This window comes from Corylus avellana, chromosome 3 (assembly GCF_965113065.1).
Source record: "Corylus avellana chromosome 3, dhCorAvel1.hap1.2, whole genome shotgun sequence".
Taxonomy (NCBI): Eukaryota; Viridiplantae; Streptophyta; class Magnoliopsida; order Fagales; family Betulaceae; genus Corylus; species Corylus avellana.
The window spans coordinates 24,927,384-24,999,472 of record NC_142492.1 but is presented as its reverse complement, the minus strand read 5'-3'; the positions used below and the strand labels follow the sequence as shown (position 1 = coordinate 24,999,472).

Sequence of the window (72,089 nt, the reverse complement as noted above, 5' to 3'; positions counted from 1 at the left end):
TTCTACATATTGAAGCCTCACTTATTGATAAGGAATTTGAGCTTACACATGAGAAAAATGCTAAAAAATTAATTAAACAATTAAATTTATCATTTTTATTGAGATAAGTGATAATTTAACAATACTATACTAATATTATTTCTTGCTCGTTCAATCTTATACTTAGGTTTTCTGTAATACCCCATTTCAAAAATATAAACTAAATGTAGGACTAAATATAATATTAATATTAATAGATGCATTACATTTTCACAAAATGATTTATGATATTTATGTAAATGTAATATGTGTATGAGATTAATTGGGGTTTGACCTTATGTGGCAAAGTCGAACGGTTATTAGCCCTAAGTAAAGGAAATTAGGCTGATAGGATAGTAGAAGAGAGAAAATATACGGACAAATCCTTGCCGAAAGGGAATATGCAGGACGCATAATCTTGCTATGGGGATATACAAAGCCATTTATGTGTAAGTATGATAAACGATAAATTGTTCATAGTTATACGCTAGCACGAGCTTAATGAGTTGTAGACTAATCATTCCATTTGTAAATATAAATTTACAAAGAAAGAAGAGCAATAGAGCTTTGATCAATTTGTATTAACGTATTAGATAAAGTTTTAATTTTCTCGCTGCTTAGATCTTTTGGAGATCTTATTTATAATCATTTTCGCTGCATAAATTAAAATTGAGTTAGTTAGTAGCCTCTTTGAGGGGGGCATTACATTTTCTGTTACCTATCCATTAGGGCAGGAGTGCCCTTTTCCCTTAGGGCATCCGTTACATTCATCACAATTAATACTTAGACGCAAATTTCAAAGCTTAATTAATATAGATTGAGAATCTCTAAGTAGATTGGGACCATGGGATCGACAAAAGCAGCAACAGTTTTCTATGCAAATCCATGGAACCTTAGCACATGTTCATCCCCATTGACAAGATTCTTCTAATTGAACTTCAAAAGATTAATTTATTCCAAGTAGCATCTTATTTGAAAGCCCTCAAGCCCTCTCTAAGCTGCCTTTGAATGGTCCATTAACCCTTACTTTAATCCTCTCCAAGTGGGCGTATAAATCTTCTTAGCTATTTATTAATTATTATAATAATAGACATTGATTATTCATAACACAGATTCTTAAACACGCAGACCAACGGTAAATCTTCTTCTTCCTAATTATATTTAAGCATTCCTTCAGCTTAGAAGAATGCACTTTTGACCCACATAGTGTGATGTTTCCTGAAGTCCCTTTTCAGTGCTATTCGATCTCTAGGGTTAGCATCAAGCTTCTGAGAATAATCTATCTTTATTTTTGTGTAAATCTATATTTATCAACTCCCAAAGCAAGCTATATAAAAGGGTAATTATATCCTCCTTTGAGGTAAACCTTCCCTTCTCTTGGGAGAGAATGAAGGACCACTTGACTTTATAGGAAGTTGGTACTCCCAATGGTGTTTCAACGTACGTCTCAGTTTTATATTGAGAAGATATATAGTTCATATAGAGTAGTTGGCGGATTATAAAGGAGCTCATAGAACCTTACATTGGATTTGTACTAGATGAGACTGAGATTATAAGTGATTTTAAAGAGCTCAAATTACAATTTGATTAATTTTTTTGGATTGATAGCGCAAATGTGACTAATGTTTTCTCTGCATCATTAACTCTATGTGGAATGACCTAGCCCTCTACGCTTTTCAATGAATTACTTATTTATAAAACAAAAGTTTTCATTCCACCGAATAATAAATTAATCAATGGTTTTAGTAATTGGACAAAACTTTCTTCTAAATTGAGTTTGAGAAAATTCTTATACTAATCCAGTTATTAAACTAACATATATTCTTAAAACATGTAATTCTCACAATTTTTTTTAAAAATGCATATGAATCTCACATGCTCTAAAAGGTACATATCGGTTTAATAGAGATCCATTGACAAATTTTTTATAATCCAATTTTAAAAGAAAACTTTGATGTGGAATAGGCACTTTGAATATTGAATCTCATTCAACATTTGTGAGAACAAAACCATGGGAAACAAGTGGGGTTAATTTCAATATTGAAATGAGCAGCACCAAATGATTGTTAATTTTAATAATTAATTTTAGTAGGAAACCAGCATTGGCATTGCCGGAAAAGAGGTGTCGTATGTAATTAAGATTGATCCAAAAAACAAAAGTAAAGACAAACACTAGAGTTTGATTTGAGATGACATCCACTTTTGACTGTCCTCACCAATCACCATTGTCTCGTCCCCTTGCTTTGTAGCCTCCCAGCAACTTCCCTTCCCTTTCCCTCCCCTCTTTCTTCTTATTTTTATTTTTTATAGAATTGTTCATGGCAATATTAATTTGGCATTTTAAGATAAACGTTCTGAGTATATTGTTTATAGTTAGTTTTCATTGCAGTGGCCAAACATTTTCGTACCAACCAAACAATTGAGAACATTTTCGATATCATTTTTACCAAACAATGAAACCTTAATGATTTTTTTATTTTATTATTATTATTATTATTATTATTTATTTATTTATTTTTAAATAGTTCAACTAAAAACATTTTTCCTTAAAAACCATTTTACGTTAAAAAATCAACCCACATGTTGAAATTTTGGAGTTCACTATGTTTTAATATTTCAAGACGGTGAAAAAAAAAAAAACACAAAACAAAACTATACAACAAATGGTGCTAACGCTAACACTTAGGTCTGTCTGTTCATGGGACCGTGTTAAGTTTTATGTACACACTAGTTCCTTATTAAGTGTAAAGATAACTCATCTGTCGTGTCGACGTATGTGTATAAAACTATATAAATTAATCATAACTTCACTTGTTTAATTAAACGAGTCAGGTATCTTAATCCGCTTATTGTAAGTGAAAACTCACAAATTGTTTTAAAAATTGTCAACCCTAATTAAATAAGACTAATCTTTTAAAGTGATAGCGTATTCTCGATCTTTCTCTGCTACATAACTTTCATATATAAACATTACGTATTTCACATGTGGAGAACTATTTCCATATATATCTGATAATAATTGGATGTCATGAGAGGCCCAAAGTTTCAGAACAGCAAGAAGGGGTGAGTGGAGAATCTTGGGGTTGTGACAGGAGGTGACTACGTCTATGGCTGTAATTCAACCCACAAAGTTAGAGAACAGTAAGACAGAATCACTTTTCCTGTTGTTGCAACTTGCATACAGCCAAACAGGCCCCTACAAGTACCTTAAGTCTGCAATGCACATTGCACACTCAACCCTAAAGAGGGGGACCATAGCTTTGTCCTTGCCTACGTCGTCCACTGTTGGCCCTTATTTTTTTGGGATTAGAGACCAAGATTCCTTTTAAAAATGCAATTTTCCATGAAAAAAAAAAAACTACCTTGTGTAGAAATATACTAAACCAAAGAGAGAAAGGAGCGGAGATTGAGAAAAAGACCGATGAAGTATTAGGGTTATATCTTGCGTATTGAAGTATAATGCTAAAGTCCTCATAAATGTAATGCCGTTTTTATAATTACCATATACAAATCAAAATTTAATAATAATTATCTTAAATTCAATAATAATTTTAAAATTCACATTATATTTGAGATGATGGAAAGAGCAAGAGTGGAAATCTAAACTAAATAAGAAAAAAAAAAATCTTAAAAAAGGAAATAGATTTAAAGCCTAATTTGGAGAATATGAAATTTTCTAACATCGAAAATTGGATTTGTGGATGACCAATTTTCAAAGGTATCTTGAGTCGGTGCATGTCGAATATGACTTGAGTTGAGGATACAACACGTGGCCAATTACTAATGGGACAATTCCATCTTCTACACACATTTCACGACCTGAGCCTTGTCCCTCTCAATGAAGTAATTGCTTATGTTTTCTCCACCTAATTATTTTGTTGAGGGCGAATGCTATGTTGGAATCTTTCAACATGAGCCTACACGTGTGTTGCTGTCCAAAAGGATGTTGCAAATTGGAAGAATGTGAAAAATCGACACAATTCTAGATCTCAAAGGCCGTGGCAACCATCTGTATATATCCATGTTGTCAAGAACTATGGAGATTTGAAATCAATATTAAGTTGAATTAAAAAACTTTAATTAGTTTACTTTTCCATAGTAAGGGTTGGTTTCAATGCTAGTGTTGTTGTACCGCCTCAATTTCGTATTAATTTTGAGTAATGCTAAGTACGCTCGTTTTATTTTCATTCCTTTGGTGCCACATCAGGAAAAAATAAAAAATAAAAAAATCACATCCTCTTTACTTGAGTGATCGAGTGGTTGCAATCACTAGATCAGAGATTGAGCGTGATGCAACAACCACTTTGAGAAATTTGGTTGGCATGACTAATCACCCCAAGGAAGAGGCTGAGATTATTTATTTATTTTTATATACATGGTTTTGATTAGCATGAGTGAAAAGATAGTGATGCAAATATTCTTAAACTGTCCTTATAGTTTCATAATTTGCATATTATTCTAATATATATGAGGAGATATTTTATAGGAGAATAGTCTTCCCGTCAGCATTCGACAAAGGTAGAACACATAGAGTAGAGCAGCACACCGTTGATTAATAAGAATGAGTCAGAAAAAATAAGCGCTCACAATCAACCTTTGACGTGATTCTACGAAGTCATGCGTCGCTATACATAGATCCAAGAAAGTAGCATAAATGGCTCAAGAATTCAACACCCAACCTCCCACCTTGGGTTCACAAGGGCTAAAAATCTTGATGTAGAAAGCAGATGATGTTTCTTCATAGCTTCGTTGTTCACACTTGTCTTAGTGTCATTCGTCATGTCCTAGTTTTTCTTTGTGCTGCTTTGTTGGGTGCTTGTTTTTCTTGTGTAGGTGGCCTTGCTTTCTTTGTTTTCCTCGTTGGGTTGTTCTAACCATAGACTTTTTTTTTTTTTTTTTTAATTATTATTATTTTTTAATTTTTTAATTTATTATTATTTTTTTTATGCTATACAAGGGAAAGAGGGAAACTATAGAAGGGGAAATGGATCTTTAACCCTCCTAATTCGAAATTTGTATAAGTGTTTTAAAACACAAAGTGAGAAGCGGTTCATTTAATAATTTGGTGTGCTTTTAAATTTGCAAATATAGAGTTTTAGAAGCGATCCAACTTGGGAAGAGAAGCAGCTTCTAATGGTTATCCGAGAGAAATGGAGAATGCTCCGGCCAATATGATGGATATATGTTTCATTTGAAATGGAAGAGAGCTATTTAGGTAAAATGGGGAGCTATTTAGGTAAAATGCTTGAATATACCAAAATATCACTCACACAAAAGAAAAATAATAACAAAAAAGAAAATACTTCTCTAAATTCTATATATATGCTATAAAGTGATACAAACATGAGAAAAACACTAAATAACATCGCACAAATCTCTCTAACTCACTTTGTCTCTCAATTCATACAGTGCTTTTACGTTGAAGTAACGTTCTTTTTATAATGATATGATGTGACAATTAAAATCACCATTTAATTTTGGATAAATCACTATTAGATTTTAAATCCAATATTGATAGCCTTCACTACCACGTTAGAAAATATGTACGTGAAAGTGTTTATACCAATTCTCATAATTGTTTGGGCCCCTTCAAAATTAATTGAAGTTCATGGAGCACCAACTTCCTTTTATTTTGCGAGGGAACTTTATCTTTAGCAGTAACATGTATTATGATCGATGTAACATGCACAAAACGTGAGGCTAGGCAATATGGAGCTTATTAAGTGGTTCACATTTCTTATCTTAAGTAGGCCAGCTTATTTATTTATTTATCTATTTTATATTTTAATGGCAAGTAGGCCAACTTCTTTTAATTTGTAAAGTCCCTTCACCGACTAATAAGCTCATTTTGGGGGGAACATGCAACATCTCATACAGTAATTGGCTCAACAACATGGTGCCCATTCAGTTGTTGATCTTTCTTTTCTTCAAACTTTCGCTCTCTAAAATGAATTGACAGAAGAAATCAAACCACAGGTTTGATGATAATTAATAAGTAGTTTGTTTTTTTTTTTTTTTTTTTTTTTGGGCTATGAAAGTAGTTCATTGAGGCCACCTAGAATTACTCCAACCCATATGGTAATTGCACTCCCAAATAAGTACCTTGTACATCCTGAAATTACTTAATTGGTACCAAAAAAAAAAAACATGCTTCAACACATGTACATCATTTAAAGGAAAAGAAATAGAAGATTTTGTGGGATCTACATATTGGTTCCATAAATGCAATGGTTGATTTACCTATCATTGATCCAATTGTTATGGAGGATTTTATAGTTATAGATCGAAGGCTGTGTTTTTTTGGCAAAGATTTGGGTCTACACATTCTCATTCTGGAAGGTAACGTTCTAGAGATAGTACATGCACTTCAGAAAGAGTAGAGGCGGAACTACTGAAGGCTTGTTTTCCCAAAAAAAATTTTAAAATGTCCTTAGAATATATATATATATATATATATATATATATATATATAAAACTATAAATGCTAGTTTTGCTCATGAGAAGGAGACCATTATTTTGCACAATTTCCAGCCATGACAGGTGATGCATACAAGGAGGAAAGGAAACATGGAAGCCCATCCCTTGGCAAAGGAGTCTCTCCAACAACACGTGGAGAAAATTTGAATGGAAGACTATCATGTGTATTCCTTCTGAAAGTTGAATGATTTGATATTTGTGAATGAAAGCTTGGAATTTCATACAAAAAAATAAAAAATAAAAAATAAAAAAAAGAAATAGGTGAAAGAATGGATGAAGAATAGTTTTTATTTTTATTTTTCTTTAAAAAATAAAAAATAAAAATTACAAGAGTTAAAACTATATGAAAATGTATCCGTACTTTTTTACTGTTGGAATATCTTCATCAAAATATTACGATATCAATCGAATTTCTCATCATAATTGTTTGCTTATATATCCATGGGATTGCTCACCACATCCTCAGAGGATTTTTCACCATAATTGTCTGTATCATACGAGATTTCTTGTCCTCATTGATCATCAAAAATAAAAAAGATTTCTTGTCTTACGATATCAATCAAATTTCTCATCATAATTTTCTGCGAATCTTCAGAAATTTTCACCATAATTGCCTGAATCAAACGACATTTCTTGTCGTGATTAATTGTGATTGATATTGTGATATTTGTCTTGTTCATAATGTAAGAAGGAAGACGAGACAAGAAAATTTCGTCTAATATAGAAAATTATGGTGAGAAATCCTGAGCCTGAGGTACGTAGACAGACAATTATTGTGAAAAAACCAATTGATATTGTAATATTGTAAAGATATTATTTCTAACATTTACAAAATGCAGATGAACGAAAAATGATATTTAATATTCTTCTATTTTTCTCCATTCTTATTTTTTTTGAAAAATTTAATTATTAAATTTGTAGGGCTCTCATAGATGAAGGTGTATGCCATTCGTATACAACAGTTAATTTTAAAAAATAAATAATAAGGGAAGGTTGAGAGAAAGCTAAATAGAATTTATCGCAGCTGTTTGACCCATCTAATTCTTTTATTATTGTTTCACATAAGACATATGTAGGGAATAAGGAAAAAGGCTTGGGATGTGGTTTCGTTGGATAAGAATTTTTAGAGGGTAATTTTTTTTTTTGTTAAAAAAGTATTGTAATGTAATTTTAAATGATTTGTACTTAGAGTTGTTTATTAATTTTAAATTACTTTCACATCAATGTGAAAGTAATTTTAAATGATTTGTACTTAGAGTTGTTTATTAATTTTCTTATTAAAAAGTAAAAAGTAAACCCCAAATGCGTTATCAAACCAACCTCTAGCTTTCACTAGAATCTCTTATTACAATATCTTGATAATTAAATAATTAATAAATGATAAAATTTAATTATTCAGTAATTAATATAGTACTATGCTAAGTGAATTGTCATTTTAGTTTATAAAAAGCTTATAATAAAAATTGTAATACATATAGCAGCACTAAAGTAATAAATAAATAATGATAAATAATGAAACAAACCATCATAAACAAACTAAAGTAGTTAACTTAAATATATTAGGTGTTAGGGTCTAAGTTTGTGACTTTGTTTTTTTTTTTTTTTTTAAAAAAAATGTTTTAGGGTTTTTTTTGTTTTTTGTTTTATATGACATAAATGTGAAAATTATTTTTGTATTTCTAAGAGTATTTAGTATTTTTAATTGTTTTTTAAATCAATTTTAATAAACGAAATACTGTAAAAATCATTCCTATTTAACATTGTCATTGCTAATTTGCAAAATCAAAAAAAAAAAAAACAATAAACGAGATATCTGTCGGGTGCAGTGTATGAGGAAGCAGGTACAGACCTTTTTGCCGAAACAGCATATGCATCTGACACACTGTACCCTCACTTCTGTCGAAGTGTTACTGTCTCAAGCTGTATGTCCACGTGTACGGCCAAATGTTGGTGTCCCCACCACGCCCCTTAGGATGGCGATTGAACCCCAATTGTTGTTGGGTGAAACATGTGGCGCATGTCCCCACCGTACACGTGAAGCTGTCTTCTTCTGATCTGGTCGCGCCTGAAGACTTTTCTTCTTCAGCTTTTCTTTCTTTCTTCAATGCCTTTTTCAGCGGACGTCACGGCGTTTATACGACGTGGGGTTTTGTGCGTTGAGTTTACGACAGACATACGCACACGAACGCGCCAGGCTTTTTATTTTTTATTTATTTATTTTTTTTAACTTTTTCAAATGGGAGTGTGATTATGTGGAGCCAAATAATTGAAGATAACTTGCGTGGCGTGGCTTCTAGTGGTTAGCCGAACATGGCACGGGGCTCCAGGTGGGATGGGACTGAGGAGGGGGCCTATTACCATTTTTCACCTCCCCCAAAACGACACAACAAATAAACTAGGTTGCTGAATTTCGTAATTTCATACAAAGTCAGAAATATAGGGTCGACTCGGTTAGGTTTGCCATCAGAACTATTAATCATCGACTTCTGAGAGTGATGAATCACTTAACCCAAATGCAAACAGAGAAATTTACAGCCATGAGAGGCTAGTACAAAACTAAATATGAAGGAAGATGTATCTCCTCCAACTAATATAACTTAATCTTCCTCTAAGTTAACAGAAGTCTCCACACAAGTAAAGCGCAAAACAAAGCAAACTTAATTACATATTAGAACCGCGCGACTTGCGATATAGTTTGTTCCGTTTAAGGAACTTGACCTGTTTTAACCGCCTTCTTTGGTTGTACATGTTAATTTTGATGTTTGGTCATTTATTTGACCAATTCTCAATGTTTCTAAAGATAATTATGTTCTATTTTTTTTTTTTTTTTTCATTTAATTCCACCTTTCCCCCTCCCCTTATTGAAAAGAGAATATATATATATTAGGTAGCTTCACAATTTAGCAACTTTTGCATTGCCAAGTAATGTAGGCGTGGTTTGTGTGGAGCCAAAAATTTAAATTTGTTAACTCTATCTATCACTTAACAAAAAAAAAAAAAAAAAGTCAGATTAGCTATGAAGAAGTTAGATTAAAAGTAGTTAACTGATCTATCTATCATCTAGGCTTCGGTCTATCTTTTTTCCCCATGTTAACCCATAATATATATAAAAGGATAGATTAGCTATGAAGAAGAAGAAGAAGAAGGATAGAACTATAAGAGGAAGAAAATTTTTTTGGATACCGAGGCTCATCTAGGCTTCAATCTATCTTTTTAAGTCTCTAAGGGGTTAGCTCAATCTGTTAAAAGCGGTGATCATTAGTTCGAATCTGACTCTCTCTTTTCCCTCCCGTTGTATGAACATGTTAAAGAAAACTCTCAAGAATAATAATGGGTATGCCAAAAAAAAAAAAAAAATAAATATCACATCATATTTTGAGAAATCATTCTATATAATTTTATTTATCAGTGGGTCATGCCATTGCATGACTTTTTGGTTCTTTTATAGAAATTTTGGTAGCTAGCCTAGAAGTTCTTGGCTTTGGGTTAAAAAAAAAAACACATATTTTTTACATGCTAAGAGATACATATTACTTTATTAAATTAGTTTGTTTGAATTTACTACTTTATAGTAAATTTCTGTCGGATGGGTGGGTGCTCGGGAGGGCCATTCGTACTGATTGAACAATTTGACCCGTCATTAAAGCTGGTGTGCCATCAAATCGTCAAGAAAGATGAAAAAAACACGTTGATCGATCTTCATCACCATCTTCAAGCTTACCCCAATTGAAAACCAAGTTCAACCCTTTGTCTCTGCACAGTGCACTCAACCAAATCTGTCCCGTGATTTGTAAAGTGAGTACTTTTAGGTAGTCCCCCACTTGAGAATGTGAAGAGATAACAACCTTCCTGGAAAATAAATTCATGTGCTCATTGTCGGAGAAAAAGATTCATGGCTCAAACCACCATTATTGCCCCATGATGTTGTGAGTTCAAAAGAATACAACATCGTGCTAGATTTTTCTGTCACATCTCATTTCCAAGTGGACCATGTGTTCCCTAACCGGAGCAAGAAATCTATATGATTTTTTTAGCTTTTGATATATTGTTTTATAATATAGACGTGCGTACTAAATCAATAGAATATGGTTGTTGGTGAAATGTAATCAACATTTTGAACATCTCAAAGGACATATTGAATTTGTAAAAAAAATTAAAATTGTGAATGGACAATGGGAAAATGAAAGATTGATAGAATAAAACATAGAGAAAGAAAAAAGAAATTAAAAGTTAAAGATAAAAAATCAGTGTTTATGAGTCATTAAATAGATCTTTTGAAAATGAAATCTTAGACAGAGATGCTACTCAGCAGTCTTAAGTAGCAGCTGTGGAGTTATGTGGCTCATAAGGTGTCTGAAACCTAATTCTGGAGGGGAATGCGCTAGAGGTGGTTCATGCCCTAAGCTATGAAGAAACGTGTTGAGGAGCCTATGGTCAGATTATCAACGACGCGAAGTATCTCCTGACAAGTGGTTACACCTGGCAGGTGAACCTTGTACAAATAACAGAGCAACTCATCAGCTAGCTAAGATGGGGTTGCAACAGAATGAACTCAAGGTTTGGAGGAAGGTTTTCCTCGTACGTATGTAGGATATCGTTGTTGCCAAGCAAGCTTTTGCTTAAGGTTTTGATAATGAAAACCCATTAAAAAAAAAAGGTAGCATTCTCCTAACTTTTTTGTATACGTGGCACATTCACATCCTTCTTTTTTTTTTCTTTTTTTTTTTTAGAGGACAGAGAATACTAGGAAAATACTACTTAATTACTTCTAACGTATATTATTTGTCACTTGTCCAATTGTAGATACTTTTATGGGACAAAAATTAGTTGCAAACGAGTCTAATAAATTGTCAAGTATCGTTTACCATGTGAAAAACACATGTTTTTTAATAGCGTGTACTTCTCACATGCTTTAAGAACATTTGGCAATTTATTAGACTGATTTGTACCAAATCAGTTTGTAACTTGTTAAGACATTTTTTGGTTTAACCGTCTCCGGCCAATTGGTGAGATCTGTACATTCTTTGCGTTCTTCGAGGCATCCTTAATCTTCAATCTTCGCGCTCCTACAAGACAATAAACCAATTAAGAGAACTTGTCGGTGGGTATTAAGAGAGCTCGTTGGTGGGTCTCACTCCGATGCCTAAGTCAATCTTTGAGAGAAGATTATCCCCAATGCCAATAATTGAGTCTTACCTGATATATGAGCTTATTTATAGGATATGATTAAGTCTTCTACTTCGACTTGCCCTAGAAGTGTTGAGAGTTGTGGTCCATTATTCTTTTGGTGGGCTAATATTGGTCTTGAGGCCTATGATATATTTAATAGAGTGGAATTTTTTTTGTTTTGTTTTGTTTGCATATCATGAACAGTAAAATTAATAAAAAAATTTATTTTCTTAACAGATTTTTAATACTATTTTTTTGGGAGGTCGTTATATTTTGGGGTGCGGTGCCCTTGAGACTATATGCATGCATGTAGTATTACTCAAAATAATTATATTTCGTGGGCCTTAAGCCCATAAAAACATTTCGACTCGTTTTCCTTTTGAGTTTCGGAAAATTATTTAGTTTGGACTTTTTCACTTTTAAAATAAAATAAAAGATATTTTAGAATATCTCTCTCTGTATCTGAGCCATGGCCGACGAGTCGAAAGCGCACCTAATCTTCACGTACGGCACGCTCAAGCGAGGTTTCCCGAACTACACACTCATTCAATCCCTAGTCGACCAAAACGATGCCGTTTTCCTCGGCCCCCACATTACCCTTCACGCCTACCCGCTCGTCTGCGGGCCCCACGGCATCCCCTTCCTGATCAACCTCCCCGGTTCGGGCTTCCGGGTCACGGGCGATCTCTACTCGGTCTCGACCCGCGGGCTTGTCCGGGTTGACGAGCTGGAGGGCACGCGCCTCGGCCATTACGAGCGCCTTCCCGTTCAGGTGATCCAGACGAACGCGCCAGACGGCGTCGTTCAAAACCAACTTCCGGTGCAGGCAGAAGCGTACTACGCGCACAGGACCTTCGGGCAGGGATTGTGGGAGAGGAACGGGAGAAAGGGGTCGAGTGAGTACACGGAGACAGACGCGCGTGGGTATGTGAGAAGAGAGGACCGGCTCAAGGATAGAACTTTTCTCGATGATGTCCGCTTCTTTGTGTCCTCCGGTGCCAAAAATGACTAGCCGCTGTAAAATTGTGGCGATCCCAAGGGTAGTTTGGGATTTAAGCGGATACTGTAATTTTATTTCATGACCAAGTTTTTATTTTGTATTTTCTATTAATTTGCATAATTGAACTTTTTTGTTTTGTTTTGTTGCTGTATAAGTGGATGTATTTTTCATTTTTCATGTCGATCATGTAGGTTCAAATGTTTTGATTGATTTAGTAATTAGGTGATACACAGCACAAGTGATCATGTTCGTGAATCGTGAGTACAAACTTTTGGTGGTTACAAAAAATCAGAAAAAATTATGTAATAAATAATATTATACAAGTCCCAAGAGGAGAAGAGCTTTCAGAGGCAGAAGTCACGTCTTTGACTAATTCTCATGACTTAGAAAGCAAAAGTTATTGATTCAAATCTCCCTTTCTTATCTCTACTCTTCTCAGTTGGTCATATTATTATATCACCCCTTGTTTCGTCAAATTAATTGATTCACTCTTTAGCATCTTTGCCTTACATAAAAGTTAATTTGATCCCTTTATTGTAATTAGATAATTTACCTCTCACAACATCTAATCTGTAACACACCTACTGACCAAGCTAGGCAATTTATCTTGTGTGATTTGGGGGTAGAAACATCGATCTTTGACTAATTTCTTTCATTGGTTGAAGTTGGAAATATGTATTCATAGATTTCCTGCTTATATTTTGTTTCAATCCCTTCCAAAATGGTTCATAAAAAAAGCTCTTCCTCATTTCTCTTCCATGCTCTTTAGCAAGCCCATGGGACACTAGCTAGTGTCTGATAGGCAAGAATTTGAGAGAATATTATCATATAAAGATAAAATAGAAATACTAACCTTTAGCCATTGTTATTTAAGTACTTGAATTGAATATTTTAGACTTGAATGTTTGTTGAATTCACAATCTTAGAATTTTCACAATTAGTTGGAGAGTGATAAATAATGATTTTTAGTCTATCTGTTTCTCACATTAAAGTTGTGACTGATGGAGAATCACAGGCATATTTATAAGCCAAGACTCTTATCCAATTAACCTTATGTTGTTTCCTTCCATTAAGGAATACAACTTTTAGTGAAATTACATAACTTTTTACATTTAGTAGTTATCTGAATATTAATTACCCAAGAATTTTAGTTTAATAAAAACTCTATTAATATTATATGCTATATACATATATTATATATATATATATATATATATATATATATATATATATATGGGACACCTTAGAAGATTTATTCTAACATGATACGGAAGCTAAGAGCAATCTAGCACCTTCATTGGACAACTGGCTTGCATCACCTTATTATAAGCATAGTTTCAAACGTGTTTTTGATTGTGTTTTGACTAATGGGGTTGTTGCGCGGTCATGTCATATGTTTTGTCCCACATTGATTGCCATGGCCCAGGGGGAAGATAGGCTCTGTTTGCGAACGGAACGGGCCAGCACTGTAGCTGGAACGGTACTGTTCCAGCTACAGTGCTGGCACTGTGTACTCAGTGTTTCAGACAAAAAAAACTACACATATTTCAAAAATAACCCTTATATTATTCACTTGCCAACCACTGCCGATAATTACAACAGATTTTTTTTTTTTTTAATATAAAATAATAATAATAAAAAAAGAACTGGAGAAATATTAAAAAAAAAAAAAAAAAAAAAAGGAGAATATCGGGGTGGCCCTTGGCCAAAGTGGGGTGGCCGGACCACCCCATTTTTGGCCACGGGGGTGGCTGGAGCCACCCCCTGGCCGATCTGGGGTGGCCGTATGGGGTGGCCGAAACCACCCCCAGCCCCTTGGGGGTGGTCCGGCCACCCCCAAGCACCCACTCTCTCTTTTTTTTTTTTTTTTTTTTTGGCCAAGAGGGTGGCCGGACCACCCCCTTGGCCATGGGGGTGGTTCGACCACCCCCAGATCGGCCAGGGGGTGGCTCCAGCCACCCCCGTGGCCAAAAATGGGGTGGTCCGGCCACCCCACTTTGGCCAAGGGCCACCCCGATATTCTCCTGTTTTTTTTTTTTTTTTTTTTAAATATTTCTCCAGTTCTTTTTTTATTATTATTATTTTATATTAAAAAAAAAAAAAATCTGTTGTAATTATCGGCAGTGGTTGGCAAGTGAATAATATAAGGGTTATTTTTGAAATATGTGTAGTTTTTTTTGTCTGAAACACTGAGTACACAGTGCCAGCACTGTAGCTGGAACAGTACCGTTCCAGCTACAGTGCTGGCCCGTTCCGTTCGCAAACAGAGCCATAAATCTTTCAATCAAGCCTATGAACTGTCCATGCGCTTGCTTTCTCAAGCCCGATTAAGCTTCCTATGCCTAAAACCCAAACCCAAAGAGCTTATAAATTCCTTGGATGATCATATAAAAACCCATAATTGATTATGTTTTATCTTTTTTATGCTGAACATGACCAATATTGTAGCTTCTACTTACATTAACGAATTGGACACCGGCTGCTGATTTCGATCGATGGGGCACCTTAGCATGTCACTTTTTGAACTTTGCAGGTTAAGACACAAAGGTGGTCATACTTTTCGAGAGGTTAAAACCTTTGTTTTTTTTTCTTTTAAGAAAAAAAAAAAAAACGATGAATGAGTGATTTCATAAAAGAACACAATATTACAAGAGTAATGGTATGCAAATTTCCACACTTTCATGAAGTAAGTGTTCAGTCATGTTTTTGTTCATGATTACACGCCAAATTCATTTGCTGCAATTTCAATCCTTCAAACTATTAGTAAATCTATCTTATTTCTCAGAATCAGTGAGACACTAAATTTAAGAAGAACCCAAAAAATAAGCAATCACAAAATACAGAGTTTTACGTGGTTCACCACTAAGGACTACGATTACAAAATCTCAGTGAGGTTCTCACAATTTTCGAAAGAGACAATACAAGAGGCGTCAATAATATATCTATACAAAATCTTAGTCAGAAACGACTATAAATATATATCCTAACTCAAAACACCAAAAATGGGCCAACATTTTTTTTTGTTGGGTTGATTTCTTGCTACATTCTGCCTTGTATCTCTGCAGATGTAGTTTAATGGTTTTGAGCTTCTCTCTTTGGTGAGGTGCTATGGTTTGTAGTCCCCTTTTGTGATGTTCAGTTTTGCTGGTTGGGTTGCTTGTAGTTTGGTTCCGTTGTTGAATGAAATAGTATTTAATTCATTAAAAAAAAGGGGCTATGTAACCCACTTGCCTTATAAGGGTGGGCTCAAGTATCTTAAAATTTTCGAAACAAATGGGCTCCATAACTTGATCTTTTTAAATTGCCCGAATTTTATTGAAATTCAAACAACGTAATTGTAGTAAATATGATGTCATCAAGTGATTCAGGTGGGTTTACACAATCCATATGGGCATACTTAACATACACACTTTGACTTTTGAAGTCATTTCTGATTTGGGGTAGAAACACCATTTGACTAATTTATTATATTTTATTACTTTTATTGGTTGAAGTTGGAAATATGCTTTCATAGATTTCCTGCTTATATTTTTGATTCAATCCCTTCATAATGGGTCATTAAAAAGCTGTTCTTCATTTCTCTTCCAAAACAATTGTCCTTATTGCATAATGCATAGTTTCAAATGTCTTTCCTGATTGTGTTATGAGTAGGGGTGTTGCGTGGTCATCTGTTTAGTCCCACATCGGTTAGGAACTATTTTTTGGCCCTGGCGAAGATAAATCTTTCATTCTAGCCTATGAACTGTCCATGGGCTTGCTTTCTCAAGCCCATTTAATCTTCTTATGCCTAGAAGATAAGGTCACTAGTTGTCTCAGAGGCTAACAGCTAGCATGCGGCTTGAGAGTCCTAGTACGTATCTTACAAATAGCTTGTAAGATAAGAGGTTACAAAAGCTAAAATAATCCACTACAGACAACCTTGAAATCAGGATCTTTGTTTTCTGTCAATTACCTTGGAGCCAGTGGCCTTCAAGTCAGTGACTGTGGTTCCTCGGATTATGCAGAGTAGCCGTTTCTTAAAATTAGAAGCAATAATAAATACAACTCACACTCGACAGTAGATATTAAGTAGATCTTACTCTCTGGCTCGTGTCTTACACGTGCCGATGCGTTGTGCGCCTTAGGCAGTGCGTGTGGCGTCTCTCTGTCTTTCCACATTGTCGCCGGCCCTTTCTGGTGTTCCCCAACATCTCCCTGGCAACCTTGTGCCACACGTGCAAGTGCGTCTCTCCGCTTCTGTTTCTGGTGTTGCTGTTTTTTGGACTTAGATTTTTTTCCCTGTTTTATGTCATGTATTTCCATTATGTTATGTTGTGTAGCTTTTTGTTTAACCTAAATCGGTTGGGCTTCAAGCTTTGTGTCTGTGTATGGTATCTTTTTTTCGCCTGTTGAGTCTCTTTCTAGTTCATTGAGGTGCTAGTGGTCTATCTGGATTGGGTTTTTAAAAATAACCTGAACTGGTTTGTGTCTGCGAAGGAAACCCTTTTTGACTATTTGTTCTCTACTAAATCTTCACAATTTCTTTGGAAACTTGTTAAGATTTAAGTTTTTAGGGATTTTATTAATCCAGATGGTTTTATCCATCCTAGAGCACCGTGGCTTTAATCGGCTGCATTCGTTAGTGCCTTTCACTTTTTTGGTCTCCTACCAGTTCACCTGAGGAGCTAGGAGTCTATTTGGATTGGGTTTTTCATATTAGCTTGTTTATATTTCTCTGTTGCAATCTCTTTTAATTGAATGGATGTTCTTTAAAAAAAAAAAAAAGAAATTCATTTAAACCATGGCATTTCCAAAGTCGACCCGGGTTGGACACAAATCAGGCTCCAGAGAGCTAGCCTAACAGTTTCTGTTTATAGTTTGGTGTTTGACATTTACATGCAGTCAATTGGATATTATAGGAAGATATAGTTAATGTGCATGATATTTTTTTTAGAGATGTATAATTTTGTAGCTAGTGATCTTGCAACCATTTATAGACTCTGAATTATTTGAAAGAGTTTAACAGGGTAATTTCGCACATCGATCTTATGGGATCGATCATTTTCATACATGTTTTATTTTCTTCTCTCTCTCAAAACTAGTGTTTGGCACAGCCTAGTTGCGGGATATCGAAGTGTCGGTGCTCGTGCCTTGTTTGTTGAAGACGAAGAAAATATTGTTGGGTATAAGGCTAAAAGGAAACAAAAAATTTGGACAATATACATGCTAAACGTCAGGAATGATGTAGTGGGAAGAATGTTGTTGTTATGATATACAGCCTTTCAAGCGTGAAGAAAAAAGAGGCTCCATTAGGCAAGCAATATGAGATGGATTGGTCCCACAAATGGTAGAGAAGGGGGTACTGTTCCATGTGACCACCCACTATATCTCTATACGAATATACATGTTACATCACAAGTGGAGAAAATGTGATCAAGTGCCTTCAACATAAAGGAAAGGTTTTATACTTAGAAATTGGCAAATAACCACCCTCTCTCTCTCTCTCTCTCTCTATATATATATATATATATATATATATATATTATTTTCTCTTACGTGTTTTTAGGGTAGATTGAGTATGGCACGTAAATTTTCCCTATGAATCACCACTTCAAAGATGGCTATATATAGCTTGTTTCTCCAGCTGGTTTGCTGTTAGTCTGAGTTTTTGAGATAAGTTACGATTTAACTTGCATGGTATTAGAACAAAGATCTGGAGTTCAAATCATCTCTCCATTATTTATCTCCCATTTCAATTAAATATATGAGTGTTTATTAAAGAGCTTAGTAATCATTACTAGAACCAATGCATGTTCTCACCATGTTGTGGACAGTGACATAGAAGAACCTTGTGCAGTTTTTGTTGACAAGAATCCACTGAAAACATTTCACACTGCGTAGGTTTGAACTCTTCTAGTCAGTGACATAGTTTAATGCTGTATTACAGATCCCGAATTTTACGTTAGTGGATCCCTACCATAGGCCTTCAAATATTCTTTCTTTCTTTTCTTTTTCTTGTTTCTTTGTGTGTGGCCTTCATATTTTCATATCTTTCTTGGAGGAGTTGCTTTGTGATTCATAGATAATGAAAGATATCGACCAATTCATTTTCATTCCATCATGAACAGTACTCAATAATATAACATATACACGATCTCCATTTTTATTGGTAGAGTTTTGACGTCATTCTGACACCGTATGATAGTAAACAGAAACTAGAGATTAAGCTTTAAAGATTATAAGAAAACTTGTAAAGAGAAAAAATAACGATTAGGGAAAATATCGACATATGCCTTTATATAGGCTAGCTAGCCTATGTTTTGAGTGTGGAGAAAAAAAGATAAAAAAATATATTTGAAAGACAAAGCAAAATATTTATAGACAACAAAACAATATTACTCGAAAAAAAAATCCTCAAATCTTATGCCCGATTCTTATAAGAATCTTTTTGGTTCATTAATTCTGTATCTTACAACTTAACCACTGATTCTCTTGCATCAAGGTTTCGTTATTCTCATTCCTCCTCCTTTTTTTCCCTATTTTGGATAATAAGTGTAAGAGGTGAGTATAATAATAATAAAAAAGTACAACAACAATTCAGCACTTGGGTGGACGGCAACGAATATTCAAAACACTAATGAGCATCTAAAGTGGAGGCCGGCCTATAGTAAAATGCCCACATTGCAGGGTTGCAAAAATGTATATTGACTTTGATTATCACATCTTTCCTATTTCAAACTGCAATTATGGATGATTGAATGGCTTCAGAAACTACTCCGGCCAGGAAATCAGAAACACCACATCTAACTTAATTAGAATGTTGTCTTTATCAACCCCTGTTGATCACTTACATGTTGTCGTTGTAAACAGCAAGGGGAAATGCATTGACATTGAATGCATATGAGACGTGCCGTTTTAATTAATCCTACAAGTGAAACAATATATATATATATAAGAAGGCGTGAAACAATATATATGTATTTTAAATTAATCCTACCCAAAGTAGTGATTTTGGGTAGCTTCATGTTTAAAGCAACGCGACCAACAGAATAATTAATACAAAACGTATTAATATTCGCCATGTGTAATATGGCTAGCTAAGGGATTAGTGCTGATAATTGCTAAGGGATTAGTGGCTAGCTAATCATTATGTACGTACATATATTAACTTATCTGATCATCACCACTACAAGAAGATTCGAGTTCAATAAGAAGAAGAGATATATGCTCTTGGAAAATCTCCTCCTACTACTCATTTAATCAGATATACATTGCTTATTTTATTCATATGACAGGAGCAGTCATGTATGAGTCACAATTAGAGATATATACACTTAATTTGTATCATCAAAAGATCGCATAAACATGATTAATTAATCAATATATATATACACACACACGGCTGGCTCAAAAACCGACACTTGCTAGCTCTTGACGTTGTGAACGCCGGCGAACGTGGACTTAGGACCTGCCTATTGGGGAGTCTTTGGCAGCCTCAAACTTTTTTAAAATGCTCAGAAAAATAGTACTTTTGATACTCTTACCCCGTCAAATATGTAGTTTCTAACCCCATATGACAGATTTCTATTTATGTCATATCACTCACTATATGACTTATAGCATGTAACTTCTATATACATTTATACTTTTGTATACATTTATGACTTATGACTTACAGCCTGTTTGAGTGTGTATTTGAGGGGCTTAAAAGTGTGTTTAACACTCTAAAAGTTTGTTTTTTTTGTTTGTTTTTTTTTTAAAAAATGATACTTGTTTGGTAAAAGAAAATTGAAAGCTCTTTTAAGGGTTTAAAAAAGCCTAAAAATAACCAAAACGTACTTTTGACAAAAGTTTAAAAATAAAGCTTTTATCAAAAAATGCTTCTTGACTTAAAAACTTTATTTTTCAAACTCAATCTCAAACACGCTCATAGTAAGAAATTAAATTTAAGAGTTTTTTTTGTTTTTATTTTATATAAACACATGTGCACACATACATGAAAAGATTATGCATTTAAGTGCTTATTTATTTAGGAAAGTTTGAACCCTTTACACAGAAATTTGTTGGTTCTGCCCCTGGCAGGTTTGTTCAGATTAATTGACTATACTATTGCCAAGTAGCCATATTGTTGTTAGCTTAAGCCACAAAAATAATGAAGAAGAAAAAGTGAAAAATCATCAAACTGGCCAATGCATGGTGTGAAAAGGATATAATGAGTTGGAAATCCAACAAACACTCAAATTGGTATAAGGAAAATTAGGTGTATAGAAACTCTGTCCAATTAACAAAGTGGCTATATATGTACGTTTTGCGTAAATGTGGGAGACAGCAGAAGCACACTAGTGGCGGAGCTGCAAGTGTGAGTGTATACTTGTGTTGGACCACCTTGTGGGACTCCCAAAATACCTTTTCTACTATAGATGCTCTTTTGGACCCCCTTCCCGTTCCTATATATACCCTCCCTCCCAAGCATTGTAAATCATCTTTGTGGGACTTCTAGCTGCATTTTGATCCCATGGCTAGTCACAAAGTTCTTAGTGTTCTTTTCTTTGTGTCATTGGGTTTAGTTATTTGTTCTGCGACTAGAGCCCTCCTCACCCTTGATGGTGGAAATGTCCATGTCGGCTATGGTGCTGTAGGAGAACAAGGTGTTGCTGGCTACGGAGGTGGTGCTGGTGGTGGAGAAGGTGGTGGTGCAGGATATGGGGCTGCAGGCGGAATTGGTGGTGGCGGCGGTGGTGGTAGTGGAGGTGGAGGTGGAGGAGGAGCTGCTGGATATGGTGGTGCTGGATATGGAAGTGGCAGTGGAGAAGGAGGTGGTGCTGGATATGGTGCTGGTGGAGCACACGGTGGTGGAGGCGGTGGAGGAAGCGGTGGCGGTGGCGGTGGTGGTGCTGGTGGTGCAGGAGGTGCTGGTTATGGAAGCGGAGCAGGAAGCGGTGCTGGTAGCGGCTATGGTGCCGGGGGAGACCATGGTGCTGGTGGAGGAGGCGGTGGTGGGAGCGGTGGTGGTGGCGGTGGTGGTGCTGGTGCAGGAGGAGCACATGGAGGTGGGTATGGTAGTGGTGAAGGAGCTGGTGGAGGCTATGGTGGTGGAGCTGCTGCTGCTCATGTTGGTGGTGGCGGCGGCGGCTCTGGTGGCGGTGGCGGTGGTGGTGCAGGGGGTGCAAATGGTGGATATGGAGCAGGTAGTGGGAGTGGAGGGGGTGGTGGACATGGTGGCTACATCCCTTAAAAATTCCTTGTCACTACATAATTTGCTAAAACGAATTAATGTGTCTTCTTACGTTCTCTAATATGAGCGAAAAATAAGATTAGTATTGATAAGAGGATGCCTATAAGATCTAAGTATTGTATGAATGCCAGAGAGATGCACTCAAAGGCTGTATCTAATTCTAATCATGAATATGCAGTCTTCTTTTTTTCTGTCTTTTGGTTATGGAATTGGTGCAATATTCAAGTGATGAAAAATCTCAAAACTTGATTAATCCAAATTATAAGAAAATGACTGTACGTGCACTCGTGCCAAATCAAGTTAATTAATTACGTGCATGCTAATCATTACCCTAATGGGATATGAGGAATGGACCTTAATTCGAGGGTGATGATGTACGTGCACTTCAATTCCACACTAAAATATATATGGAAAGGGTTTTTATCTTATGATGGTTACGAAGATAATAATATTATCAAGAAACTAGTGCGGTGGTGGAGGTATTATATATAATTTTATTAGAAAGTGTATTTTTCTTTCATAAATTTTCTTTGTATATTAGTTTTCAGAAAACTAACCACTTATTTTATGAATAAAGAATAATATCTTAGCCCTAGTGTATTCGAATCCATATATTAATAGGGTTTAAATACATGGATAAATTTGTGTACGTATACAAAAATTCTTCCATTTTTTTGTTTTGTTTTATTTATATATATTTTTGTCCATACAACAAGAAACGAAACATCCCCTTACACTTTCCTACAGTGTACTCCGTCGGTGGCGTTTGGAGGCTCTCCACGGAGGAAATGCATGGACAATGGCTTTATAAACTGACATGTCTATTTTTTATTAGAGAATACAAATGACTTGATTTGTGCCAAGATCTTATAAAAATTATTCAGGTCCAATAATAAACGCTCTTAAAGGAGTTTAATTAAATGACTTTAAAAATCATATTCAAGACACGGGGGCTTTAGGCTTTAGCATATATAGGAGCAGTGAGAAGTAAGAATTTTGTAGAAGGGAATATATGTGAGGATTGAGCCCTCGCTATCAGTAACCCCCATAGCCATCAGTATCCCCCATATTGGTTGGCCACGAAATGTCTCGTCTAGATCTCCCTCAGTGAGACGCTTTCGCAGTGCATGCAAGAGGGATAATCGAGATATTCAAAGCGTAACAAACTGTAAAACCCTTTTGCCATCACTTTCAATGAGTGTGACAACTCTCTAGCTATTATATTCCTAATGGTGCAAGTCTTGAAGATTAATGTACTTCATTCCTCCTATATATTCATGACTGCAACATGGAATTCCTCACCACTACTAACGGTGCTGCCTTGTAAAAATGCTCAAATCTAAACCGGCCCCTTCATCAAATCTTTAACTTTAGGGTAATTCAAATATACTTTAACACTCTCTAATCCAACTTCAATTGAATAGTATTCTAGCCCTAGTTCCTCTTTCTAGGACGGAGTCTGATTAGCCGATTAAATTAATGTATAAAGATAATATATTAAGGTCTGTTTGAGTTTGCGATTTCAAAAATCGCGATTTAAAAATAACGATTTGAAAACGTGGTTTTTAATAATACAGTTAAATGTTTGGCAAAATTATGATTTGACCTTTAAAATCGCAGTTTAGTCTTTAAAATTATACGATTTATAAAAAAAAAAATACCTCCTTACTTGCGATTAGAAAATGTAGATTTTTTGCATTTTCAAATCGCAATTTTTTTTTTAAAATGTAATTACAAACAATTTATTAGTAGAATAATTACAATCTAACTCAATAACGTGATGATAAAAATTAGCCATTGGATCAACACTTGAATTTTTTTTCTACAAGTATTGATCAAAATACTGATTTTTACTGCCAAATCATTCAGTTATATGACAATTATTATTTTTTTATGACGGAAAATCCTTCCAAGGCAGAGCTATTTCGTGTCTCCCCTGTCAAGCAAACCCTGGACCCGTGCAGAGTGCCCCCTCCACCTGAATTAGGTAAGACTCCAGCTTTGCAACCAAGGCCCATACCGCTTGAGTCAACCCCTTGAAATTTAATTGTATGACAGTTGAATAGAAATCTACTACATAGTACACTCTTATCCTTCATTGCTTGTCTTCCTTAAATTATAGGTGCTACATTCCACTCTTTATCATTGTTTTGGTATTTATTTGACGTTTTAATTCAAATCTTTCTTAATTAAAAAAAAAAGTGCTTGCCAACCACCTATTAGCAAAGGACAACCGAAACCCAACGAGGGAATTGATTTTAGAGAAATGCTTTTTTGATTCTGGCTTCTATCTCTACTTAATTAGCGTACTCCATCCATTATATATATATATATATATATATATATATATATATATATATATTTTACCTTTTTAATTGAGGAAGGATGGAGCATGCCAAGAAGTATACACAAGATGGGCGCAATTATGCAAGGAAGCATTTCTCTTAATTCTAAGCCTGACAAGTAAAACAATGCAATGGTACACATTAGCGAAGTGATCATAAAATAACGATTTGAGAAATGCATTTGAAAAAAAATGCTAGTTAATTTGAAAACGTGAAAAAAATTCACATTTTCAAATTGGAAGGGAGAGGTGCGTTTTTAAAGGTCAAACCATAACTTTGAAGGTCAAATCATGATTTTACCATACCGTTAATTGCATTTTTAAAAATTACATTTTAGTAATTCGCTATTTTTGAAACCATACATTTTAAAACCACTAAACCAAATGGACCAAAGAAAACGAGGTCGTATTAAGTCAGCAGTTTACACCCATTAATTGAGAGGTAAATGATCAGGAACATTTCTGTTTCTAATGGGCAATTGTAACGTGATAGGTGGAGGACAGCATAATCACACCACTAGAGTGAGGATACTAGAATTATAGTGTGTATAGTGTCTATGTAATCCAATATTGGGCAACATTGTGTGGACAGTACTGCCCACCTTCTCTCTTGCATGTGCATGCTTCGATCAATCATTCTCTGTGCAATAAACGCGGCTTTGGAACCTCGTTAATTAGGTTTTATTAGAAATTTAACGTTGGAAGTTCCCTGCATGCGTTGTTTTTTTAGATATTGAATTCATTAGTTAGGTTTACTTTACAACAAACATTAACGAGTACTGTGGAAGGAATATTATTGAGTCAGCTATCGTAAGCACCCATTGAGAGGTGAAGGATAAAGAAAGGTTAGGTTTTTTCAAACTCAGGCACTAAAAATGGCTTTCTAAGTTTAGTTAGATATGGAGGACAGCATAAACACACTAGTGAATTAAAGCGTAAGGAGTTCTGACTGAATTTGATCTTTTTGTGTGTGTATCTTGGGCCACATTGTGTGGATGGCTATCTTCTCTACCATGTGCTTCAACTACTCCCTGTCAGTAGATGCGCTTTGGACCTATTGCTATATATAGCAACTCTCCCTTGTATTTGAAAATACGGTGTGGGATCGAAACATATTCCCATGGCTAATCACAAAGTTCTTAGTGTTTTTGCCTTTGTGTTACTGGGTTTAGGCATTTGTTCTGCAACTAGAGCCCTCCTCACTCTTGAAGGAGCTGGCCACAGTCCTGGAATTGGGCATGAGGTTGGTGTTGGGTATGGTGGTAATGTTGGTGGAGGTTATGGTGGTGGAGGAGGTGCAGGTGGTGGCTCTGGATATGGAGCTGTAGGGGACCACGGTGTTGTTGGCTATGGAAGTGGTGGTGGTAGTGGAGAAGGTGGTGGAGTGGGCTATGGAGCTGCTGGTGGACATGGTGGAGGATATGGAAGTGGTGGTGGTGGTGGTGGTGGAGCTAGTTATGGCACAGGAGGCGCTGGATACGGATCTGGTAGTGGTGAAGGAGGTGGTGCTGGATATGGAGCTGGCGGAGAACATGGGGCAGGATATGGTGGTGGTGGAGGAAAAGGTGGTGGCGGTGGTGTTGGGTATGGTGCAGGGGGAGAGCATGGTATTGGTTACGGAGGTGGTGAAGGAGGTGGTGCTGGATATGGAGGTGGTGGAGAACATGGGGCAGGATATGGTGCTGGTGGTGGAGGAGGAAAAGGTGGTGGTGGTGGATATGGTGCAGGAGGAGACCATGGTGCTGGTTATGGAGGTGGTGAAGGAGGAGGCCACGGTGGCGGCTATGGTGCTGGAGGAGAACATGGTCCTGGCGTTGGAGGTGGTGGTGGTGGTGGCGGTGGCGGTGGCGGTGGTGGAACAGGATACGATGCTAGTGGAGCACATGGAGGTGGATATGGAAGTGGTGGGGGATCTGGCGGAGGTATCGGTGCTGGAGGCTATGGTGGTGGGGGTGGAGGTGGTTCTGGTGGTGGTGGCGGCTATGGTGCTGGAGGTGAACATGGGGCAGGATATGGAGGAGGCAGCGGTAGTGGTGAAGGTGGTGGCCATGGTGGCTATTCTCCTTGAAAATTCAATTGCACCATCACATTGCCTTAAAAGGAAACTTGTTACTTCTCACCCTTGCTATTCAAAAATAAGGTTAATTTGGGTAGGAAGTAGCTTATAATAAATTATATAATTAAATACTTTAATATGCACGTAAGATGAGTGTACTTCAAAAAGTTGCAGTGTATAATTGATATCAATTGCTCTTGTTCTTGTTATTTAACTGTGGTTTATGCAATTTAAATTAATTAATAATCAGAATTCTATGATAACCTTGTAGAGAGAGAGAGAGAGAGAGAGAGAGAAGAAGAAGAAGAAAGAAAGAAAGAAACAACAATCAAACAACCTAGGCCTGAGATCGATCGTGCCATGCATCCTAAAAGGTTGACTCTCATCCTAACTCACGAAATGATCGTTACGTACATGAAATGATATAATGGGGTACTTAATCAGAAATCACGTACGTAATAAGTTTTAGCCAAATCAACCTTAAAAAAGTCGGACCATGCACCTCGTAAGTTCGTGGTAAAACAAGATGCATATTACAGTTTTAGTCGTGTGAATTATTTACCCAATTAACAAGAGATAATAAAAAGGGGTACTGCCTATAAAACAAATATAATGCAGTGGCTTTACTTTTTACCCCTTTTGGACGATGATATTGAATCGGGCCTTTAACGATTTCATTTAAAAATTAATTGGTGTTCATTGAGGGAAGCCAACACCTTTTATGATATTCGAAATCGCATATTGTAAGGCATGTTCTAAGAGCCGTCAAAGTGGCACTGTTGCGCGCACCTCAAGAGTTGAAATCATGTATATGAATTTAACCGGTAAGAATTTGTGTAGTTTGGCTAAACGACCGAGCAGGATGATTGGCCAAGGAATGGCTTGTTTGTTATGGTGCAGGTTTTTTATTTATTTTTTTTTAAAAAAAATAATAATTATTGACGGTAAACCCTAGACCCGTGTAAAGCATTCCCTCCACACGAGTCAGATGAGACTCCAACTTCGTTAGCGGGCGTGGCCCCAAGGAATTCAATCATTTGCACTAAAAGAAATTTAAACCTTAAACCCGATGAAAATGCTACTAAGACCAAAATCCTTACCGTCCACCAGAGTCAAACCGTTTGCATGTGGTGCAGGTTTGTGTGAGAATGGAAGAGAACATTTGTTGTGTTTGTCCTCCGCCTTTGCCATCAACCCGTCACCATCACAAAGATCAATTATTTTTCTCATCGTGGCATAAAAGTAGGTCTTCATGTGATCTGTACATGACATAAAGTGACCTCATGACTTAATATTAAGGATAACCCAATTGACTGGAGAGATTATGTGACATTTAACAGAAATTCCCATATTGTCTCATGTCTCATGATCATTGTTATACTAGGTTGCATTTCATCCCCCATCATAAAGGTGAAGGGTACGTAAGTCATAAACCATGCTTTTGGTGTACGTACTAAATATGAAAGAAGATGTTTTATTATTATTTGGTCCACTTGCTTATTTTCAACATTTTTTTTAAAAAAAAAAATTTAGAATTCTGTTAAATTTATGATCTTGTGAATGGAAACGGCTGTTTTTTAAAAGGAAACCATCCGAAATTTAAAAAATCAACGTACAATAGCCAAAGCCATGCGAGTAAAATGTTTTATTTTAAAGGTTTATGGTCTCATTGTACAAGGAATTATAGAATGATAAGCGGCCGTTTATCATTCTGTCCCTGTGAAAACATTGGCATGCAAGCACAAAAGTTTCTCTCAATTTTCTTCTGAGCTTGTTTCTCAAGAATTCCTTTCTACTCCATAGAGACAATAACTTTTGGAGTGGGTTCTGATGAGGCTGGTGAAAATTCTCCTGGAGTGCTCTCTCCGTTATCAATCATATGGTGGCCTCTAATCATGTCAGCCCCTCCCTCTTCGTTCATCATCACCATATTACATGGAATGGTGTTGGCATAAAATTCTCTATTCTTTCTGTGATGCCTGCAGTAACCATGCATGCAGCGCAAAGCAATCAACTCCTAATGAGCTTCAGAAATTGAGGAAGCCTAGCACGCATACACCCAATTAATGTACACACACACCCAATTAAGCCTACCTATCGAACACCACCCATGTCGCATGAAGGCTCGTGATTTGCTCAACCACCAAAAGTCGTGAGGGATAACCCATTACAACCTTTTTTTGCGGGACAGCCTACATGACATGTTGCATAGATTAAATACTATAAAATTGAGTACCAAATTCAATTCATGAAGTACTAATCTTTAAAATGTAAAAAAGTAGTATTAATTATACTAACAACAACAATTTATAAAACTGTCATAGGGCGGGCGGATCAGGCCTCGGGTTTAAGTAATGATAAAAATCACACTTTTAATTATTTCATCATTATTTACATAGCAGAGGCAATCAGCGTTTGAATCAGCTATTGTAATAGGATAAATGTGTGGTTTCTAGTATTAATACTCATCAAGTTAATGTTCTCTCTAGCTTTCAACATTATTCTATCCTTAAAAGATGGCTGCTGGCTGCTGGTAATTATGACTTGGGATCTGTCTGATAATGTAATCTAGAGGTAGCTTTCTAGTTGTATTGACTTTGGTTAATGACCAATAAACATAATTAAAGAATTGAATGTACCCCATATTTTCGGCAAAGTTCTGCGACTGCTTGAAAGCCTTAAATACTTGGCATCACTCCGCAACTCATTTTCCACATTTGCACGAGGTAAGTCTTCGAATTGCAACATCCAAACATCAAGGCATGTCTTGGAAGAGACTACCAAAATCCCAAGTAGATTAGTTATATGTTATGAAGAAAAAAATAAATTAAAAAATTAATGTTATGCCGTACAACTTAATAATGTGGCAGCGAAAATTAGCTATTCATGATCAATTTGCACTTACTAAAAAAAGAAAAGAATTTATTTTTATTGGTACGTCATCTTAGTTATATGACAGTTATATAACAGTCTAATTTATTAAATAGCATTATCCTTAAAAATAAATTATTTAGCATAAACAGGAATTTAGATAGAGGGAAGATGCATGGAGTTACGTACGTGGAATGTTAAGCCATGGCATGACACCAACGAGAGTGACGACCGAACCAGGCGCAACAAGATTGTTGAGGGTCCATTCCAGAGGCTTAGTCGTGAACTCTTCCATCCCGTCCATCACTACCACCACATTCTTCACATAGTTTGCCGATGATGGTGACTCTCGCAATCGGAGATCCTCTGCCAACGACTTCTTCTTCTTTATGAAACGCCTATACGACTGCTGATGAATATACATGCCAGGTCCAAACGGAGCAACCATTTTGCTAACCTAGTTTATTTGCTCAATGGAGAAAGGAAAAGAGAAGTGATAGAGGGCCTTTTTAGTCCTTAAATAGTTGGTGCCTGCTTGTCTTTAGGGAATCATCAGGATATATAGGGTTCGACATAAACAAGAAATTTGCATAGTTGGTGCTTTGACACAAACAAAGCCTTTTCCAGCAAACTACGATAATGCCAAAGATGTAGTTTAGAAACTTTGAACATGAGAAGCAGAAAACAGGAAATGATATGCCCCTTAAGTATAAGAAAAACCGAAAAATCTCTTTTGTTTGGTTGCGTTTTCCATCGTGACTACAAAAGGTTTTTTTGATTAGAGAGATTGAATCAATCATTAATTATGTCTTAAACATGCACACTCGCGACTCGTGTTTTGTACCATTCTAAAGTATAAGCGCATACACACAAGTATTGCTTATTTTAAAACAATACCTTAATTAGTCTGAGTTTGGAATTTTCGGTGCCAACTTGACTTTTTCTTTTTTAGACAGTCTTTGTCTAAATCGGGCTGAATGAACTTCCTTAACTCAATTTATAAAAATTCTATCGAGTAATGACTTCGTCTTCTCTCAAATGTAATTTAACTTTTAAAATCATCATTGAATTTTATATAATCATTATTAAATTTTAAAAATCTTTCTAAAGATGACTTGACTTTTAAAATCACAAGAACTGATTCTAGTCATTCTTTCAAAGGTTGGTTTTTTTTTTTTTTTTTTTGTTAAGTATCTTTCAAAGTTTTTTAATACCTTCTATTTAAAACATTCTCCAACCACAAACCAAATATATAAATACATATTAATTTTGAAAGATGCTTCAACACATGGATTTCCTTTCCAAAAAAAAAAAAACACATGGATTTCTCAAAGATTCAATATGCTAATTAATCTCTAGATGTTGTCAAAACCTATCCCTAAAAGTGTCCGTCCACTGCCCCGGTCCCAAGTCCCGAAATGGGTCCAGGAGTACATCGAACAAATCGGACCCGATCCGTTTTGTTTATTCAGACAAAACAGCTGACGGCCGGAGGGAATGATTTTGAGAAAACCTAAAGAAATTAAAATATATATATATATATATATATATATCAAATAATTAATTCGCACCCAAATTAAAACATCCTAGACTGTTGGGAGTTGGTCCCTGGAGAGCCAAGAACACCCACGTACCGACTTCCTGGGCTGACAAGGAAATCCAGGTTCAGAAGGAATACACTGCACAGATTTGTCTTCCAACATAATTTTAAGACAAGAGACAAGAACCCACAAAGTCGTCGGTAGTAATTTCCAAGAATAATACAATGAATCCTCCAATTCCTGCCCCCACTACTCTTGGCCATGAAAATAGCTTGCCATTCTGTGTAGAAATTGTTGCAGTTTCTGTCTCTGTATTGTTAATAATCTGGCTTTTGAACTGGGTACTTTCAAAATTAGTGGCGGCTACCGTCGAGCCGGAAATCAAGAGCATCAAATAGAACAACTTATGCCGCCTGTTGAGATAAAAATTGCCGACAAAAGCACCGGAATAACGATAAATGGCAGCGGTGGTAGTCTGTGTGCAATTTGCTTGGGAGATTTCAAGGACGGGGAATGGTGCCGTGTGTTTCCTCGCTGCAACCACGAGTTCCATGTGCCGTGCATTGATGCTTGGCTGGAGCGCAATCTTAACTGCCCCGTTTGCCGGAATCCCTTGGAAGTTGCAGCAGTGCCTAATATTGCCGGAGACGATCTTGTGTGAAACAGAGATGGATAAAATTGACATAAGCTTTTCTTCTTCTTCTTCTTTTTTTTTTTTTGGATTTGGAGAGTTTGTTTGTAGGCTCCTAATTTTTCCAATCAATCCCGAGTTATATTAGAAAGAATTCTTTGAAGGACTTGCTGAATTGTGCTATTTTTTTTGTATTGTATTATCCTCAATTTCAACAACACTAGGATTAATCTTAGCAGGAATTAAGTTTAGGATTAATCTCAGCTTCAATTCCAGCAAGAACAGCAACAATCTCAGCTTTGGCAAGATGTTCGACTCCATTCCGAGTCAACACAGCAACTTCTATGCCTTTTCCCCCACTCTCAACACCGACATTAACCTAAATGTAAAACATAAACAAATTGAAATGCCATGGTTCCAAATATATGACTTAAGTGTCGTGGTTGATACATTTCGAATCATGACGACAATGTCATCGCTAATAAGAATTTGCCGTCGCTAATAACTTCCCACGTGGGAGAAAAAATTCTAGCATTGTTATTTGCGACGACACATCAATGACGACCACAAAAAGTCGTCACGACGAATTTTAGGCTATCACTGATAATTTGATTGCTAGAGAGTAAAATTTTTGTAGTGAAATCCGTGCCGGAGCTAGTTGGGTCTTGAGTTAATGTTATCTCTAGCTTTCAACATTAATTATATCGTCGATGGCTGGCTGTTATAACCTTGGATTTGTTTGTATTGGCTTTGGTTGCTAGTGTACGTAAAATCATGGTCTTTTTTTTTTTATTGCTAGTGTACGTAAAATCATGGTCTTGATATAGCTAGTTGGGTCTTGAGTTAATGTTATCTCTAGCTTTCAACATTAATTATATCGTAGATGGCTGGTTGTTATAACCTTGGATTTGTTTGTATTGGCTTTGGTTGCTAGTGTACCTAAAATCATGGTCTTGATATAGCTGGGGAGCCTGCGTGGCTGACATCTAATTTGTTTATCACTTTTGTTTAATGAATTCTTATTCATCCCAAAAAAAAAAAAATTAACAATGACCGATAAAATAAAGGGATAAATGTAAAATTAATCATTGTGGTTGGCTTAAATTACAAATCATTCAATGTGGTATAACAAATAATTTATAGGTCCTTAAGGTAGGCCAAAATAACAGTTTACTCTCTAAATAAAATTTCCTTCAAGTAACTTACTAGAATCTGTTATTTTGTCACGTCATATTACTACAGTAAATTAACATAATCTCTTCTATCTTTAAAATTTTACTGTGTGTAACCCTCGCTCATTTTCATTTTTCCTGCCACGATTTGGATGCATTTTACTAGAATTTGATAGTCACATTTTGTGAAGCGGCTGAGGAAGATAAAGATGAGAGAGAGTTATGCATGGAGTAAAATTTTGGGGGTATAAAAGATTATGTTAATTTATTGGGTATGACGTGGAGTGAGGGTTGATGTGTAATCTTAGCTGGCGTCCTAAAATGATGTGAAAAAAATCATATTTGTCATTTTTGAAAGTCATAAATTAATAATAACATGTGTCGCATTTTTATTGGGTATCGCATGGCAAAGTGATAGATTTTGTTAATTTACTTAGCTAAAATTAATTTCATGTAGTAAATTGTTATTTTGGCAAACCTTGATGACATATAATTTTTTTAAAAAAATTTAGGTCAACTATAGGGACTTATAAATTATTTATACTACATTGAGTGATTTGTAATTTAAGCCAACCTCAATGACCAATTTTGCATTTATAAAACTGCTATATATACAAGCCTAAGAGGTGACTATATACCCCATATTTTCGCAAAGTTATGCGACTGCTTGAAGCATTAGATTTTTTTTTGCCTAGAATCTTCCTTATATCATTATTGAGCCTGAGATACTTGAGATCACTCCGCAACTCACTACTCTTATTTGCATGAGGTAAGTCTTCCACTTGCAACATCCAAATTAAACATCAAGGCATGTCTTGGAAGAGACTACCAAAACCGCAAGCAAATTAGTTATGTTATGATGAAAAATAAATAAAAATAAGCTAAATAGTAATGTTATTTAGTAGATTGTTATATAACTGTCATGCAACTTAAAAAAATTAATAATTAATTGGGTTAAATACTTTTTTGTCTCTTGTGATTTAACAACTTTATTTTTTGCCCCCTATAATTTAGTTTTTATCACAGGTAGTACCTCGGTTATTTATAAAGACCGATATGGTACCTCCGTCTAATTTTTGTCCAACATTTAACAAAAATTCACGTCAGTACCCCTAAAAACTCGACATGTGCATGTCCATATACCTAAAAAAAAATTAAAATGATTAAAAACATTAAAAAAATTAAATTAAATTATTATTTAAAAAAAAAAAAAAGAATTTTTTTTCCAGCCACCCCATTTTGACAAAATGGGGATGGCCGAACCACCTCAAGGAGATAGATCAGAGCTCTACGTGGTCAATCTTCCCTTCCTCTAAGTTCCCCTTAACCCCTAAACAACTACCCTCCATAAAGCTTCGGGTTTTCAGTTTCGTTCCTTATCTTTTTCGCAGTTCACTCCTCATCATACCCTCGTTCTCAACAAACCCACAAGAAGCCCCCCTGCTTTGAACTATGCTCTCCGCTGCCTAAGGCTGTGGTAGAAGAAATACAAGAACAAAGTCAGGAACCAAACCCCAAAAGAAAGCTCTATGTGGTCAAATCTTCCTTGGTCTCTCCCTGTTTTTACAATTTTTGTTTTCATTGGCCTTATGGGTTGGTTTCAGCCACCTCCAAACCGGCCAGGGTACGGTGGCCGGCCACCCCTTAAGGCAAAATGGGGGTGGCGCCAAATGAGGTGGCTGGAAGCCATCCCTTTTCCAATTTTTTTTTTTTTTAATTGTAGTTTAATTTAATTTTTTAATGTTTTTAATCATTTTAATTTATTTTTTTAAAGAGAAATGAAAATCTAAGGGTTAATAAATTCTTCATATATGACTAATATTCTCTTACAATTAACCATTATATTTGTAAACTTATATAAATCTTACATAAGTCTGGCTAGAATAGCTACATTGCTATAGTAAATAGCAATTTGGAGCTATTCATTGTAACACACTAGATAAATAAAATATTGTTTATTTTTCTTTATTTCACCTCTTTTCACCCAACATCTTTTACTTCTTCTGAACATCTCTTCACATCTGCTACATTTTTCTCTCAAACACAAAATTTTTTCTCTCTTGCTCACAAAATTTCTTCACACAGTTGGATGAAAAAATTGAATGCAGAAAAAATTTATTTCATAAAAACACACAGATGAAAACAAATCAATTGTAGTTGGATGAAAAAATTTAATGCATAAAAAACTTTATTGCATGAAAACACACTGATGGAAACAAATCAATTGCAGTTGGATGATGTTCCTCATATGTGTTTATTTTTGTTTTTATGAATAATTTCTATATATGTGTTTGTTTTCCCTTTAATCTTTAATTAACGATAATATAATAAAAAAGAATGAGAAATAATATTTTAAAACAAATAGAGAATGAAATGAAGAATCAGTTGGAATGTGTAGTGAAAAAATAATAACTAAAGTAAAAAATTGTACTTTTTTCATTAGGTAAAATACCTAATACTGCTGGAAATGCTCTGAATAAAAAATAGGTCATCTATTTAGACAAATCAGCTAATGGGGGGAATGATTTTAAAAGTGAAGAAAACTTACCTAAATAATTTTATTTTTAAATTAAAATGTTCCCAAAACATCCTAGTACTGTTCGGACTTGTTGACTGGAGGGCCAAGAAGTTGCAACTATTGTGAAAGCTTTTTCCATCGACTTCCTAGGCCAACAAGGAAATCTAGTTTCAGAAGGAAATACTTGACCGTTAATTGCTGAAACTTATATATAGCAACAAAATTTTAGGACAATCATAATTCATACATTAATGGATTCTCCTTCTACAATTCCTTCAATTCCCCCACTCTTGGCTATGAAAATTTGCTCTTCTGGGCAGTTGTTGTAACTTGGAGCGTTGCAGTATTACTTATCTTAGTTTGCTGGCCCTTTCAAAGTTAAGGGGGGCTACTGTTGCGTCAAGAATCAAGAGGCATCAAATAAATAGAACAACTTAAGCCGCCTGTTGTCATACGAATTGCCGACAAAAGCAACGACGGAATAGCGTCGGCAACTTCTGCCCCGTTTGCCGTAATTCCTTGGAAGCTGCAGCAGTGCCTAATATTGCCGGAGACGATCTTGTGTGCAAGAAAGATGGATAATTTCTTCTTTCTTTTTTTTTTTCTTTTTTTTTTTGGAGTTTGCAGGCTCCTTTTTCAAATCAATCAAGAAAATAGCAGGTCCGAGTAGCATCTTTCATACTTTCTTAAAACTTGTATGACTCCTTGACCCACAAAGGATGTATTAACCGTCAATACTACAAATCTTTCTTATATATTTTTTGTGTCATTAAAATTGACGTAATTTTTAAAATTACTATTAAATTTATATTAAATTTTAATTCGATAGTAATTTTAAAAGTTACATTATTATTGAAATTACAAAAAAAAATTTATAACATTACTAAAATTTCTAATGTAAAGTCATATCACTCTGTTATCCCCTCCCATCTCTTTAGGTTGATGTGGCGTGGTTTTTATATCATTTAGTGCATGAATTCTAGTTTTTTAGTTGGAGATGACGAGTAAAATTATTGAACCATGCCATACACATCCCGTTATTTCTCTCCGCATCAACTTTAAGGATGGAAGGGAGATAATGGGGTAATAAATAAAATTACCCTTTTCTATACCCTTTCTCCTTTCATTGTTATGTGATTTTCCTGGCCAAAGGCCACCATAGATCCGTTACACACATAATAGCGTACTATTGCTTGAGATGATCTTGACTACAAGAGATTATTTTTTTTTTTTTTTTTGTATTTGTATTTGTTAGTTGGATAATGCCCACTAACGCCAAGAAATAGACAAACTATTTTTTAAAGAGTAATACTATAATTCACACTTTTATTTCATCATTATCACACCCTATTGACATGGCAGTACCAACATGCCTTAAGATTTTTTTTCAAATAAGGACTTATAAAAATTATCACGTCAACCAAATATAACAATGATGAAATAAAAAGTGTATTTTCTAACATTACACTTTTTTAAAATACCCTTATTTTAAATTTCGTGTTAAATATAACTTACAACTACATAACTAAATAATTCATTTTCCTGATATCACAAACAGATAGTGAAAGGTGAAGCACAATCCAAATAGACAACATGTGATATTCAAGGATCAACTGTCAATCTATTTATGATGATATTGGTTATAAGTAATGCTAGATGTCACCCTCATATCCTCCTCGTATCCTTCCAAAACTGAAGTGATTTTTTAAAATATCATTAAATCAAAATCCAATGATTATTTTAAAAAGCACATCAATTCTAAAAAAACACAAGAACATGAGTCTTACATTTATCATTACTCATCGGTTATGTCAATTTATTTCAATCTCTTATCAAAAACTTCCATAAGTGTTGCACTTCATGTAATATCAATTACAAAAGCAGAACTCTCAAAAGACAGGTATGTTAAGCAAAAACTCAGTGTCACCTGAAAATTGCAGCTGCCACGGGCTGCATGATTGAACCATGGTTAGGTTTCCGACGTGCACTAGGGGTGCTGGTCTTCTTACATGGGGAAGATACCATTCTTTTCCTCTTGTTCAGAGGACCATCACTATGGCTTCCTAGCACAGCAGCAAGAAGTTTCGTGTTCCTTCCATGGGGCGCACTCTTTGAAAGGTATCTCACAGCTTCCCTTCTCTCTGAATCTGAATCTTCCAGAGCCTTGTTCAACTGTTTTTTACAACTAACTTGCTTCTCCTTTTTAAGATGGTTACGGGGAATATGATACGTCACACCTGACAAAATCCACCCCACCTCATTGTGTTAGTTCTACTGAATTATTTAATAAGAAAAGGTAACAAAAATCTTTTATAGGAGTTATTCTGTTTACCAGGAGATGCCAAAGAAGCCTTATCTGGACTCGGAGATCCAGGTGGAGTTAGAGAATGAAAACCGTCGTCTTTAACTTCATCAATGCCCTTTTGGCAGCTATTTTCCCCAAGGGAGGATGTAGTGCACAATTTCTCATCATTGTAAGATCCATCACAGCGAGTATGAGCCCCAAGTTGTGTTGAAGTGTAATCCATGGGAGTACCATCTTTAGGGTCATTGGACCTCAGTTCATCTTGCTTTGATCTGCATGATGAATATCCAGAACTCCCAGCAGCAGCATCTCTAGCTTCATTGACCTCAACCCCTTCTTGTCTTGATCCACAGGAGAACATAGAAGAATTTCCCTCAGCAGCATTTCTGGATTCATTGGCATCACAATTAATAATGCCAGCCACGCTAGGATATGAAGCACAGACACTATCCGCGTTATCCAGAACTGACTTAGGAGATGTATTGAATATGTTTGGATCAAATAATGGCTTTTGTGCTTCCATTAAACTTGAAAACCAGGGTGTACCCTCCCTTGCATAGAACAGAATGTAGGCCTCCTGAGATAGCACAAACTCTTCTGCAACACTAGTGACCTATACGAGATCAATCAAAAATTAAGTTCTCTTTTCAAATTTATATACTATTACAATCTCTTAAGTTAAAGTATTATGAGTAATGTTATTCAGTAAATTGCTATATGATTATCATACAACTGAAATCACGTAAAAGTGAAAATCAATCTTTAAATCAACAAGAGCTTATAAAAAATAAAAATCAATAGCAGATTTTCACTGCCGCGTCATTCCAGTTATATGGCAATCATATAGTAATCTACTAGATAGCATTTCTCAAATATTATATACACATCTTTTTTTTTTTTTTTTTTTTTTTTTGATAAGTAATAAAAAATTTAACATCTTAACTAAACCTCAGCAAACAATGGCTTGCATGTTGTAAATAAAACCGAAATGTTAACATTTGCAAATTTTTTCGGCCAATTTTTTAACCTAAAGAACCTGACAAGCAAAGCTGACCAAAATCTTTTGGGGAAAAAAAAAATGCAAGCCACATATTTGAAAACTGCTTCCAGTTGAACATCAAACTTACCAAACCCAACAAGTATTTGGGGAAGAAAAAAGTTCAAGACTTCAAAAAAAATCTCAAGGGTTGGCAATGCAAAATCAATCCACTATTCTGGTTTAAGGAAACATAGTCATGCTCAATAGCTAGAAAAGAGATTAAATTAGAAGATATTACCTTCGAGTCATCCAACCTATGCCATGTTGCTGGGGAGGAACGAATGAAGCAGAAGTAATGCCCAGAAGTAGATGAAAACCCAATATGCACAACAATTGCATACAGGTTATACTTCAATTCCACCTGTAGTAGAAAGGGAGAGAGAAAATAAGCACTTCAGCATTTGGTGATTTAGCACAGACCTAAAGGAAAATAATCTACGAAATGCAGACCAAAAGAAAAACCATCTACCAAATACCTGTACGCAACTACAGCTATTGCACAAGATACAACATGTGGATTAAACAAAAAAAATTCCAACCAAATCTATACATGCTTATAAAACTTATTCAAACTATACTTCTCTCTCTCAGCACATGAACCCATAAATAGCCTTGATGTCCAAATTAGATAAAGAGATTTTCCACTTTTTCCTGTTATAAAATGAGTGATGTCTACTCTTAAATTCATTTAATTAATGTAATTGCCATTATCACATGAAAACAAATCTTGTGGAAAATAACATTTTTATGAAATAGACAGATAAACTGCAACTCACATTATTGTGCTGACTGCCAGTGGTGAAGGGCTGCAAATCCAACTCCAAAGGGAATTGCACATGCTTGTCAACCTTCTCAACAAAGGACCCATCAGTTTTGAATCTTTTCAAATGGAATGCAGCAACTGAAGGAGCCTGGTCCAGCATAAACTGCTTCTCCACCAACACTTCTTCCTTGCAGTTCTCACATGTAAACTTTGTCTCTGAATCTTCAATCTTTTCCACTTTGGTAAAAGACTCCAAAGCACTTGGAAGAGTGTCCACGTCTTCAATCTCCAAACTCAGGTCTATCAGAGGTTCATATGTGTCGGAAGAGTGTCCACAATTGCAACATCGAAGCTGAAATTCAACCGATGACATTATTTTCTGAACCCAACCCAAACATTTAAAAAACAAACAAGCAAACAAAAAGGAGTGCAATGATTTCACAATAAACATTTAATTGTTGAAACTAAAAGGAAACTCACTTCTATGCGCATACCTTACTTACAAGACGGCCTCCAAAAACCCTTTCCACAAGGTTATTATCTTGGGGTAACAGAGTCTTATCCTTTATCTTCAAATCCAAACAACACCTCTCAAGTTTATCTAAAAAGCATTGCAAAAATTCATGGGCATCTTCCTGCTGGTATCTCTGAAAAAAAGATGATATATCTAATTGTTCGCACATCAAGGATCACAAAGCTTCTTTTAAAAAAATGCCCTTAACTAACAAAAATCGTATATTACAAATAGCATTTCATAAACAACAGATAGAATACGAGATACTAATTAGAGATTTTAATGATTCCAAATTTAGCTTGCATTCAGTGTCACCGAAACAACAATGCTATTCTCCAGTTGGTCATCAAAACAACAATAGTTACCAAAATTCAGGATAATGCACCAAAATCTAAAGTAGTGACTAATGACATATCTACAATTATATATAGTAAAACCAGCCCCAAATAAATAGAGGATACATTCAGAATAACCATAAACAGAGGTTAAAAAGGATACGGTTCAAATTATCGACAAGTTTCAAAGGTGAAATAACCCCTCCAGAAGAAGCCAAGGACCGTTCAACATGGTCAATGAGAGCACAAAGAACACAGAACCCTTCGCTGCCACCTGAAAATTACAATACTGAAAATTGAACAAAAAGGTGCTAATCCAGGAGTAAATCACATAAAACAACACAAAAAAAAAAAAGGTTAAATTAAAATCAATAGAAGCCTTGATTGATCTTACGGTCACAGGGCATGGCGTGACTGCAAGAAAGAAGAGCCTGGACAAGTGGCACAGTATGCGTAAAGCATTGCAAGACGGCATTGATAAAGCATGTGTTGCCTAGATTTGCAAGCCCTGCACCCTACAAAACCAGAACCAAGACCCAAAAAAATTCAATACCCCCAAATGTACACAGACCTATATAATATTCCCGAAAACACAAAGCATACCACCATAGATGGCTTGATATCGCCGATAGAGAATGAAAGGGCTGAAGGCGATGAAGACCAGGTGCCTCTGGAGGAAGAGCAAGATGGCCATGGCGAAGAACCATGTGAAGAAGACCGTCGCGATGACGAAGATTCCAATAAATTGTTACGGAAAAAGCGATCAGGGGAAGAGGCAAACGGCTCCACTTCTAGGGCTTCGTCATCACTACAGATAGAGAAATTGGGATAATCATCAACGGGTTCTGTTTGCGCAGGCATAGAAGAAGACCAACTTAGGGTTTGGTTAATAGGAGGTAAAATTGTTGACGACCCAGTTGGATTCGACGCCGAAAGGACCAAAGATCGATCATCTTGGGGTTTTGGAGAAGACCCATTTTGATTAGATGCAGCAACCAAAGAAGGATCACCGAGGGCTTCAGCATGCAAAGATGTTGAAGACTCACCAAGGTTTTCTTCAGAAACAGGCATTTCAGGAGACAATGATGAAGACCCATCAAACATTTCTTCGGAAACAGTAAAATCTGAAGGAGCAGAGTCGGGTTCTAGGGTTTCTCTGAGATGGGCTTCCATGTCGGATTCAGAGGCTCTGTGTTTGCGTGTGTTGGTAAGGAATTTGAAATTGAGAAATGGAATTTGAAGGGTTGAAATTGGGGAGAATGTTTTTGGCTCCAAATTTGAGTTTGGGAAATTCTAGGGTTTTGTATTTGAAGGGGGGTGAAGAAAGAGGGAAGGTGAAAAAGTGTTTGAAAGATGGTTCGGTTGGGAGGGGATTTGAGATATTTTGAAAATGGAGGGAAACCTCAATACAAATACACCAATTATTTTCGTTTTTCCGCTCCGACCAAATTTTAAGGAGAGAGAGAGAGAGAGAGAGATTTGTGGGACTGTGGGAGAAAGGGATACATCAAGATTTTTTTTTTTTTTCTTTAACTTTATGCGCAAGTAATACGATAACATTTTTTTTTCTTTTATGGGAAAGAGACTAAGAGTGGATTGAGATCACAAATACAATAATCTAGGGTAAGCATGGGGTGCAATATCTTTTTTATGGACCATTTACTTTAAATAAACTATTCAAATTGTACCCAAAAAAAAAAAAAAAATTAGTTGGGGGTGATTTGGCCATCCTTTCTAGCCACAACTCGGGTGGCTAAACCACCCCAACGTCCAAGTGTGGTTTGGCCATTTCAAACCACTTCTACCACCTCTTTTCTTTTCTTTGTTTTGGACTACTTATTTACAATGAATGCCCATAAGAAAAGGGTAATGCATCCGTTTACAATTCTAATGGTGTAATGCTTGTCATCTAAGATGCATTTTCAAACTGCCGTTCATGCTTGGCTACGGAGCCAAGCATCAAATGGGCCAAACCATTTTTTCGGCTCATTCTTTATTTTGCATTCTACTAATTGATTTAGGATGTTTGTTGTGTTGGATTGCCTCGCCTATTTTTGGATTGTGTTAATTATTGTAATTTTAGCCTCCCTTTTTTCCTTTCATATTGCTTGGAAAACAAAAAAGTGCATTTTCTGGTGACCAGGCTGTTTCCACGTTGCCTCTTTCTTTCTTTCTTTGTTTTTCTTTTTAATTTTATTTTGCCTAAGTTAGGCAAAAAAAAAAAAAAAAAAAAAAAAATTGCATTTTAAGATGTAAACTTCTTGTGAGGGTCTCTTCCCGCTTCCAGTATTTGCTAAAAAAAAAAAAAAAAACCTTATCCTGTGGGCCTGTGGCTATAAATAAAGATGTTGTGATGACTAAGTGACATATAGTATTGGAAAATGGAGAGGATCCATGTCAATTGAAAAAATGGTAGTATTGCATTAAACTATCATTATAGAGAAATAGAAAATGTTAAGTGTTTTTCTTATGTTCTCTTAGTTCTAGGTAGATATTATTTTCTATAAACTAAGTGAAAGAAATAAAGACAAATTTCTTTTTTGCTTTTTTAAAAAATAATATTGTAGGACCAGAACGTGAGAAGGACATAAGGAGAACACATAGTATTCCACATATTTAATCCATAGCTCCCACTAAATGAGACAAGAGTTATTATGTGCTCTCCTAGTCCTATATGAATATTATTTTTTAAAAATCAGGTGAGAGAAATAAGAGTCAGTTTCAGTTTTGTTTTTTTAAAAAATAATATACACCTAAGACCATGAGAGCACTTAGCATTCCCTAAATGAGACAATGAGAAACTGGCTCAAGATAACTATATATATATATATATATATATATATATATATATATACGTTTTATTACATTAATTACAACAGTATACTATAGCTCTGATAGCTTTCTTTTTATTTTGAATGTTTGTCTTGTAACATGATTCAATATAACTGTGTATTCTATATAAGATTAACACAACATATGGTTGTCCTAAGTTTACCAAATTCACAGCAATTCATTTTTTTTTTTTTTTTTTCAGTTTTGTTGACAGCAATTACTATCAAAATCCAAACCAGGCTAATTTGTTTTCAAATGCTTTAAGATGCAACATGTATGAAGGACATACAGTTCTTGCTTTTCCTTAATGATTTTTTTTTTTTTTGGAAAGATCCCAATTAAAATATTTGGAATAAAGTGAGCATCCTCATTGGTCTTAAGAAGCAAAAATTTCAAGAGCCATGCATATCATTCACAACACATCAAAGAACACAAAGGGCAGAACAAATCTCATAATCTATAATGAAATCCCCAAACCCCTACAACTTGTATACAACATCTACTTCCAAGTGTAACATGGAAGCACTCTACAATACAACATCTTTATTCAAGACAGACATTATTTTGAAGTTCAGATATCTTTTCCGGTTCCACTACCAAGTTGGTTGTGAATCACCAATACTTGGAAAGCATTTCAAAAAAAGACTCAATAAATCTATCCACGGCTCTAAAATAGTTATGCCTCCAATTCTTATTCAAGATTAGGATTCCGAAAAAAACCCAAAATCCAAATGCATAAGAGACAGCAACAAATGCATAGAAGAATAAATGGCTATCAATTATTCTAGTCCCTTCTTCTTTGTCCTTACTTTGACCGTTATGCTCAGGTTGAAGTTCATTTGTGGTTGAGCAGTTCCTTGGTAGAGGGTCTCCACAAAGATTTGGATTACCATCATAGCATTGCATCCCAAAAGTTGAGAATTGTCGTTCAAATGGGATTCTTCCTGAAAGATTGTTATATGCAACACTAAATGTAGATAGAGAAGTGAGTCCAACCAATTCATAAGGGATTTTCCCACTCAAATTGTTGTGAGAAAGATCCAAACTCTCCACGTTTTTCAAGTTTTGGAAAGAAATTGGAATGGGACTTGTTAAGAAATTATTTGACAAGTTCAAAAATCGAATCTGTGACAAGTCTCCCATTTTAGAAGGAATGCTACCTGTCAATTGGTTGGATGACATGTCAATTCCAGTAATCAACCATAGCGGTAAACCTTTGAAATTATATACCGCATTTTTTGTTTGCCATGACGCTCTGATTTCAACTTGCATTTCATCTGCATGTGCAAGTCCATTTACAAATGTTCCGGTTGGAGACATCTTCGTCCAGAATGTAATGTTATCAAGGCAGGTGGGAATTCGACCTGAAACATGATTATTAGAGATATCGAAAATTCGCAACCTTTCCATTTGACACATTTGTCGGAGTAGGTGACCTTCAAAGCGATTTCCACCTAAAAGAATTATGGCCAATCTAGGACGATCATACAACCACTTTGGAATACTACCAGACAAGTGATTGTTTCGAACATCTAATATTTCCAAAGAGGGACTGTTTGAGATCGTGGGTGAGATGACTCCTTCAAAATGATTGCCGCCAAGTAGTAAAGTCTCCAGCCATGTCATGTTGGAGTTCCTTGGGAGCATTTCTCCTTGCAACTTATTGTTTGATAGATTTAGATATGCCACGTGGCTGCCATTTCTAGTCAAACTTTGTGGTATTGTTCCTGAGAACATGTTGTTAGAAAGATCTACTATTTCCAAAGACAGATTACCAAATGACCATGGAATTTTGCCTTGTAATGCATTTGAGGACATGTTAACTTGAAGTAAGCTTGGAAGAAGACGTCCAATATTTTCAGGAAGACGACCTTTGACATAATTATTAGATATGTCAAGAACCGTAAGTGACGAAGTTTGATTAGCAACACAATCAAGAAAAGAACCATCGATTTTGTTGCTTCTCAAGGATAAATACGTGATATTCGTGTTGAACAACAGCTGACAAGGTATGCTTCCCTCTATTGAGTTTACGGACAAATCTAGCCGTAACAAGGAATATTGGGTCAAGATGAAGCTTGGGAAAATGTGACCATTCTTCTTGTTGATGTTGCAATCCTCCAAGCTCAGAGTTTGTAGTTGAAAGGTTGGGACCCATGAGGGAGATTCGGTTTCAACTTGCAAATCGTAGTTGCTTGAAAGATCAAGGGTTACGAGACTTGAAGCATTGGCAAAAATAGAAAATGATAAAACCCCTTCTAATTGATTGCCCGAAACATCAAATCTCAAAATCCTGCTTTGGTTAGAGAATATTAATGGAGGTACATTGCCATGAAAGAGATTATGCGAAAGATCGAGGATTTCAAGACTTGAAGCATTAGCAAAAGTAGAATATGATAAAATCCCTCCTAATTGATTACCCGAGACACTGAAGAGGGTAATCTTACTTTGTTTGGAGAATATTGATGTAGGTAGATTACCATGAAGGTGATTACCCGATAGATCAAGTTCTTCAAGGTTTGCAATCATCCCAAGACAAGAGGGAATAACATCCTCCAATCCATTATTCCAAAGATCCAACACCCTCAAATGTTTCAGTCGCTTCAATTCGCAAAAAGCTGCAACAAAATGAGTGAGTAATTAAATGAAGTCTAATTCATAGAGAGGCAAAATAGATCATTCTATTGGGAACTTCATAAATTAGTCAATATGAATTGAGTTGGAAGTGAAAGGGCAAATGAAATTAAATGAAACGCCTATAGATGAACAAATCATGGGATTAAGAAAAAGAAGAAAAAAAAGAACAAATCAATTAAGTTAGAGTTCTCACGTACGTTGAAGGCCTCCTCCAATTTGCATCATATAAAGAGTGAGTTCTTCCAATTCATCAAACAAGGTGAACAAGGTTACATTTGGATACCATGTTTTTGAAGGTGCCATGTCGCCATTCAAGTAGTTTTCCAATTGGATAACGCTAACCCCCCCACCAATACCCCCACACACGATTTCAAGCGTTTGATTACAACAATCCCTTCCGTCCCACCCCGCAAAGGCTACACCATTTGTTGAGTTTCTGATCTCCAACAGAGCTTTGTTCTGTTCTTCGCTGCATCCTTTACCACAAGCAAAAGGGAAAAAAGAGATTGCCATAACCCAAACCAAAATGACATAATTGCCAAAACAAATCTTCATGATTTCGGAAGAGATAGATTATCAAATGAATGGCATGTTGTGCATCTTCATCATGCTGCCTTTATGTATAACGTATGAATATATAAAATATTATTTCAGCAATCCAATCATTACTCTTTTCTTCCCCATTCATTTGTATATTCTACTCAGTCATAGCCAACCCCTCGTTTTCTGGAAATAGTTTGAAAATTGAAGCAGCTCACGCTGAAATAGAAGGTTTAGTCAAAAGTGGATGCATGTTAAGAGAATATGTGAGGATTGAGATACTCCCACTCTTCCTACAAACAAACACAGACAGCCTCCGGGATCTTCTAAAAAACGTTAATTTGGATGACTTTTGACCTGAAAATGTGATCCTCCACATTGATGGGACATCCATTGATCGAGGTCACCGAAGAGATTTATAAAAGGGAGAGAAAAACGTTTGCGTTTGCCAAACGCCAGGGAAAGTTTATAGTTTTTTATTTTTTATTTTATTTTTATTTTTAAATTTTTTAATATCAAAAACTTATAATAATAACCAAATTAACAAAGAGGGCCGTCCAGAACCTTTTTTTTTTTTTTTATTAGATATATGGGCAACATATGAGCTATAATTTGCTGCATGTAGATGCTTTATTGGCAAAGCTAATAAGGTTGTAAATAAAAGATTGGATAAAGTCCACATAATCCTTCAAACTACTACACAATTTACAATGTTCCTCCCAAACTTTCAATTGTGACAATGTTCCTTCCAAAGTCCAAACTACCAAAACATTGTCAATGTCACCCCCCAAGACTAGCAATAAAATAAAAATGCCCTTATAAATTTCTCAATAAGAAAAAAATACCCCTATAAATTCAAAAAAAAAAAAAAATTGATTTTTAAAAAAAAAACGAAAAATTTTAATTTAAAGATAATATTAAAAAAAAAAAACAATTTTTTTAAACAAAAATTTTTATTTTTTATTTTTTTTAAAAAAAACTATATTTTTTTATTTAGTTTTAAAAAACAAAAAATTTCATTTTATTAAACGAAAATTTTATTTTTTTTAAACGTAAATTTTTATTTAAATAAAATTATAAAACAAAATTTTTTAAAAAAAAAAAAACGAAAATTTTCAATTTTTATATAAAAAAAAATCGAAATTTTTTAATTTTTTTCTTATAAAATTGATTTAAAAAAAAAAAAAATTTTTTTTTTTTTTGTTAGTTTTAGGTTTTTTTTTTAGAAGTTTTAGTTTTAGTTTTTTAAAATTTTACTAAGGGTAATTTCGTCATTTGGGGGAACATTGACAATTTTTGGTAGCTTGGGGGGGGGGGGCATTGTCACTAGGGGTGGGCACGGGTATCAGCCTTTTTCCCAACCCGCCCCGCACCCTGCGGGTTTCAAAATTTCAACCCACCACCCGAGCACAAACAGCAACACCCGTGCGGGTTCGGGTATTGCGGGACGGGGCGGATCGGGGCGGGTATTGCGGGTTGTGCGGGTTCTTCTCCAGATCCTCTTTCTTCTCCTCCATTTTCGTCTGATCCTCTCAGAACACCAAGAAACAAACAAACACACACAACCTTGCAGAAAACCAAAGAACGAAAAAGAAAACCAAAGATCGTGGATCTACAAGATCGTGGAGAGAGAGAAAAAAAAACTTAGATCTACAAGATCGTGGTTTGTGGAGGTGGGAGCGGCGCAGCAACGGTGATCTAAGGAGGTGAAGCGGCGACATAGGCTAGAGAGAGAAGCTTGAGAGGCGGAGAGAGAGCAAGGAAGACGAGACAGAGCAAGGGAGACGAGAGACTGAGAGGGAGAGAAAAGGGGGAGGCGGCAGAAAAAAAAGAGAGAGACGCTTAATGGAGTAGGGTTAGGGTTTTTTTCTTTTTATACTTGTGCAGCGGGTCGGGGCGGGTCGGGGCGGGTACCCGCATGAAAAAATATTTAAAACCCGCAACCCGCTCCGCCCCGCATGGGTTGACAGAATTCTACCCGAACCCGCAAAAAAACACATGAAACCCGGGCGGGGCGGGGCGGGGCGGGTTTGCGGGTTGGGCGGGTTTTTGCCCACCCCTAATTGTCACAATTGAAAGTTTGGAGGGGACATTGTCAATTGAGTGGTAGTTTGAGGGGGTTATGTGGACTTTCCCCTAAAAGATTTTAGGAAAACATGCAAAATTAGTCAATGTGGTTTACCTGATTTGCAATTAACTCTTTGTGGTATCAAATGAACTCGAAAGTCCCTAAGGTGTGCCAAAAAAATAATTTAGCCCTTACCGTCAAATTCTATTCATTGACTTAACAGATTTTGATAGAGTAAAACGTTAGAATTAATAAAATTGTGATATTGTCCTATTTAAACCAGTGTCACACTAACGGAATACATTAAATTAGTTGACAAAATTTGATTGTAGGGACTAAATTATTTTTTTGGCATACCTCAAAGACCTTTGAGTTCATTTTCATACTATATGGAGCTAATTGTAAATCAAATAAACCACAATGACTAATTTTACATTTTCTCAAGATTTTATTCTCTTTTTTTTTTTTTTTTTTTTTTTTCCCTCTCGCATATCCTTGGGTAATATTACAGTTCTCTTATGCCTAGGATTAGAAGTTTATCTCTCTGCTTACCTCTCAAACAGATTTGTATCTTTTCAAGTTTGTTAATTCCAATAGGAGTAAATTCAAAAAAAAAAAAAAAAAAAAAAATCAAATCTTTCCATAATGTTCTTGCGGTTATTATTATGACTAAGAGGAATGCTAGTCTTATCAAATATTCTACAAACACATACAAAGTAATGTGGCATAACATGATTGAGAAGGTGATGAATACAAATTTTGAAAAATTCAATCATATTGTGCCACATCATTTTGTAAAAAATTTTGCAAGCCGAACATTTCTCTATGACTAATTCAAGTACTACTGATTTGGAATCTTCATACAGGGAGGCCAAAGCAAGTTTTATGGCTGCAACACCAAGTTGGATCAGTGCATTAAAGAGGCTTGTATGAGTGTCTCCTAATGTTGTTAGGTTTTATTTTTATGTTGGCAAATTCATGTATTAAACATGTTTTTGGATTGTAATGTTTCTTAAGGAAGAAAAATTTCTCAATTATGTTTTTCCTCTTATGACTTTTTGAGTGGGCGCTCCTCGATTCAATAACGGGATCAATTTGAGCGAGAGGCTTTCTATATGGGACCTTCGAAAGTACTAGTCTTGTTTGAAGAACCCATTAAAAATATTAGAAATAAAGTCGCCATCCTCATTGGTCCAAATAAGCAAAAAAAATTTCAAGAGCCATATCATTGAACAACATAGTAAAGAACACAAGGGGAACAACAAATCCCTTAATCTATAACCAAACAACTTGGTTCACACAACTTCTACTTCCAAGTATAAGCTAGAAGCCTAGAACCACTTTGCAATACAACATTTTTATTAAAGATAAACATTTCTTTGAAGTTCATATATCTTTTCTGCTTCCAGAATTACCATTCAAAACAAGACTAATAAATCTGTCTACAGCTGTAGAATATTTCTGCCTCCAGTTCTTGTTAATGATTAGAATCCCAACGAGGACCCAAAATCCGAATGCATAAGAGACGGCAGCAAATGCATAGAAGAATAAATGACTATCAATTATTCTAGTCCATCCTTTTTCGTCCTTATTTTTGCCATTATGTTCAGGTTCATTCTCGTTTGTGGTTGAGCAGTTTCTTGGCAGAGGGTCTCCACATATATAGATCCGGATTGCCATCATAGCATTGCATCTTAAAAGTTGAGAATTGTCGCTCAAATGGGATTCTTCCTGAAAGATTGTTATATGCAACACTAAATGAAGACAAAGAAGTGAGTCCAACCAATTCATAAGGGATTTTTCCACTCAAATTGTTTTGACAAAGATCCAAGCTCTCCACATTTTTCAAGTTTTGGAAAGAATTTGGAATGGGGCCCTTCAGAAAATTTTTGGACAAATTCAAGAATCGAAGTTGTGACAATTCTCCCATTTCTGAAGGAATACTTCCTGTCAATTGGTTGGATGACATGTCAATTCCAGTCATCAACCAGAATGGAATACCTTTGAAATTATAAACTATATTTTTCACTCGCTAGGTTGCTCCAATTTCAAATTGTAATGCAAGTGTTGATAGAGCTAATACAGGAGTATAGTTTGAGCTTGGAGAAGTCTTCTTCCATATTGTAAGGTTATTGAGGCAAGAGGGAATGCGACCTAAAACATGATTATTAGAGATATCAAAAACTTGCAAACTTTCCATTTGACACATGCATCGGAGTAGGTGACCTTCAAAGCGATTTCCACTTAAAAGAACGACAGCCAATCTAGGATGATCATAGAACCACTTTGGAATATTACCAGACAAATGATTGTTTCGAATATTTAAGATTTCCAAAGAGGGACTCTTTGATATCATGGGTGAGATGGCTCCTTCAAAGTGATTGCCGCCAAGTAGTAAACACTCTAACCATGTCATGTTGGAGTTCCGCGGGAGCATTTCTCCTTGCAATGTATTGTTTGATAGATTTAAATATCCCAGTGGGGTGCCATCTCTAGTCAAACTTCGTGGTATTTTTCCCGAGAACATGTTATTAGAAAGATCTAATATTTCAAGAGACAGATTACCAAATGACCAAGGAATGTTTCCTTCTAATGCATTCGAAGACATGTTGACTTGACGTAAGTGTGGAAGAAGATGTCCAACATATTTAGGAAGATGGCCTTTGATATGATTATCAAATATGTCAAGAACCTCAAGTGATGAAGTTCGATTAGAAAAGCAATCAAGAAAAGTACCATTGATTTTGTTGCCTCTCATGGATAGATGGCTAATACTTGTGTTGAATAACAGTTGACAAGGTATGCTTCCCTCTATTGAGTTTCTACACAACTCCAGCCAACGCAAGGAAACTTGTGTGGAGATGAAGCTTGGGAGAATGTGACCTTTCTTCTTGTTGAGGTTGCAGTCTGCCAACCTTAGACCCCATAGCTGGAAGGTTGGGACCCACGAGGGAGACTCGGTTTCAACTTCCAAATCGTGTTTGCTTGAAAGATAAAGGTATCTAAGACTTGAAACATTAGCGAAAATCGAAAATGATAAAACCCCTTCTAAGTGATTGTCTGAAACATCAAAGCTCGCAATCTTGCTTTGGTTAGAGAACAGTAAAGTAGGTAGATTACCATGAAAGAGATTTTTCGAAAGATCGAGGTCAGTGAGACTTGAAGCATTGGCAAAAGTAGAAAATGATAGAACTCCTTCTAATTGATTGTTCAAGACATTAAACAACCTTGAAAATTCTAAAATGACACCTATCCAAATGTCTAGGTGTTTCACAAAGATTATGCAGAAATAGATCTAACTTAGCAGTTAAAAATCAACCAAATACTGATATGAAATAAGCAATCAAGAACATAGATATTTGGTTACGAAGAGGAAACCATTTAGAGAACTCTCTAAATGTAAAACCTCTCCGGGGCAGCCAAACCCAAGAAATCAATCCACTATAAGAAGAATAAGAAATACAAGAAGAATTACAAAACCTTTGACTCTTCCTTGCACACGACAAGCGACCCACTTGACTTCTACCGCAGTAGCCTTTTCTAGAACATCTGGCACAATTCTTCTAAAAGATTTCCTTTCACCGGAACTCCGATTGGCTTCACGTATTTTCTTTTCTCAAATAATCTAGAACAGCATTTCTCACTCTAAGCACTCTAATTTTGCTCACCCAAAATACGTACATATAAATGGCAAATTAGTTTGCTTAAATAGAAAATAAAACATAATAAAGCAGCCATGTCCGGATAGGGATAATCAGGTGTCCGGACATGGCTAGGGTTACATGATCGTAACCACATGAGGTTCGGACACCCAAGTCATGTGTCCGGACATGCTATTCAAAATTGGGCTTTCTGGAAATGGGGTCCGGGCCCAGCTTCTGGCGGTCCGGACCTCCCCTTCAAAAGATGGTTTCTGGAAATGGGGTCTGGACCCAGCTTCTGGAGGTTCGGACCTCCTCTTTAGAACATGGTTGCTAGATATGCGGTCCGGACCCAACTTCTGACGGTCTGGACCGGCCCTTCTAGAATCAGATGTTAAGATGCTTCATTTTCACCAACTTTACACGCAAACCGAATGAGCCAAATCATAACCCAACAAACTCCCCCTTTTGGCCATTCGGGGACAAAAAAATTAATGTGTACATGAAAATGACGCATCAAATCAACTCCCCCTTTTTGTCTTGGAAGTACAAAAGGAAATATCCAAAAATGAAATTCTAGAGTTTTAAACAAAGAAAACAACAACCCATGAAAAGTAAGTAAAACCAGACAACAAAAAACAATTATTCTTGACAGAAAGAAAAAGATCAAAATAGGAGGGAAAAATTATTCTTGCCAAAAGCTTTCCTTGATAGACTTCACATCTTTCTCCAAATTCGTCATGCGAGTGTTGATGGCTTCAATGCTTTGGCCTTGAGTTTGAAGTAAGTCAATTATTTTAGTTAATTGACTTGAAACATTTGATGATCCTGAGGAAGACGCAGCTGGAGGATCTTGAATAATTTGAGGCGCATGAGTAGCTGGAGCTTGAAGCCTAAGTTGGGCATTGGACTTCATCACAATAGCTTTGCCAAAATAACCTTTCAGGAGCTTCCATATGTTCATTGGCAGCTATTTTTGGCAAGGTGGCGTGCAAGATCTTTGTGATGAGACCGTCATACGGTAAGGCAATAGAATGATCTTCATGAAGCTCGATCATTGTCAATACTAGATGAGTGCATAAACAAAACTCAACACGGTTAATGATGCCATAAATCATCATTACTCGTTCGATAGTCACATGACTATGTCGAGATATAGGCCAAATATTCTGCAGCACAATCCGAGTTAACAACCTCTCTGGAGCCCGTACATAGCCAATCGGAATTTTGTTCAGGTCTTCATCCCATACAAGCTGGCGACTTAGATTAAGAACCGCCATGATTTCAGCTTTTGTTGGTTGTGGATCTTCTTCCAGAAATGGAAGCGGCTTCTCATTCGTCAATGGAATCCCAGTAACTTCACTGATCAACTCAGTAGTAATATTAAGAGTTTTCCCGGAGACCTTTGTCTTGAATGATGGGGGACCAACCAAGTCAATGTCGTCGATGTTGTAGTAGAATTCCCGAACTAACCGAGTGTAGGCATTAACAGGAATGAACAAGGAGGTCCATTGATTTGCTTGGAATATGTCATGAATGAATCGAAACGGTTCCACTCGAATATCATTTTGCTCCACTCCACGCTCAATCACGATTTTGCGTGTCAAAATCTTATCTTGTAAGATGGATTTTTCTTCTCGAGTGCGCTTCCTCCGTGGTGTGGATTTCGAAATTGGATACACCATCTTCTGCATTCACACCCCAAAGAAGGAATTTAATGGCAAATTGATATCACACATCACTAGAAGAAATTGAGTTTTGAAAAAAATGGATATGAAACATGTGATCTCATGTGATTCCACAAATGAGATAAATGCACCAGAATCAGATTAAGAAAGTTGAACACAACAAAAATAACTGATTTCATGAGGAAAAATGAAGATAGATGCAACAAGATTTCATTGAGACATTCTAGCGAATACTTGATAGACATTGAAGTATTGAAAATAGCATGATGAAGAAAATTCATGAATTGGGAAAAAATTTTACCTAGAGACAGCTCAATCACTATCGAAAGCACAATGACAGTGAAGTAGATCAATGTGATTGAAAGAAATGTAGCAAACATGCAAATTGGATTCTTTGAGGCATTTTATCAAACACATGTTAGGCATAGAGATTTGAGCATGGAAAAAACATATGTCAAGAGATGGAACTGAGTCCTAAATACATCATAGGTAATGTATTTTGGTACAATTAAGTGAGAGAGAAAGAAAGATCAAGACTGATCAAGCAAGCAAGCAATTCGGAGTTTCAACTTTAAACCCAACTATGTTCATCCTAAATTTGATTTGAAAACAAAAACTGAAAAGAATAAAGGAAGAAAACATATCGTGGAGTGTTGAATGTTTGATCCTTTAGGTGGAGGAGATGGAATCACGGAGAAACAAAAGAAATAACACAAGGGAAAAAAAATTGAGGAAAAAAAATTGGTTCGGCTGAGAGAGAGAGAAGTAGAAACTGAAAAAAAAAAAAAAAAAAACTTTGCAGGGTTTTAAGAGTAAAAGCTCGTGATGGCCGTGTCCGGACAGATAAGTGCCGTGTCTGGACACCCTCCCCCTCAATAAAAAATGAAAAAAAAAAATAAAACCCTTTTTAAAAAAAAAAAAAAAACACAACTTGAATAGATAGCCAATAAATCATGCATGCCCTTATGAATATCTTAACAATCCGGAATGATGTCCCCAAGGAGTAGCTCAATCGGCTGTGAACCACGCCTCATGAAGCGGAGGTTACTAGTTCGAATCCCCCCTCCCCCTTCCCTTGTGTGGACATGTCAAAAAAAAAAAAAAAAAACAATCCGGAGTGATCAACAAACTACACTTACACCTTAAATGTACCATATGCATGACACAACCTTGTTCTGTGAATGCAGTCAAGTAGGCAATAATCAAAAATCTCATGTGAATGTGTAGTATGTGAAAACTCCCATTAAATAAGATTTCATCAGTGGAAAGGAAATCTAGGCAGGCATTTTGTAAATGAAGACAAATAGTCTGATTCAATCCACAGTAAAACCTTATAATGTTAGGACCTAGATTTCCTCATCCGACACACTCCCCCTTGAGACCAATCATTCGCTTTTACCATGTCCTTTAGTGATCATCTATTTCTACAATGATTTGATCACTAATTCTTTCTGTAGGGACATATAGAAGCAAAACTAAGTCATCTGATCATATTTTATGCTCCTTTTTTTTTTGTGGAAGAAAATGTTGGAATTTTTAGGAGCTAGGTTCAACTAACGAGTTGGTCAAGTGGATAGAACTGACACTACCTATCTTCAAAAAAAAAAATGTTTGATCCAAATTCCCAAACACATAACAAAAATCTAAACCTAATGGGGGCAAAAAGTGCACAATTTCGAACATGAGAAAAACTGACTCTTACTCCTTTAACTGTTTTAAGAAGAACAAGGTATATCAGAAACATATGGAGCAGTAGATGTAAATTGCAGAAATATTGACCCCACTCATATGTAAAATATTCATTTGAGCACAAGACATGAGAAACTGACTATCCAACAAATAAAAACAATCCCAAAAATAAAAGAATCAAAGAAAATAAAGACAAAGCAAACAAAACAATCAAAAACAAACAAAAATGCCCTAGAACAGCTATAGACAAATATCAATATGTTCAATTTTTAGGCATGTTCTATGTATACAATCATGAGAGATCGCATACACCAATAGCATTCCTAAGATACTCAAACCTAGATCCATCTAGGGGTTTTGTAAACAGGTCAGCTAATTGGTGTTCAGTAGGCATAAATTCAAGAGATACCACCTGGGTCTCTACCAAGTCACGGATAAAATGATGACGAATGTCAATGTGTTTTGTGCATGAATGTTGAACCGGATTCTTTGAGATGTTGATGGCACTCGTATTGTCACAGTAGACAATCATTTTTCCTTGATCAAATCCATAGTCCGCAAGAAGTTGCTTCATCCAAATGAGCTGTGTGCAGCAGTTCCCAGCAGCTATATATTTGGCCTCAGCAGTAGAAAGAGAGATGGAGTTTTGTTTCTTACTCATCCAGGCGACCAAATTTGTTCCCACATAAAAGCATCCGCTTGATGTACTCTTTCAATCATCAGCATTACCAGCCCAGTCATTATCAGAATATCCTGCAAGTTCAAGATTTGTATTAGTAGAGAAATAAATTCCAAAATTGATTGTGCCATTGACATACCTGAGGATCCGTTTAACTGCTGTCAGATGAGATTCCTTTGGATTAGCTTGGAATCGAGCACATACACCCACACTGAAAGATATATCTGGTCGACTAGCTGTAAGATAAAGGAGACAACCTATCATGCTTCTGTATAAGGTTTGGTCAACGGATTTCCCAGCCACATCTGCACTCAGCTTAATACTCGTACTCATGAGTGTGCGAGCATGACTTTTTCCATCCAACCCAAATCTTTTCATAAGCACTTTGGTTGAGACACAAAGATACCTTTGTTGGATTGTTGAACTTGAAAACCTAGAAAATAGGTCAATTCACCAATCATACTCATTTCGAACTCTTGCTTCATTTCTGTAGAAAATTGATGAGCCTGTGAGTCGACCGTAGAGCCAAAGATGATGTCATCTACATAAATTTGGACAATGAGGAGTTGACGGCCTTTCCTACGGATGAACAATGTACGGTCAGCCTGTCCTCGGATGAACCCACGTGTAAGAAGGTATGTTGTCAGACGTTCATACCAATCTCTTGGAGCTTGTTTCAATCCATAAAGCGCCTTTTTCAGTTTGTAAACATGATCCGGATAAGTTGGATCCTGAAACCCTTTTGGCTGAGCTACATATACTTCTTCTTGAAGAATGCCATTAAGAAAAGCACTCTTGACGTCCATTTGATACAACTTGATCTGGAGATGACATGAGATGCTCAACAAAATTCTGATGGATTCCAATCTGGCTACTGGTGCGAACGTCTCATCAAAATCCACTCCTTCAACTTGAGTGTATCCTTGAGCAACCAAACGAGCCTTGTTTCTTATCATCGTACCGTGCTCGTCGGATTTATTTTTGAATAGCCATTTTGTGCCAATGATATTTTGATCTTTTGGTCTTGGAACCAAATTCCATACATCATTCCGAACAAACTGATTAAGTTCATCATGTATAGTCGCAACCCAACTCTCATCTTCTAATGCCTCATTCACCTTCTTTGGCTCAAACTGAGAAAGATAGCACGAATAAGAGACTTGGTTTACCACCATATTTTGCAGTCGTAACCCTTTATTAACATTTCCCAGCAAATTTTCTCTAGGGTGATTAAGTTTGACTCTGGAGGATGGTGCATGAGAGACCAAATTTGGAATTGGTGAAGGAGTCATGTCTTCTGCAGCTGAAGGTATTGATGTACGGATTGTTGAATCATTCGGACTAGGAGGCTCATGAGTTTTATCAGACATATCAACTCGCTCCCCCTCAACCTGAGGTTCTTCTTCTGCAAAATGCTCCTTGGTAGTTTCATCATCAATGACAACATTTACTGATTCCATTACTGACTTGGTCCTTTTGTTATACACATGACTGGCTCGACTTGTATTGGAAAATCCAAGAAAAATTCCTTCGTCACTCTTTGCATCAAACTTCCCCAAGTTCTCCCTATCACGAAGAATGTAACATGTACTTCCAAACACCCGAAAATATTTGACAGTGGGTTTCTTGCCTCGCCATAGTTCATATGGTGTCTTGGTAGTTGTTGGTCTGAGAAAAACTCGATTAACAATGTGACATGCCGTATGGATTGCCTCCCCAAAAATATTGTGCCAAATCCTTAGTATGTATCATGACTCTAGCCATTTCTTGTATGACTCGATTTTTCCGTTCGACTACTCCATTTTGTTGAGGAGTTATGGGGGATGAGAATTCTTGTTTGATACCTTGCTGAGCACAATAATCTTCAAAACTTGAGTTCTCGAATTCTCTACCATGATCGCTCCGGATAAGCTTGATGAGACAGTCTTGTTCATTTTGTATCTTATGAAACAAGGTCTGAGCTTGTTCAAAGGCTTCAGATTTCTCTCTTAACAAAATTACCCATGTGTATCGAGAGAAGTCATCTACAACCACCATAATGTATTTCTTGCCTCCCAAACTGGCTGTCCGTGTAGGGCCCATGAGATCCATGTGAAGAAGCTCTAAATTTCAAGAGGTAACAATACCTGAGATTTTTTTGTGAGGAGTTCTAGTTTGTTTCCCCAATTGACATGGGCCATACTATCCTTTATCAGCCTGATGAATCTTGGGTAAATCAGCTATGGCTTCTATCTTTGAAATTCTGACCAGATCATGAAAATTCAAATGCCCCAGCTGTTGATGCCACAATTCTCCAGTGTCCAAGGTTGCCTTATTGCAGTTTATCGGAGAAGTTGAGGAGAGACAATAGCAGTTGTCAACAGTGCGCTTTCCTCCCATCAACCATTTTCCTTGAGAATCAAAGATGCTGCATTCTTTCTTAGAAAACTGGACCACTAGATCATAATCACAAAACTGACTGATGCTCAATAAATTAGCCTGGAGTCCTTCAACATACAGCACTTCTTGTGGAGTAGGAGCATCGAAAATTTCCTCAATTCCTTGACCGATCACCTTCGATTTGCTGCCATCTCCATAAGTGATGCTTCCACCTCCTTTGCCTTCTTTAAGCTCTTTGAATAGAGACTTATCACCTGTCATATGTTTTGAACAACCGCTATCCAGAAACCACAAACAAGAGTTAAGCACACTTAAGGCAATATGAGCAACAAGGCATAGATGATCTTTCTTTTTAACCCAGACCTGTTCCTTTTGAGGAGGAATTTGCACATTCTTGTCAATCAAATTAGACATATCTTTTATATCAATAGAATTTGACAAAACAGCTAACTTTTCACTAATAAGTTTCACTTGAGCAGTTAAAACTTTTAGTTGATTCCCAATTCCAAGTTCATCTAGTCTAGGGATATTCTTCTGTGACCAAGGTTGTTTAGCCCTAATTTGAAAACAATTTGGTCGAGTATGACCTTTGACACCACAGTGAAAACAAGTAGGGATGAAGTTAGTCCTTACCGGAACTTTGAATTTCAACTTATTTTTCTTGGTCATATCTTCTGAACTTTCTTGAGGTAAACAAGACTTCTCAATTGCCATATCTTTCATTTTAGGTTTCACAAACATGATCTTAGAAGTGGTTGTAACATTTGAAGACGATGAATTAACATGTTTATTAAAACCCAATCCAGTCCTATCATGTGAATGTTTCTGATTTCGTAACATTTGATTCAATTTATCACTAGAAAATTTCTTTAAATGATCATTCGAATCATTCAAGTCCTTTTCCAGAGATTTCACTTTAGGAATTAGCATGAGGTTTTCAGAAGTCAAAGTGTTTCGAATAGCTAAACATTCATCCATAGATTTCATTAATCTTTCTTTCTCAAGTTCACACTACAAAAAAAATGGCATTTTCTGACGTGGCTACAGTGTCAGTTTTTTTGCCACGTCAGCAATTTTCTGACGGGTGAATTTTAAAACGTCAGAAATTAATTTTCTGACGTGTGAACAGTGGCACGTCAGAATTTTCTGACGTGTCTATTTTGACACGTTAGAAAATTCTGACGTGCTAAAAATTGGAACGTCTGGAAAATTTTAACGATTTTAAATATTTAAAAATTATTTATTTTCTGACATGGCAAAAGTTACCACGTCAGAAAATTCTGACGTGTCGGACTGCCACGTCAGAAAATTCTGACGTGACACAATGACACGTCAGACTTTTCTGACGTGGCACACAGACACGTCAGGAAAATTCTGACGTGGCGTTGTGCCACGTCAGAACTTTCTGACGTGGTAATTCACCACGTCAGAGTTTTCTGACGTGGCAGTGTGCCACGTCAGAATTTTTTTGACGTGGTGAATTACCACGTCAGAAAATATATTTAAATTAAATATATATATTATTATATATATGTGCAGATAATTTTTTTTGCAAATAATTTATTTTTCAGAGTGATTTCCTGACGTGCCAGGTGTAGCACGTTAGAAATTTCTGACGTGCTACACCTGGCACGTCAGGAAATATTCATTTCCTCGAGCCATCCTGGCGCGCGTTTGAATTTTTTTTTTTTTATCTTTTCTTTCCCCAACGCGCCATGCCTCCTCATTTGTTTTTCCTACTCTCTCAATATATCTCCCTTCTGTCCACAGATTGAAGAAAGCAGAAGAAGGAGAAGAAAAAGAAAAGGTCGGAGAAGAGAAGAAGAAAAAGAAAAAGAAAAAGAAAGGGAGAAGAGAAGAAGAGGAGAAGCTGCAAAAGAAAAAGAAAGGGATAAGAGAAGAAGAGGAGAAGCTGCAAAAGAAAAAGAAAGGGAGAAGAGATGAAGAAGAGGAGCAGAAGAAAAAAAAAGAAAAAGAAAAGGAGAAGATCAGAAGAAGAAGAGGAAGAAGAAGAGAAGATTAGAAGAGAGAGAGAGAAAAATGAGAGCTGGAGAAAATTTTCTCCAGCTCTCACCATGGTGCAGATCTACACCATGGTGTGGTGTAGATCAGATCGATCTGTGTTTCTTGAGAAACACAGATTTGCACGTACGGCAGCGTGAGGGAGCTGCCGTGCGTGCAGAGGAATTCAAAAAAAAAAAAATTAATTAATTTAATTAATTAATAATTAAAAATTCCATAAAAAAAATTTTAATTAATTTTTATTTAATTTTTTAATTTTCTGACGTGTGTCAGAACTACCACGTCAAAAAATTTTCTGACGTGGCATCTTTACCACGTCAGAAAATTTTCTGACGTGGCAGAATTGCCACATCAGAAAATATTTCTGACGTGTGACAAAGTAAAACGTCAGAATTTTCTGACGTTTTACCCACTCACACGTCAGGAAATTTTTTTTCCTGATATCTATGTTTCTGAGATTCGACACGCGTCAGAAACGACCCGTCAGAAAAATTTCCTGACGCGTCAGATACTAAAAAACGTCAGAAATCTCCTGTCAAAAAAAAAAATTGTTTTTTTGTAGTGTCAGCTTCTTTCAGATTTTTCAGATTTTTCCTATTCAGCTTATTCAATTTATCACATTCCACAAACAAGTTATTATAAGCAGTTTGTAAATCCAACTCATCATCAAATTCAACTTCAGATTCATTTATCATATGAGGTGAGTTAACAGTCTTATAATAATTATCATAAGAAGCAGTAAAAGCTAAATAATTCACTCCTCCTTCAACTTCTTCTTCGGATTTTTCATCATCCGATTCATCACTCTGAGTGACATTGAAAGCTTTACCTTTGGACTTTTTCAGATTAGCACATTCAATTCGAATATGACCCCGACTCCCACATTCATGACATTTTCGTCCACTAGTGAACTTATCCTTTTGATCAGTTTCTAAGTTCTCACGTGGAGTACTTCTAAATTCACCTCTAGGTTTCACAAGAACTTTTGAGTCACGATTTTTAAGCTTTCCATTCACGGGTCTAAAAAATTTTCTAAATTTTTTAGCAAACAGGGCAAATTCTTCATCATCCCCTGAATCCTCATCAGACGAACCACAAGAATTGACTTTAACATTTTTTGCTTTAAGAGCAATGTTTTTAGTTTTCTTTAGTTTGGCGAGAATTAGCTCAAAGGTCTGAAGGGAACCTACAAGTTCTTCTACTCTCATAGTATCTAAGTCCTTGCTCTGTTGTATAGCAGCAATTTGGGGAATAAACCTCTCAGGCAAAGATCTTAAGATTTTTTTCACCACTTTAGCATCATCCATTTTCTTTCCCAAATTAATGGTAGAGTTTCTAATGGCACTAAGCTTTGAATAGAATTCATCAAAAGTTTCATCTTCCTGCATTCTAATTTCCTCAAACTGAGAAACCAACATTTGAATTTTTGAAGTTCTAACAACCTTAGTTCCTTCATGTGTGATTTCTAAAGTTTCCCAAGCTTCCTTAGCTATTTCACATCTAGAGATTCTAGAAAATTCCTCATTTGAAATAGAGATGTAAATAGCATTTATAGCTTTGTCATTCGCAGTAGCATTATTCTTTTCCTCCGTTGTCCATTCAGCTATTGCTTTGTCTGGACGTGTCCATCCAGATTCAACAATATGCCAAACATTAATGGATTTAAAGTATGATCTCATACGAGTTTTCCAAAACGTATAATTTGTTCAGTCAAAGACGGGAAGAGAATTAGGAGCAACAGTAAGAGACATTTGATATGGAGTCTTGGATCACACTCAGGAAAGAATTCCTTCACAGAGTGAACCCGCTCTGATACCAATTGAAAATTTTAAAACGACTCCAAACGACACCTATCCAAATGTCTAGGTGTTTCACAAAGATTATGCAGAAATAGATCTAACTTAGCAGTTAAAAATCAACCAAATATAGATATGAAATAAGCAATCAAGAACACAGATATTTGGTTACGAAGAGGAAACCATTTAGAGAACTCTGTAAATATAAAACCTCTCCGGGGCAACCAAACCCAGGAAATCAATCCACTATAAGAAGAATAAGGAATACAAGAAGAATTACAAAACATTTGACTCTTTCTTGCACACGACAAGTGACCTACTTGACTTCTACCGCAGTAGCCATTTCCAGAACATCTGGCACAATTCTTCTAAAAGATTTCCTTTCACCGGAACTCCGATAGGCTTCACGTATTTTCTTTTCTCAAATAATCTAGAACAGTATTTCTCACTCTAAGCACTCTAATTTTGCTCACCCAAAATACGTACATATAAATGGCAAATTAGTTTGCTTAAATAGAAAATAAAACATAATAAAGCAGCCATGTCCGGACAGGGATAATCAGGTGTCCGGACATGGCTAGGGTTACATGATCGTAACCACATGAGGTCCAGACACCCAAGTCATGTGTCCGGACATACTATTCAAAATTGAGCTTTCTGGAAATGGGTTCCGGACCCAGCTTCTGGCGGTCCGGACCTCATCTTTAGAACATGGTTGCTGGATATGTGGTCCAGACCCAGCTTCTGACGGTTCGGACCGGCCCTTCTAGAATCAGATGTTAAGATGCTTCATTTTCACCAACTTTACACGCAAACCAAATGAGCGAAATCATAACCCAACAAACCTAATCTTGCTTTGGTTAGAGAAAATTGGAGGTAGAATACCATGAAGGTCTTTACCCAATAGATGAATTTCTTGAAGGTCTGCAATCATCCCAAGACAAGAGGGAATAATGCCTTCCAATCCACTATTCCAAAGATCCAACACCCTCAAATGTTTCAGTGGCTTCAATTTGCAAAAAGCTGCACCAAAGTGAGTTTGAGAAATGAGTGTAACATAGGGTAATTTAGTCAATATGAATTGAGTTGGAAGCTAGTGAGAGAGCAAATCAAATTAATTAGAAGAACAAATCATGTGATTAGAAAAATAAAAATAAAAATGAACAAATAAAGTTAGAGTTCTCACATTGAAGCCCTCCTCCAATTTGCATGTTATAAAGTTGAAGTTCTTGGAGTTCATCAAATTAAATAAGGTGAACAAGGTTACATTTGGATACCATGTTCTTGATAAAGCAATATCGTCCAAAGAGATGGCACTGACTCCCCCATTTCTACCTTAACATTTGATTCCATACGCTTCACAACAATCCCTTCCGTCCCAACCCACAAAGGCTAAACCATTTGTGGAGTTTCTGATCTCCAATAGAGCTCTCTTCTGTTCTTCGCTGCATCCTTCCCCACAAGCCAAAAGGGGAAAAGTGATAGCCATAGCCAAAAGAAAAATGACATTATTACCAAAACAAGAAGTCTTCATTTATGAGAGATTCTCAAATGAATTAATGGTTGTGCAACTTCATCTTAACGTGTGTATATATATATATATATATATATAGAGAGAGAGAGAGAGAGAGTTGTTCAATTTCCATCTTCTGCTCATGTCTTATTCATTTTCGTAGAGTAAATCCGCCATAATTGACTTAATAATGTGCCCCAGGGTTTAGAAATATTAGCCATGGTATGGAAATATTCCAATGCAATGTCCATCGTGATGTTCAATCTTTGAAGGGATCGGAATATAGAAGAAAGGTGTTGTGAGAATACTACAACTTCCGACAGTACTGCCGTTGTACTCTTGCATCAATTGTCTAAATTGAGGGCTGGATGATCAACTAGTGATGATTCATTGATTTTTACAAGATTCTCACCACCAAGTCACGCACGTCCATGTCTTGGGTGGTCCTTGATGTTGTCAATTTGAAGGCTTTTGTATACCATGTCAAAACTCCTAACATCAAGCAAATTGGTTTCTATAGAAATTGTCAGTCAATGCCAAATCTACTTTGCATAATAGAGAGAATATATTGCAATGAAGATTGAGCTGTCAAGTATTTAAAGTAATGATAGGATTACTTACGATAAAAATAAATAAATAAATAAATAAAATTTAGAAAAAAAGAAAAAATTCAGATTTTTTTTTTCTTTTAAAAAAAAGACAAAAATTTATGATGAATGATTTTTCTTTTTCCTTTTCTTTCTATTTTTTTTTTTTAATTATCAAGAGTATTATTATTATTATTATTTGCACAAGATGAAACTTTACAACCTTGATGATTGTTTGGGGAATATTGAACAATTAAAAATTATAAAAAATTGCAAATTACTTAGTGGTTAAAAAGGGGAAAAAAATGTATTTTTCCCAATATTTAAATGAGATAATGAGTAACTGGGTGAATTAATTATTGTGCTTGCCAATTGTTTGATTAAATGTCCATACAGATGGTTACTGGGCAATGATCGAACCAAGTCGAATAATGACTGGTGAAACTTGACTCGAACACTTAGGGGTGCAAAGGCGATTACGGTTAGCGGTTAGTGGCAATAACCGCTAATCGTAACCGCCTTAGCGGTTAGTAGATTTCACTAACCGCAACCGCTAACCGCTTAACGGTTAGCGGTTAGCGGTTAACCACCGGTTAGCGGTTAGTGAAATAAATAACCGCCCGCTAACCGCTTTTTTAAAATTGGGCTTTTTTTTGGGCTTTTTGGGCTTTCTTTAAGGCTTTTTGGGCTTATTTTTTTGGGCTTTTTTTTACCCTCATTTTTTTTTCTTGTATTTTTAATATCTTCTTGGGCCCAATTGCTATAAAAAGAGCCCATATTGAAAAATCAAAAATATTTGACCCAAAATTTACATTTACTTGTACTTTAAAAAAAATTTCTTAAATATTAAATCATAACCGGTTAACTTTTTTTTTTTTTTAAAAAAAAAAAATCAATACAACATACAAAAAAAAGTTCAGATTTCAAACAACTGTCACAACATATAAAAAAAAAATATAAAAAAAGTTCAACACAAAGCATATAAAATAAGTTCAAAAAATGGTTAAATTTCTTTTTCTAAAAAATGTTCAAAAAATACATTAATACTTCAATTGTGATTATAAGTAACACATTGTTGAATCTAATGTCAATTACTTAATTTGATATTATATAATTATATAGTCTCATTAAATTACATCATATGATTCATATGATTAATTATTTAAATTCTTATCATATTTACTTATAATCTTTTTTTTTTTGAATTGAACTTAATATCTAATGGTAAATGGTAATGTTCAAACTCCTAAATCCTAAATTCGCAAAGTATCTAATAATGCTTTAATTAAATTGTAGACTTGTAGTTATAAGTAATATATTATTTAATTCAATTGAATCAATTGTGATTATCATTGTACATGAATCATATGATTAACTTGTAGACTTATGACTTATGAGTTATGTCATATTATATATGTATTATTTATTATTATATAATCATATGATTTAATGATCAAGTCATCATGTGATATAATCATATCAATTATAGTGATAATATATAAATTACTAAAATTATAATGATAATACATTAATACTTAAAATGTGTTTATAAGTAACACATTGGTCATTGTTTAATCCAATGTCAATTACTTAATTTGATACTATACGAATCACATCATCATTGTACATTAATAATATGATTCACTTGAAGTCTTGAATAAAGTATTTGAATTGTCATCGAATCATATGATCAAGTATTGATATTATACATTTATATTATTCATATACATATGTAGACTTATATAGACTTATAACATATATAGACTTATAAGTTTATAACATACATTGGAAATAAATCTCTAGATATTTAATTGTTGTATTAGTATGAATTGGTATACTTATGAGTTATGTCATATTATATATGTATAATTTGTTATTATATAATCAAATGATTTAATGATCAATCTCATGTGATATAATCATATAAATTATAGTGATAATATATTAATACTCAAATTGTGATTTAATTATTTTTTAAAAAAAATTGTGATTTAATGATCAAATGATTATATCATATAATCATATAAATTATAGTGATAATATATTAATACTCAAATTGTGATTTAATTATTTTTTAAAAAAATTGTGATTTAATTATCAAGTGATTATGTTATATGTATAAATATTTTTATAATTATAATTATAAAAATATATTATATAAAAAGGCGGTTAGCGGTTAGCGGTTACGGTTAGTAGACCCAATAACCGCTAACCGCTAACCGCTAGACGGTTATAGCGGTTAGGCGGTTGGCGGTTATAGCGGTTAGCGGGCGGTTTTTAACCGCCCGCCTTTGCACCCCTACGAACACTGATCAAACCGAGTTGAATAATGACTAGTCAAACTTGAGCTGAATAATGTATCAATCCTGATTATTTGTGCATCGAGATAGTTTTATTAAAAAATCATGCACTTTTCATATGCTAAATAAAAAAGTAAGTATTTTTTACATGCTAAAAAAAACACGACAATTTTATAAACTAAGTTAAAGAATTTCTTCCAACCTAATTTGGATAAAATTTCTATCATTAAATATTTTGTGGAGGATTAAATGAAAGAGCAAAACATCATCCACGTTTATTCCAAGTGTTGAAATCAATACTGATTATTTTGTGTGTTTTTCAGTGGCGTATTGATATATGGGACTTCCATTGATCGAGGTCACCGGCCGAAGAGATTTATAGAAGGGAGAGAAAAAACGTCTGTGTTGAGTTGGTGTTTACCAAACGGCAGAACCTCTTTTCCTAGTAGATATATGGTCTACATATGAGCTTTAATTAGCTCTAGATGCTATGATGCTTTATTGGCTAAGTTAATCAGATTGTAAACAAAATATTTTCTCTTTTTTTGTCCCTCTCGGATCCTTAATTGGGTATTACAGTTCTCTTATGCCTAGGATTTGAAGTTTATCTCTCTGCTTACCTCTCAAATAGATTTGTATCTTTTCAAGTTTGTTAATTCCAATAGGACTTAATTCAATAATAATAATAAAAAAAATCCAATAGGAGTTGTAGCTTTCCATAAGATAAGAGTACATATTTAAGATGTCTTACTTGTGGCATGACAGATTTGGCCGGATATCACCAAGTCAAATCACTCATGGGCTACTATCAGTGGTGGTTTAGTGGTTTTAAGAAAATTCTCAAAGTAGTCGGGCAAGGTGAGAGTTTGACTCCTGAAATGAGAACTTCAATCCTATTGACATTAGTCGCATTGAGTCCCACTAATATCCTGATTGAGTTGGATTAAGCTATGACTCAATTGAACTTGAGAGAGCCCATACGGTTTTTACTGTCTATGCCCTTCCTGTGTGGCTCCCTGAGAATATGTGCTATTATGATCATGCAATTAGTCTCTCTTGCCTGCCTTTTAATTGAGAAAAAAAAAAAAAAAAAAAACTCATGGGCTCCACCTCTTGCCATATCACTGCAGTACTAGTTCCAGTAATAAGCTCGGCTTTACTACAAATAGTTTCACTTTCTTAAAAAATTTTAAGTATGCAATCAAAACTTTTTACAATTTTAAAAGAAATTGTGCAAATTCTTAAATTACAGAATTTAGCTTATTTTTAGGCATTGAAACGCTTGAAAAATGTCATCTATTAAAAATATTGTAAGTTATCGAAACAGCCAAAAATAATTTTCCTCCCAAAAAGTTTCTTATTCATTTTTGTAGAAAATACTTCTTCATAAAATTAAAAAAACAGTTTTTTACTCAAATGTCTTTTTTACAACATAGAGAGTAAGAACCTGATAAAAATATATTTAATTTTTAACTGAACATGCCACATTTTTAAAGGTGACATTTCTCAAATATTTAAACCCTAAAAATTGTTTAAATTCCATAATTTAAAAATCTACGATATCTTTATAATTGTAGGAAATCCTCATCATAGAGGGAGTAAAGGAGTGGGATATGGAGATCGACTATCATGCCCAATTAATGAGTTTATTTGGAATTAGCTTGGAAACTACAGGTTACCTTTGAAAGCCCTGCAATTTCAAAAAAGGAAAAGAAAAGGTAGCTTTGTAAAACTCTCAAATTCAAGGGATGTTGAAGGAACAGGTCTATTCAATCTGTACCAATTACTCTTTAATTTGACAAGTAAAAAGCAATTCTCTGTTTTTTTCACCCCAAGAAGCACGGCAAGCTTTAGTCAAAAGTAGTTCATATTGAAATGAGACAATGAGGAGTTAGTTATAGTATGGGCTTAAGTGGTTGATGAAATGTCCCTAGGGTTGGTTATCGGGCACTATCCAACCGAGTTAAGTAGTAACTGTTCAAATTCGACTTGATAAAAATTACTAACTAGCTTGAACTCGGCTCGAGTTCAAGTTAAGCTTTATCTAAGTGTTTGAATTTGACTCGTTTAAAATTGGCCAAATTTGAACTCCATTTGACCTCAATTAAATTGAGTTCGAACTCGAGTTTAGAAGCAATGAAGTCGATCAGAGAAATGAACGTGTAACGTATTATATTGTAGCTCTCTTTTCCAACCAAAACATTTTTTTTTTTTTTTTTTTTTTTTTTGTATTTTTTGGCATATCCACCTTCGTACCTTCAAGATTGGATCAATGAACATGTGTAAACGTACTATTCTTGCTGTCTTGTTTTTGAATGTATATGATCACTGTTAGTTGATAGGTGTATATTTTAATTAAACATAATTTTTAGGTTGATTTTCTTTGTTGTTTTATATTAATATTTTTATGTTGCGAATAAAAATTGATATTTATAGGTTAATATGATTGAATAAAAATATAAGAAATATTTTTTAATTTTGTGTATGAACCAAACCTTATTTTAGGCTGAAACAAACAAAACCTAAACTATTTTGTTTTCAAATGCTTTAAGATGCGACATGTATCAAGGACATACGGTTGTTGTTTGAGTTTAACTACTTCATAAACATTTTTTTTTCTCAATTATGTTTTCCTTTTATGACTTTCCGAGTAGGCACCTCGGTTCGGCAACGGGGTCCATTTGAGCAAGAGCCATTGGTCCAAATAAGCAAAATTTTCAGGAGACATTATTTAACAACATGGCAAATAGCACAAAGGGAACAACAAATCCCATAATGTATAATGAAATCCCAAGACCCAAACAACTTTTACACAACTTCTACTTCCAAGTGTAATTAAGCTAGAACCACTCAGCAATACAACATCTTTATTAAAGATAAACATGTCTTTAAAGTTCAGATATCTTTTCTGCTTCCACTATAAAGTTAGTTGTGAATCACCAATACTTGGAAAGCATTTCAAAACAAGACTCAATAAATCTGTCCACAGCTCTAAAATATGTATGCCTCAAGTTCTTGTTAATGATTAGAATCCCAAAGAAGACCCAAAATCCAAATGCATAAGAGACAGCAACAAATGCATAGAAGAATAAAGGGCTATCAATTATTCTAGTCCATTCTTTTTCGTCCTTATTTTGGCCCTTGTGTTCAGGTTCATGCTCATTTGGGGTTGAGCAGTTTCTTGTTAGAGGGTCTCCACATAGATCCGTATTGCCATCATAGCATTGCATCTTGAAAGTTGAGAACTGCCGCTCAAATGGGATTCTTCCTGAAAGATTATTATATGCAACACTAAATGTAGATAGAGAAGTGAGTCCAACCAATTCATAAGGGATTTTCCCACTCAACTTGTTATGAGAAAGATCCAAGCTCTCCACATTTTTCAAGTTTCGAAAAGAATTTGGAATGGGGCCTGTTAGAAAATTTTTCGACAAGTTCAAGAAGAGAAGGTATGACAAGTCTCCCATTTCAGAAGGAATGCTACCTGTCAATTGGTTGGATGACATGTCAATTCCGGTCATCAACGAGAGTGGTACACCTTCGAAATCATATACCATATTTTTTATTCGCCAAGATGCGTCAATTGCAACCATCATTCCAGATCCATATTCTCCAGTTGGAGGAGTTTTCCCCCAGAATGTAATGTTACCGAGACAAGAAGGAATTCGACCTGAAACATGATTATAAGAGATATCGAAAACTCGCAAACTAGCCATTTGACACATTCGTTTGGGTAGGTGGCCTTCAAAGCGATTTCCACCTAAAAGAACTATAGCCAATCTAGAATGATCATACAGCCACTTTGGAATATTACCAGACAAGTTATTATTTTGAACACCTAAGATTTGCAAAACATCACTGTTTAATATCGTGGGTGAGATGATTCCTTCAAATTGATTGCCGCCAAGTAGTAAACACTCCAGATATCCCATCTTGGAGTTCTTTGGGAGCATTTCTCCTTGCAATTTATTGTTCGATAGATTTAGATATCCCAGATCGGTGCCATCTCTAGTCAAACTTTGAGGTATTGTTCCTGACAACATGTTGTTAGAAAGATCTAATACTATGAAAGACAGGTTACCAAATGACCAAGGAATGTTGCCTTCTAATAAATTTGACGACATGTTAACGACACTCAAGTCTGGAAGAAGATGTCCAGGATATTCAGGAAGACGACCTTTGACATGATTATTAGATATGTCAAGAAACTCAAGTGATGAAGTTTGATTAGCATCGCAATCAAGAAAAGAACCATCGATTTTGTTGCTTCTCAAGGATAGAAATGTGATATTCGTGTTGAACAATAGGTTACAAGGTATGCCTCCCGCTATTGAGTTTCTAGACAAGTCTAGATCTGTCAAGGAAAATTGGGTGGAGATGAAGCTTGGGACAACGTGACCATTCTTGTTGTTGAGGTTGCAGTTCGCCAAGCTCAAACGTGCTAGTTGAAAGGTTGGGACCCATGAGGCAGACTCGGTTTCAACTTCCAAATTGTAGTTGTTTGAAAGATCCAGGTAATTGAGATTTGAAGCATTGGCAAAAGTAGAAAATGATAAAACCCCTTCTAATTGATTGCCCGAAACATCAAAATTGGAAATCCTGCTTTGGTTAGAGAAAATTGAAGGAGGAATATTACCATGAAGGCGATTACCCGATAGATCAAGGTTTGCAATCAACCCAAGACAAGAGGGAATAATGCCTTCCAATCCACAAAGCGAAAGATCCAAGTGCATCAAATGTTTCAATTCGCAAAAAGCTGCAACAAAGTGAGTTTGATAGATGAGTGTAGTAGTAATCTGTCGGTGTAAATTATAGGATCGACTAGCGAGTAAATATTTATTCTAAACAATTTAGTCTAACTGCCTTTAATTGCCAAAGTATAAGAAGTAAAGCATAGCCGCACGAAAACTCAAGGTGAAGTAGACCCATACTTTCTTTCGAGTAATGTTACATACACTTTCATTTTTTCACTCCCACTCTCATTATCAGATTTTAAATAGATAGATTATTATTAAATTTTGGTACAAAGGTAAAAGTGGGTGCCACCTAAAGATGTATATGTAGGAGTGAAAGAGTGGGAGTAGGATTACACCTTTCTTTTTTCTTTGGTTTGGTTGCCGAACATATAATGATCGAGAAAGAAACGAAAACAAATCGGCACAGTGATTAGTACAATGTAATTTTCGCGCTTTTGGTTACCTCTTGCTGTATAGGTTAGGTTGATCATTAATTATGAGATTTATTGCAGTTGAATTTGTTAATTTTGTGAAATCGTTTGTTTGATGAGAATAACGAGGAATGAAAAATAATAGTATATATATTATGCGTCATGGATTAATGAGGTCTTTTTTCAATATTTTAAAATTCAGATAAACAAAAATATGTATAAGGCTTAAACTAGAGATTATGTTCATAATTATTAATTTTTTGTAATGTGTGTCGGGGATTGAGTTAAAAATCTTGAATATGAAATATAAAATCAAATAAATGAAGTCTAATTTAATTATAGGGAGTCAGAATTGATCATTCAATCCTAACATATTAACATTATATATTTGCAACTTAATTGATAAATTAATCAATATGATCGAATTGAGTTGGAAATGAGAGAGCAAATTATAAAATTGAATGAAGCACTTATAGACGAACAAATCATAGATAAATCAAGTTAGAGTTCTCACGTACGTTGAAGGCCTCCTCCAATTTGCATTTCTTTAATAGTGAGTTGTTCCAATTCATCAAACAAGGTGA

At 35.5% G+C, this 72,089-nt stretch overlaps 5 protein-coding genes and 2 pseudogenes across 11 annotated transcripts in view; 2 read left to right on the top strand and 5 right to left on the bottom strand.

Annotated features, from left to right (window-relative positions):
- The first annotated feature begins 12,080 nt into the window (after nucleotides 1-12,080).
- On the top strand, nucleotides 12,081-12,805 carry LOC132176109 (putative gamma-glutamylcyclotransferase At3g02910). Its single transcript, XM_059588234.2, has one exon. The coding sequence runs from the start codon at nucleotides 12,134-12,136 to the stop codon at nucleotides 12,674-12,676; it is 543 nt and encodes a 180-aa protein (XP_059444217.2). The 5' UTR covers nucleotides 12,081-12,133; the 3' UTR covers nucleotides 12,677-12,805.
- Nucleotides 12,806-21,138: 8,333 nt separating this feature from the next.
- On the top strand, nucleotides 21,139-26,290 carry LOC132175653 (uncharacterized). The gene is made up of 3 exons (XM_088514818.1): nucleotides 21,139-21,735; nucleotides 21,829-21,861; nucleotides 25,722-26,290. Exons 1-3 carry the CDS (start codon nucleotides 21,159-21,161, stop codon nucleotides 26,288-26,290), a joined length of 1,179 nt encoding a protein of 392 aa, XP_088370944.1. The 5' UTR covers nucleotides 21,139-21,158.
- A 1,669-nt stretch (nucleotides 26,291-27,959) lies between these two features.
- Nucleotides 27,960-29,531, bottom strand: LOC148586989 (uncharacterized; annotated as a pseudogene).
- A 7,089-nt stretch (nucleotides 29,532-36,620) lies between these two features.
- Nucleotides 36,621-41,427, bottom strand: UBP20 (ubiquitin-specific protease 20). Of its 2 annotated transcripts, none has more exons than XM_059588683.2 (8): nucleotides 40,574-41,427; nucleotides 40,362-40,482; nucleotides 40,131-40,241; nucleotides 39,613-39,785; nucleotides 39,132-39,470; nucleotides 38,594-38,716; nucleotides 37,344-37,929; nucleotides 36,621-37,248 (listed from the first exon to the last, which is right to left on the bottom strand). In XM_059588683.2, the coding sequence occupies exons 1-8, from the start codon at nucleotides 41,138-41,140 to the stop codon at nucleotides 36,935-36,937; spliced, it is 2,334 nt and encodes a 777-aa protein (XP_059444666.2). In that variant the 5' UTR covers nucleotides 41,141-41,427; the 3' UTR covers nucleotides 36,621-36,934. The 2 variants fall into 2 exon arrangements, with proteins under 2 accessions (XP_059444666.2, XP_059444665.2); XM_059588682.2 differs by having other exon boundaries at nucleotides 40,571-41,426.
- A 1,984-nt stretch (nucleotides 41,428-43,411) lies between these two features.
- Nucleotides 43,412-45,991, bottom strand: LOC132174126 (uncharacterized). 6 transcript variants are annotated; one of them, XM_088514988.1, is made up of 3 exons: nucleotides 45,634-45,961; nucleotides 45,130-45,417; nucleotides 43,412-44,976 (listed from the first exon to the last, which is right to left on the bottom strand). In XM_088514988.1, exons 1-3 carry the CDS (start codon nucleotides 45,947-45,949, stop codon nucleotides 43,412-43,414), a joined length of 2,169 nt encoding a protein of 722 aa, XP_088371114.1. In that variant the 5' UTR covers nucleotides 45,950-45,961. The 6 variants fall into 6 exon arrangements, with proteins under 6 accessions (XP_088371114.1, XP_088371113.1, XP_088371112.1 ...); XM_088514987.1 differs by having other exon boundaries at nucleotides 43,412-44,993; nucleotides 45,147-45,417; XM_088514986.1 differs by having other exon boundaries at nucleotides 43,412-45,123; nucleotides 45,274-45,417.
- Nucleotides 45,992-49,430: 3,439 nt separating this feature from the next.
- Nucleotides 49,431-63,472, bottom strand: LOC148586988 (receptor-like protein EIX2; annotated as a pseudogene).
- Nucleotides 63,473-69,274: 5,802 nt separating this feature from the next.
- Nucleotides 69,275-72,089, bottom strand: part of LOC148586987 (uncharacterized) — a 3,095-nt gene continuing 280 nt past the window's right edge. The window contains exons 1-2 of the mRNA XM_088514980.1: nucleotides 72,024-72,089; nucleotides 69,275-71,094 (exon numbers count right to left, since the gene is read on the bottom strand). The exon at nucleotides 72,024-72,089 is cut by the window's right edge and continues 280 nt beyond it. Of these exons, the coding sequence (XP_088371106.1) occupies nucleotides 69,275-71,094; nucleotides 72,024-72,089 (1,886 nt within the window). The remainder of the gene's footprint in view (nucleotides 71,095-72,023) is intronic.

Excerpts from the sequence above, each read along its gene's own strand:
- UBP20 (XM_059588682.2), bottom strand. The coding sequence starts at position 41,140 with ATGGAAGCCCATCTCAGAGAAACCCTAGAACCCGACTCTGCTCCTTCA. Across the intron at positions 39,471-39,612 it reads GAGGCCGTCTTGTAAGTAAG|CTTCGATGTTGCAATTGTGG; the intron begins GTATGCGCATAG and ends GTTGAATTTCAG. Across the intron at positions 37,930-38,593 it reads ATAGGTTGGATGACTCGAAG|GTCACTAGTGTTGCAGAAGA; the intron begins GTAATATCTTCT and ends GATCTCGTATAG.
- LOC132174126 (XM_088514983.1), bottom strand. The coding sequence starts at position 45,991 with ATGAAGATTTGTTTTGGCAATTATGTCATTTTGGTTTGGGTTATGGCA. Across the intron at positions 45,418-45,633 it reads AATTGGAGGAGGCCTTCAAC|CTTTTTGCGAATTGAAGCGA; the intron begins GTACGTGAGAAC and ends ATTTTGTTGCAG.
- LOC132176109 (XM_059588234.2), top strand. The coding sequence starts at position 12,134 with ATGGCCGACGAGTCGAAAGCGCACCTAATCTTCACGTACGGCACGCTC.
- LOC132175653 (XM_088514818.1), top strand. The coding sequence starts at position 21,159 with ATGGCTAGTCACAAAGTTCTTAGTGTTCTTTTCTTTGTGTCATTGGGT. Across the intron at positions 21,736-21,828 it reads AGCTGGTGGAGGCTATGGTG|CAGGTAGTGGGAGTGGAGGG; the intron begins GTGGAGCTGCTG and ends GTGGATATGGAG. Across the intron at positions 21,862-25,721 it reads TGGAGGGGGTGGTGGACATG|GAGGTGGTGCTGGATATGGA; the intron begins GTGGCTACATCC and ends GTAGTGGTGAAG.